The 72,089-nt window shown below is 41.4% G+C and overlaps 1 protein-coding gene and 1 long non-coding RNA gene across 3 annotated transcripts; one reads left to right on the forward strand and one right to left on the reverse strand.

The window, feature by feature from the left end:
* Positions 1-778: 778 nt before the first annotated feature.
* On the reverse strand, positions 779-33,439 carry E2F7 (E2F transcription factor 7). Of its 2 annotated transcripts, XM_067697406.1 has the most exons (13): positions 33,237-33,439; positions 32,478-32,561; positions 24,654-24,929; positions 23,359-23,527; positions 18,407-18,697; positions 17,004-17,162; positions 15,395-15,529; positions 12,488-12,673; positions 11,915-11,987; positions 9,273-9,768; positions 7,905-8,160; positions 5,879-6,300; positions 779-3,750 (listed from the first exon to the last, which is right to left on the reverse strand). In XM_067697406.1, exons 2-13 carry the CDS (start codon positions 32,559-32,561, stop codon positions 3,580-3,582), a joined length of 2,718 nt encoding a protein of 905 aa, XP_067553507.1. In that variant the 5' UTR covers positions 33,237-33,439; the 3' UTR covers positions 779-3,579. The 2 variants fall into 2 exon arrangements, with proteins under 2 accessions (XP_067553507.1, XP_067553508.1); XM_067697407.1 differs by lacking the exon at positions 18,407-18,697.
* A 136-nt stretch (positions 33,440-33,575) lies between these two features.
* Positions 33,576-45,164, forward strand: LOC137202228 (uncharacterized). The gene is made up of 3 exons (XR_010932500.1): positions 33,576-33,702; positions 34,550-34,661; positions 45,010-45,164. It is a non-coding gene; the product is annotated as an uncharacterized lncRNA (long non-coding RNA).
* The last annotated feature ends 26,925 nt before the right edge of the window (positions 45,165-72,089 follow it).

The following is a 72,089-nucleotide window of genomic DNA, read 5'->3' on the forward strand; positions in this document are numbered from 1 at the left end:
ATAGGCTGGTAAGATCCTAATCCTGCCGCGTGTATAGAAGCAAATCTATCCTGGGTTATTTTAGACACATCTGTAAGATGAAGGCTAAAGACTGGGACAAGAAGTGATGTGCTGAATCTAACTGAAGGCTGGCAGAGGGGCGAGACCTGTTGCAGCAGGTCCTACGGTCCCTCCTTTCACCATTTTGGGGGTTTCCGGAGTCCCAAGTGCCAGGCTTGACGCTGGGGTTTCAAAGCTGTTTCCCCAGCACCTGACAATTTAGCAGGGGAGACTGACAACAACGCAACCACTAACGGACTCCGGAGATCACAGGAGCTAAGGAAAGTCAGAGTAGGTCAGCGTGGAGGTTCATTTAGAAGGGAGGGTTAACAATAGAATTTGGCTTTGAACTACAGGTGGGCACTTGCTAGACTGAGAAGCATTTAACCTTGCAGGTGACATGAGAAATCAGGAGGTAGTCTCACCTGTGATTCTTACCTTGGTGAAGCTTCAGAGTCATCTGGAAGCTCCAACCCCCCAGTGATTCTATCTCTGGTAGAAATCAAAAGCTCAACAGTATAGTCCCTCAACCCTCCCAAGCTCCCACATGATTCTGATACAGTAAGTTTTGGCATTTGGGAACCACTGGAAGGGCTCAGCAAAACGATCTCACTTGGGTTTATGAAGGTCTGGTTGGCTGTTCTGCAACGGTGAATGGTTTTACTGAAATCGGTACCCACAGAAAGCCCAACAAACACAACCAACAACTCTTGTTAAAAGGAATTAACTTTTATTGCTATTTTATAAAGCTTAATACTTTGCTAAAGGAAAAAATTATATCGATAATACAGCCATTAAAAGAAAGAGCAGAGCTAAGTGATACAAAAGAAGCAGTAAGCAGCAATAAAATTAATACCTACACAAGACTAGCAGCGCCATAGATAAAGCAGAAAGAGCTTTACACTGGGAAAAGTTACTTAAATACAGAAATAGCACCTTACAAAAAGGAACTGAGAAATGTAAACTTGGTAGGTAGATTCAAGTATAAAAGTTATACCCCCAACTCTTGTACCAGAATGAAAGGGTTTCACAAACCCTGGACAGTGTAGGGCACACACACACACCTCCCTCAGTGCTGACTCAAAGCTGCATTTCCTTAGCAGGATCACTGACAATCTTTTTTTTTTTTTTTCTTCTTTTACGAAATTATACAATGATAGACTCAAGATTGCCACGGCTTCTTCACCACCCCTGATATCCAAGTCTAGCTCAGCTGCTCCACTACCATCAGTTGCTCTGTAACAAACAAATTCATATTCCCGACGGAAACAACCACTGCATTATTATTTCTACACATCACAAAGACACATGAAGAAGTGGGTACTGAAAACAAAAGGAACCTGCTCTTGGTTTTCTATTGCTAAGTATGGTCACAGAATCATAATCTCATTTATGGGTTTGTTTCTTAACACCCCTCAAGAACTGTGAATCCTCTGAGGTTTATGTGGTCATATCATGAACAGAATTAAAAAAAAAAAAAGATAGCAGAGAAGTTAAAGTGGTGGGCATCCAAGAACAGTGTCTGTGTTTTCATCTACATATAGACCTCTCAAGTGAAAATATTTTGTGGAAGGTCTGAAGCGTTGATGTATTTAAAATGCATGTATCCTATGCAGATTTATATGCCATGTGTCTTATAATCTACTTGAAAAAGGCACAGTTTTATTTCGATAGGGAACCCATCATATTAGTTCAGGGTAATCGTTACCATGCAATTAGATTAGCTGATGATGAGAATCACATTTTTTATCAGTTTAACTCTAGAGAGTTAAACTCTAGAGAGTTCACAGTCTTGTGAACAAGGGGGAAAAATAGCATCTTGTAAACTTTAAAAGTTTAGTGTTGATAAAAATTTTATATAATAGCAAATTTATTTAATCTTGCTACCTACCTCAAGTTTTCAAAAATCTTGTGGGGGTGATAAGGCTAATATTATCCTGTAGTTAATATAAAGCTACTTTATTCAGACTCCCAGAGTCTCTTAAATTAATATTTTTATTATTTCATATAACATTTTCTTGGGTCCAAAAATTAAAAATAAAATCCTACACCAAGATTCCACATCTAAGAAGTATAAAAAAGGAGAGAGGAATAAAGAAAGGAAGGAATGAAGGAAAGGAGGGAAAAATGAAGGGAGGGAGGAGGGAGGGAGGGAGGGAAGGAGGAAGCCATTTACTCTGAAGAGACAATGAGGTAAATAATACATCTAGGCATACAAAGATCTAGTTTGGCTACTTAATGAAACCCTAAAGTAATACGGTTTAACAAAGGGATACTGGTAAATTTCCAGAATTATATTTATGCTAGAACAACGATCCCCTGCACTCTCTGTTCTTATTTTGCAGTTCTAGGAAAAATAACTCTGATTTGAATATTCTTGGATTCTGAACGTCAATGTGTCTGTTTTCCCTCTTATTCTTCCCAACATGAAGAAAAAAAAGTAAAAGAAAAAAAATAAAGTATCACCTATTGTCCTACATCAATTTCTACACTGTCACTCTTCAGAATTCTACTAAAAGATCCCAACTAGGTTCCAATTTTCCATATAATTCCTTTCTACCATCCTGATTTATTCAATAAACAGCAATTGCTAGAAGACATCCCATACCTGATGTTCTACAGTTAACATTTAAATTAAAACACAAGGGCATGTAGTGAAGGAAACTGAACATAGTAGGACTTTTTTTTTTTTTTTTTTTTTTACAAACGAACAGTAAAACCTCACTGTTCACACAGTTACTGAGAAGCAGCTATCTGGCTGCTAGAGTTCATCTTAATTCTCAGGCCCAGCTCAGGTTAGCACAGTTCATTATAGCAAGGTGTGTCTTCACAGTTATTTTGGTCTTGACATTCCGTCATGTATATACACTTATCCACATTATTACTAGGTTGTAAAGTAAGTGCAGGGCAAATTATAGGAAAAAAGTACAAACATTCAAGTCGTCATACCCTGAAAAACATGTGTTTTGCTGTCGTTGTAAACTTTTTGCACTAAATCCCACTTCAGGAAAAAAATAAATAATACCATAGGATTCAAACTGAAGTTGGCTTCCTGATGAAGCCGAAGGAAGCAGTAGCTTTTTCAAACTGTAGAAAGGAAGTTTCTCTCACCACAGATCTACTCGGGGTGAGTGGGAATACACGTCAAGAACGCTCAACCCAGTTAAGTGCTAGACGGGCCTCCCCCACTTTAGAAAAACCACAAGGCTCCAGGAGGCTGTTCAGATCTCCTTCCAGCAACAAGATGATTCTTGAATGAAAACCACAACAGTCAGTTGGTGCTTCCACTGTGACACCACGAACAGAGTCTGGACTCTAACTGGTAAGAAATGCACAATTAGGAACAATTACTTTCAGGAAAATAGATGCTTCCTGAAGATGGATAGTTAACATTAGAACCAGGGGATGCAGGAGAGAGGAAGGATGCATGCTGAAGACCAGATGGTTTGCGTTCTAGTTTCTGTTCACCATTAGGACATGACCTGTAACACAGGGAAATTCAGGCACCTCCATCTCACCCCTGCTGGGCAAAGCGTCAGGTTAGTCGGCCCCGCCGCTGGGGATTTCGAGCCTCCTCTGTGCTGAGCTGGTGTTTCGTGACTGATTCCTTTCTCTTCTCCTAAGGACAGGGTCCCCGAGGCTGCCAGGCGTCTTGAAAAACGTCTCTCGATGTGTGCGTCGGATGCTCCTGGGGGTCACTGGAACTGGTGACTAAAATAGAGAAGAAAAAAAGAGTACATAAAAACAGAAGTGAAGTCAAATTGTACCCAGTCTCTCAACTGGAAGCCCCCTCTTTTTTTTTCTTTGTTTAATTGAAGTATAGTTGATTTACAATATTGTGCCAATCTCTGCTGTACAGCAAAGTGACTCAGCTATACACAAAGACGTTCGTTTTTTATATTCTTTTCCATTATGGTTTATTGCAGGATATTGAATATAATTCCCTGTGCTCTACAGTAGGACCTTGTTGTTTATCTATCCTACATATAACAGTTTACATCCGCTGATCCCACACTCCCAGTCCTGCCTCCCCCTTGGCAACCACCAGTCTGTTCTCTATGTCTGTGAATCTGTTTTTGTTTTGTAGATAGGTTCATTTGTGCCATATTTTAGATTCCACATATAAGTGACATCATATGATATTTGTCTTTCTCTTTCTGACTTACTTCACTTAGTATGATCATCTCTAGTTAAATCCACGTTGCTGTAAATGGCATTATTTCATTCTTTTTTATGGCTGAGTAGTATTCCACTGTATATATGTACCACATCTTCTCATCCACTCATCTGTCAATGGACATTTCGGTTGTTTCCAGGTCTTGGCTATTGTGAATAGTGCTGCTATGAACATAGGGGTGCACGTATCTTTCTGAATTATAGTTTTGTCTGGATATATGCCCAGGAGTGGGATTGCAGGATCCTATGGTAATTCTATTTTTAGTTTTCTGAGGAATCTCCACACTGTCTTCCATAGTGGCTGCACCAACTTACATTCCCACTAACACTGTAGGAGCCCCCTCTTGACCTGTGTCGCTGTGATCCCCACGCAGGTGTTCCATCCTCTTTGCTTTTCTGTCACACTCCTCCAATGTATCTCCTTCACGACACTTATCACAGTTGGAAATTAGCTGATTTATTCTGTGTGCAGAAAGGCAGCCTAGCGAAGAGGTCACAAGTGTGGCACTGACACCTGCAGCCAGGGTTTGGGCTCTGCCATAACTAGCTGTGTGACCTCGGGCAAATTACTTAACCAGTCTGTCCCTCAGTTTCTTCATCCATAAATGGGGATGATAAAAGTACCAACTTAGCAGGGTTGCAACAATTAAAGGAGGTGAGATTAATAAAGCACTTTAGATCATGCCAGGCAAGTAGTATGTGCATGTGTCTTTGCTCTTTTTGTTTACTTGCTAATATTTATCCTCTCACGTTAAATATTTATCCCTTTAATGTGCCCTAAAAGGGCAGGGACCATTATCCTGTTTACTGTTACATCTTTACTGCCTAGGTCAGTGCCTGGCACGTAACTGGTGATCAAGAAGCATATGCTATATTATAATCGCCTTGTTTAAAAACTAACATGTATCTTTCAATGTCTAACAGACTTTTGAGCCCCTGAATTACTTATCTAAAATACTTTTGGTCACAACGTAACTCTTTCTCTGGGAGAGAAATAATTACTCTGAACGATGCCTAATGCATAACAGGAATTCAGCAAATGCTCACTGACTGGACTACAGATGGAGTTGGGGGAGGCAAATAAAGTACTGATTAATTTATATCGATTACAGACATTTATCTATGTACATCTGTATCTATTTTGAATATGTATATATATACACATCAAGGAAACAATGGATATATTAACATATAGCCATTGCCTCCTAAACAATGCATTTTATGAAATGATAGATGCTAAAAATCTTTGAGCTAGTATCAAGACTTTCGTTTCCCTTGATTGTTTCTATAGCTGCACAATTAAAATTCAGGATGGTCTCCGTTATGGACCTAATGAAATGAGAGCTTGGAGAAATCATCTGAATATTCAGCATGCATCAGAAATCCCCATGAACTATGCTTTAAACAAGTTCCTTCCGATTCTAAGAAACAGACTGACACCTAAAACGAGTTTTGCCTCTAAAGCACAGGATCTCCCACCTTCTGTCTCCATGCTGTATGAAATAAGCAGATACCTCTGGGACTACAATGGAAGCCAGGTAGAATCTGCTGTAGCACCCCTGTCCTACGGTTGTTTGACTAAAATCTGATGAAACGCAGGCAAATGCTATCACAGAGTGATGCTCCTTCTTGTGTGGAGCTGAAATGAACCTTCAGGACTCACCTGTTGTAATTTTACCACAGAGGCTGGATGTCCTCCGTAAACGGGGGACTCGGGCTGGATGATGCTGTGTGATCTTGACATCACCGGACTCAGGTTAAGTGAGTGTGGACCCTGAAGCTGAGCATCTGTGGAGGGGAGCGTCGATGACTTTGGATTAACCAGGGCAGCAGGGCCGATGAGAAGGTGAGCTGTTGACCCAAGGCCAGGCAAGCCAAGATTCACAGGTCCCGTGCTTGGGAGAGCACTGGAAGCAGAGGACACCGGCCCGGGCATCGTGGGTGAATAGAGAACAGGAAAAGGGCCCAGCGTCGGCGATGGCAAGACCATGCATGGAACACTGAGCGGCGGCAGCTGACCTGAAGACGGTCCCACAGCACGGGGGGTCTGATTGCCAGATAAGAGCACACTGAAACCATTTAATCCTGGAACAGAAGCAGAACAAGGTGAAAGTCAGGGCAATGTGAAGACACCATCCAAGCTCCCACCCCTCAGGGCCCTTTCAAACGGGAGCCCACTGTCAATCAACCCTCATGCCGCAGCCTGGCCACCCGCTCTGTGCTCTCCCAGCCCCGCACTGCCTCCTTGCCACAGTGGCCACCGCTGAATTCCCACAGTTACCTATGTGACAGTTTGGTGGATAACTGAGTCTCCTGAGAGACTTTATTAACATGAGCTCCACTGAATCCAAATTGAGGAGGAAAGTGAACTTGGTTGGGAACAATGATAGCTTCCTTTTTACAAAACTTCTAACAGAAATTTATATTTCCCTCACTTAAGACCACGGGCAACAAATCACAACAGAATGAACGGTACCTTGACTTTATCACTAGTAAAAAGCACAGGTGTATTCATGTAATGTCACCACGATGGCAGATGTCTTAAGAGTCTAACGGTCCCCACAACTCTGAAGTTATGAGAGGCCTGCACTTGCTGTCAGATCTTTTTATTACTATAATTTAAAACAATTCCTTTTCTAACTGGATTTCAATATAATTGGCTTCCTCTGTAATCCTATGTATTTAATTCTCAGCATTTGTAAACATCCTGAGGAGGAATCCACAGCCTTCACCATAGAGTCCAAGGGCCCACGGCCCAGAAAAAGCTACTGATCCCTATGCTGGGCTGTCATTTTCATTCTGAAGAAGCCGGGTCTGTTTTTTTTTATTTATTAAGGTATCAGCAACACTGAGTAGCGTGCTTAGACGAAGCCCTAACAAAATATTTGCTAAAGGAATAAAGAATGTTTTCTAGGTAAATGAGAAATAACAAACACCTACCTAACCTGTGATGGGAACAAGGGATTGAAGAAAATCACTTTAAGTCTCTTTGTAAGAGAGCAGCCTCATGTACACAATGCATATTTTAAAAATTAGGTATCTGTTATATTTCAGCTTTATTTCAAGAGTGAGAGCATTTATTGAGTCTTACTAAGCGTCAGGCACTATTATTCTAAGTGCTTTAGATGTATTATCTTATTAAATTTAATCCAATTTTCACAGCACCCCCATGAAGCAGGTGCTCTTATTATTGCTGTTTTACCAATGAGGAGGGCTGAATACTTAAGTTCACGCAGATAGTAAGTGGTTTTAATGTCCAGCCCTCTCACTCCAGCCCTGCACTCGACCACAAGGACATGTCAGCACTTCTGAATATTGAAGAGATCAGCATGTGAGCTGCACATGGTGGCCAGGACGTTCACATTGTTAAACTGAACCATTGCCAGATTCAGCTGAATTATAAAAACAGAATCACCTTCTGAATACGTTGTGCTTTTTACCAAGTAAAGTTGAATGCATTAAAAGTAAATTACCTGCCCTAACTGTTTTCTCCTCATCCGTGAGGTTGGTGAAAGTGAAAGCAGCCTCTGCCTTCATTTCGTCGATGGAGAAAGCAAGGGGCTAGGACTGAAATGACTCAGAGGCAGCTCATCAATGCACCAGCTTGGTCGGGTGACATGAACAAAAATTTAAACATCAAATTTATGACCCGAGTACCCCAAGGGACTCGAAGACATGACACCCCTTACCTGCTGGTGACTGCACGTAAAGATACTGCAGCAAAGAGGGCTCTTTGGTGCTTTCATTTTCTTTCGAAGGCTTTTCTATCTCTGTATTTCTAGAAGGATTTCCCCACTCAGAAGAAATGAAGCAGTCTGCTGTAGCCTTCCCCGAAACCTCCTTTGCAGCAGAAAGTTGTCCATTCATGTGAATGTCTTCATGGGGTGCAGGTCCCCTTTTATCCACGGTCTTGGAAGAGGCAATGTCTGTGGAATCTGAGGGTTTCTAAGCACAACCCAACCAGGAACCAGAAAAGCAAGTCAAAATCCCAGCAGGAAATTGTAATAACAGCTTTCTCCAAATAGCTAACATATAAACAAAAAGGTCAGACACAGCTGTATGCCACCCTGATTAGTGTATGTCAGTTGTTTCTGTCATATTTATAGGAACGGCCTGAAGATCACTGTCACGTCATGCGCTTCTGTAGGCTTACGATTTCTTAGGCACAGAAACGATGGAGATTTTAATAATGGGAAACTGGGTATGGTGTTTAGACTGTGAAATAAATTTCTGAGCTGGAGCACATAAAGGGTGTTGATGCTGCAGGCTTTTAGGGCTTGATAAGAATTGCAGGGCTGACCCAAAGCTGTCTTGGTTATCTAAGACACATATATATAGATATACCAGTCAGTCTTTTCCTTCCGTTTTGCAACCCCAGGCTATATACAAAATTAGAAAAATTCATTCTGGCAGGAGGAAGGCATAGAGGAGGAAGGGTCTTAATTAATGGACTGATTTCCATGAGGTGTGCCTCCCTGATGCTCTACAAACGGCTGCAGGGAGAGTGCTTCTGCTTCCTGGGAGTTTGACCAGTCATATCTCATTAACCTCCGAAAGGCTACTGTGGACAGCTCAGATGTTTGTTTTTTTCATTTTGTGGCTAGGGAAACGGGCCCTCTAAGCAGTGACCCGAGCACTGACATAGACACTGAGGGCCAAACGGCACCTACATTCTTGACTGTGGACCCCAGGTGCACCCTGGATTAAGATGATTATTTCATCAACATGTTAAAAAAAAAGTATAGCAAAAAAGACTGGGAAAGAATATGCAAACATGTTGACAGTGATTGTCTCTATGTGGTGGGATCATGGGTAGGTTTTTTTCCCTTTATACTTTTTAGCGTTTTATGCAAAGTGTGATTTTTATAAAAATCACTTTTGTTACAGTACTACTTCACGGCAAGATTATTTGGGGCTGCCAGTCCTGGGCTTAATTATACAAGTGACACATGCACCGCTTCCTATTCCAGACTCAGTAGCTTATCTGTGTGTCTCTATTGGGAAGGAACTACAGGTCGACGGACCAATCAGCTAGCACGTCCACGGGAACCCCTTACCTTGGGCATGACGAGGGAGAGGGGGCCGTCTTCGTAGTCCCTGCTTTGTCTCTTCGTGGCCGGCTCTTCCTCCTCCTGGGGCTTCCTCTCCTCCCCTAGGCGCTTCTGAACTGAGGGCGTGGCTGAGCGCTCTGCTGTGCCTTCCGAGCCCCTGCTGTCCCTCTCTGACCCTGACCCCGGGGACGGCGGCTCTTGCAGGCTCCCACACAGCATGAACAGCGAGGTGGAGGGCACGTACATCAGGGGCTGGCCGGCCAGCAGAGCTGGCTTCAGGCTCTCCGCGTCCAGGGCGGCAGAGGCGAGGGAGACACCTCCTTGTCCGTTCAGACCATTCTGGGCAGAGAAGGCCTGCAAGTCCGTTGGAGCCACGGAAAGTACTGGGTGGGCCAAGGCATTAACACAGTATTCTGAGTCAACAGAGAGGCCGGGGAAAGGAGCAGCGGCCTCCAGGCTGCTTGACGGAGGTATCGCTCTCTGATTGGCAAAAGCTTCTGCCCTGGAATAAAAGAAACAGAGTGGGACCCATCCAGTTACCACATTCTGCCAACTCCCAACTCTGCTTTCCTAAAGAGAGATGTACCAGAGCAGGAGTGAGAGAATACTGCTCAGGATGCCATTAAAGCGCACCCTCTGAGCCCGTGAGCCGACTCCAGAGGCAGATGACCATATCACCTGGATGGACGGTTAGGGGTGGGGTAGGGGGATCTCAGGTGAGGGCTAATAGAGGCTCCTCCCCTGCCTCTCCCACAGCCAGTAGCCATCAGCTACCCAGCACGTACCCCTTCCCAGGCACACAGATGCTACGATGACTAGCATAATAGGGTAATAATTTCACATAATTATTATACCACTAGCTACTCTCATCCATCCCCCCTGCCCCCGTTTACTGGGGAGGAAAACTGAAGCTCAGAGGCGAATCCACCCACTGAAGGTCACCCAGTGGAGCCTCACAGTCAGTCACTGTGAGAGATCCTGGGTAGATAACAGAGTCTAGGCCAGACGTTGATTTAAAGGACATACCTAGTTTGTCTCAAATCCTCTGTGAGAGAAATGAAGTGGGCTGTGAGTGAGGAAATAAATTTATCTACAAAATTATTTTCTGTCATTCTTGTCCCATTCTGCTCCATATTACTACAGAATTTTTAGGCAGCACACATTCAAAATTCAGTCCCCTCAATCTAGGAGATTATAAACGATGTCTGGGCCTTTTATAGAGAAAAATTTCCAAATACTAGAAAGCATGTTTATATTTTTAGTATTATTTTGCGAGTAGATGAGGAAGACTCTTTTGAGACTCCTTTAAGGACTAGTAAATAGAGAACAGGGATTTCCCTAAACCTCTGTGAGGGAATCACTGAGAGCAATTTTGCCCACGTTCTCGCCCCCTGTGGTGCTGGGAATAAGCGGAGTGCACGGGGCTGCAGAGATGAGTAAAGCTCTCCAACCACAGCCTCCCGGAACAAGTGATGGCTATCACTCAGCTCCATGAAACAACGTGCCCACGCTGATGGTCGCACCCACTGCCCTACCTCTGGCCGTTCACCTTCAACCTCCCCATCTCCACCAGTAAGATCACCGTCACCTGAGACCCAGGTGTTCTTTGTGATGCCTCCTTTCTACTTCAGTGACTCTTGCCGACTCACTGTCTTATACTGATTTCCATTTCTTTCCATCCCCAGCTGACACGGCTCAGACCAGAATGACTAGGAATGCTCTAGTCTATGATCTCCTAATCTGAAGCCCTTCTCTATTCCAAGCCCACCTGCTTAAAGCAGCCAGAATGGTCTTCTCCAGTGAACCTACAATAACTCTTCACCATCCATCTAATAAATCCAAACTCTTCAACTTGGCTTTCAAAGCTTTCTGCCAACTTGACCTACTTACCTCCAATATCCCAAGTTCTTCTTATAAATACTTCCTTTCATGATCCTATTTGGACAAATCATTAAGGCCAGACTAACCAGTTTATTTCCCCTCCACTCCCTGATCCTGACTCAACAATCTGTTTCTTCCCATGTCTGGCATTATAAACCCATCCTGTCTTCGCTTTAGCATCTCCTCTGCTTCCTCTGCTAATATATGATTTCCTTGAAAATCAGACCCCAAATCTGATTCAGCTCTGTCGCTTAATAGCATTGTGACCTTGGGCAAGTTACTTAACCTCTCTGGATTTCAGTTTCCTCTCTGTAAAATGAGGATAATATTACCAACCTCAAAAGGTTGTTTTTGTGATATTAGATGAGATAATACACATAAAACTTCAGGAATAGTACCTGGTAGTTCATAAACAACATTAGCTACGATGATGACAAAGTGATTCATGGGACTATGATGTGTCATTTCTCAGTGTCACATTAGTAGTGACTTGTCTTTTCTCACTGTATTTGTCTTTTTATTTATCTTTTTCCTTGTAAGCTTTCATGGCCTAGGGGAATAAATTTTTCATACTTTTGTGTTCCTGATGCCATATCCTGCACGGTGTTGGGCACAAGGGGGAAACTTACAAAATTCTTAATAAACAAACGGCTGACTTTTGAGCAGGACTGTTAAATTTTACCTTTTGATGGGTGGCATTTCAATTTAGTCAAAGTTAAGACTAGGAAATAGAAAAAAATACACTTGGAGTTTTTAAGACTACTTACTGTGAATTGTCTTCTATTTTCTGTCTGTAGACAGCTGCCAGACTTCCGATTTCTAAGGAGTAGCCACCTGACCCTAAAAAGGAAAAGGAAGGTCTAGTGAATATAGCAAGGGACTTATACACACCAGTTATATACAGCAGGATTCATTATTCACAGCTCAGGGATTATCTCAAATGCATTCTGCTTTTGATTCAAATAGAGAAATGTCCAGAAGCTAGCTGTTAATGGTGAATGCAGGTCTCATCAAAGATTAGTAAGAAAACAAAACAAAGCAAGTATTGCTTTGTAAGTCTGATGAATTGCTGAGATGCATCAAACAGGCCAACCATGGCAAACCAAATGATCTTCAATCTTTTAAGGCCGGCTAGAATAATTTCAGGCATGGGGCTATGTTTATAACCTTGAAGTCACCAACTCTTTTACCCGCCCCCACCCCCCCAAATCATTTCACTTGAGGTAAGTGAAAAAAACAGGCACAGCCTAGAGTCAGCTCACTTTAAAATGACAGTGCATGGGTCGGGCTGCAATTACATGGTGACTGATGGATTCCATGGATTAAGTAAAGGCAGATACCTTGTTTTTCTCTGTAAGGGCTGCTGGGTTCTGAGTTCACTTTCCTCTGGATCCTCTCAGAAGCCTGATCTGAGTTAAAGGAGCCATGTCGAGCAAGCTTCTGTTTTGCACATAATTGAATGTGGCCGTATGTTTCTCTTTTCAATTCTGGTAGGACAGATGCAGAAACATCCACTAGTTCCTCATCTAAATAAATAAGAGAATTGGTAGTGTTGTTATACAGCTATAATTCAGGATAATTTTAGCCTTTTTAAGATATGGCTTTGAGGACCTATCATTGTAATGGAGCTACCCTATAAATTAAAAACTAAGACAATCAAAGGAATTTTATGAGCCTTGTGTCAAACCCCAATTCCTTTCAATGTATTGTACTAGTCCTTTTTAAAAGTTAGTGGATGACTTTAAAGTAAGACTGAATCCATATATATTCTAAAATTATCTAAACTGCAACAAAAGTAGAACAGGATGTTCTATAACCCAAATTAGAATGGACCTGGCATTTTAGATGCTTTCTTTGGGCAGAGATATCCAAGAAAAACCCAATCATACTCAGCCCAACGTGCAGATTTAGAGATTTTAACATTAATTGAGATCAGCCTCTTACCCACAGCCCTAGGGCAATGAGTATAAGAACCTCTGTTTTCTATTATTATGCTTTATTATTTCTTTCTTATGCAGTAGGAGGCTCAGTTACTAAGTGACCAAAGGAATAAGGTCAGCAGAAACTTCACGGCTGAAATGCTGCAGAACAGTGAGGATAATAGAAGGCTGGGCCTCGGAGGCACATTTTATGCTTAAATAAGCCTGTGTGAAATCAGGACAGAAATTTCTATACAGAACCAGGCCTATATTCTACAAAGAAATGACCCCTGTTGTTCAGATAGTCATTCCTACCCTGCTCATCTGTGCTATTTTTTTGTAAGTTCAAAGCATGTACATTCAAATTATAAGACTGATTTAATAAACTGAAAGGCCCAGCTAGACTTACATTTTCTAAAACATACAAATATTGAACAAGAAAATCACCTTACAGTTTTCTTTTTCTTATAACAAAACCCCAACAGATGTTCTGTTTAGAAAATCCGAAGTTAAAAAAAAAAATCAGAAGTTATAGAATCAAAAAGAAGAAAATGGGTCAAGATAGTAATGGATCATATCTACCCTCCTTCCTGAAACAAATAAAATATTGGACAAAATATATAAAACAATGGCTCTCAAGACACTGGACATCAGGACAGTGATCCCTTAGAGATCACTGGGAAGAAATTAACCCATATCCTCTCTGAATTCCTACCGAGCCGGTACTGCCATGTGTAGTGCTTAAGAGTTATCTAATTTTCAAATGTGGGCTAATTATACACCTTCAACAGAAGCTCGTTAACCAACTGAAGTGCATAAAGCACTGATTTGGGTACTAGGGTGTAATCAAAGGTGAATAAAAACTGTGTCTGCCCTCAAAATTGTACAGCAGGGACAAAGCATAATATCACCAAGTACAATAGCATGATGCTAAACTGCAATCGTTTAGATGAGACGCTCTGCTCTGGGTGATCAGGGAAAACTTCATGCAAGAGCTGATGTTTGAGTGACATCTTGAAGGTTGAGTAGAATATTTTTATGTTGAAAGGGGGAAGAGAGCTTCACAGGTGAAAAGACCGGGAGAAGCCAGAAGCAGAGGAGTAGAAAGTGGCAAAGTTGTACACTTCACGCTGGCAGGGGCTGTATCACATACGTCTTTGAATCTCTCACGGCATTAGAAGAGGCAAACCTCGGAGACATTGCAGAGATATTGTGGGTTTGGTTCTAGACCACTGCAATAAAGTGAGTCACATGAATTTTCTGGTTCCCCAGTACATATAAAAGTTAGGTTTACACTATATTGTAGTGTGCAATAGCATCACATCTAAACAAACAATGTACATACCTTAGTTAAAAAAAATACTTTATTGCTAAAAATGCTAAGCATCACCTGACAACGCAGGGTTGCCACAAACGTTCAATTTGTGAAAAACACAGTATCTGCACAGTGTGATAAAATGAAGTATGCCTGTATAGTCCACATGCAGTAAGTACTTGCTGGGTTGAATTAATTAGACTTGATTTTAAGTGGTTTCATCTAGTTCCTAAGTGAATAATGTGTTACAAATGAGGTAGAGAGCTATATCTTTTATAAGCCTGGGTTAAGTGCCGGAATTTATACTACTAAGACTAAAATTGGAAAGGTAACTTAAAAATAACTTTAATGGCTTTTTTCCAGGCAGCACAGCCATACATAAAGTAGCTGGTGCAGAAGGATCCAGTCCCCGGTTGTGCAAATATTACTTTTGAAGTAAGCAGAAGATAATACCCTCTTTTGCTCTAATTTAGTAAAATTATGACATTAGCAACCTTTTAAATAAATTACAGAAAAGGTGTTCATTACATCCATACTATATTTAGAAGCCATCTTACCACATATTAGTTTTGGGATAGTAATTGATATAATTTTTACATTATCTGGAATTTCAAAGAAAAACAATGTTTTACTCTGCTAATGCAGAAACAACCAGAGTTCATAAGTATCATTTAAAAAAATTAAAAAAATTTTTCTTTTATGAAGTGTCATTTTTAATCCTCAGTCCCAAACTTCCAGGAATTTTGGAGTAAAATTAAAAATGCAAAAGAGCTGTGATTTAATAGTTCCAGAAACTGCCAGGTTCTAAGTTACCTGTGTGTAAGCCAACCAGCATAACCATTTGTAGACTAAGGCTCATTGTTCCAAGACTGATGTCACTAGTCTAATTTTGAATGTGATGTTGGTGATGGGAAATGAAGGTGAAGATCAATCTCACTGCGTGGTGGGTGTATGATTTGGAAGAGGAATTGGGGATTATACATAAAATGGTCCCTAGCAAAACCATGCCTTACCAGTGGAACTGAAATCCACAGGCCCAATCCACTTGAAGGCGGGTTTCCGGCCTCGCTCTTCTGTTACATGCACTTTCTTTATCAGTGCCAAGCTGGTCAGAACATTGGCTATGTCATAGAGGCGTCGTACCTTTGCTAGAAGATATAAAGACAGTTGCGGTCACACCATACATTGGTCAGCAACACCATTACGTTTTAGTTTATGTGACAGGTCACTTTCTAGCCACCATATATAAGCCTCTAGCAGAGAGCAGTGGGGTAGCGTGAAGAGACCAGTGGCTCCGGCGTGAAATCACCCAGGATTTATGTATCTGATGACACTACTACGGGAAGGTCACTGTGTTCTCCCATTTCCACAACTTCACTCCTCGTACAAGAGGAACCTGGTGACAGGCCAGGATCGCTGTGATTGCAAACGTACCAAGAGAGGGAAATGGGCTGTAATGAAAGGCTTAGGAAATGTAATTCTGATCTGTGGCTCGTCAAAAGCTTGCCTGGAGCTTCTTCCAGCAGGAGGTGGTGGCACCTGCTCCATCAGGCAGCTAGGCTGTGAAAATGACAGGGATTCCCCAGAGCTTCCTGAGAGGCTGCACTGCTGGGCACACAGACTGTCTAGGGCTCCAGGTTACGAGGTATGACTGTGCTGAAGACAGGCAGCGCCTCACCTTTAATCCCAGCGTTCTGGCCACCCAGTGGGGGAGGGGTGGGATGGGCATTCCCTGAGCCTGAAGAGGTTTTGTGAGAGACATTTGAAAGTACAGGGATTGGGGGAGAAATTCAGAGGGGTGGTAACACATTAAACAGGCAGGATCGTGCCCACAAAGTAAGTTCTACTCAAGAAATCAACGGATAGGTCGGAAACCTACTTGAACTTAGGGCTAGGATCAAGCAAAGGGCTTTGATTACCGACCAGAAACATCAAGCATTCACCCCAGATGCCATAGTCTTCCCAACCCTGATAGAGCTGGATTTTATCTAGTCATTTCTCCCACAGGGTGGCTATACTTCTAGCTGGAAACAAACAAAAAAAAGCTAGAGAATGTTCAGCTCATGGTTTCTCAGGGCTTGAATGAGCTACCAGGAGCCAGGGGCCTTTGGCTCAGGACCCAGGTTTGATGGAAAAGGAAGATGCACGGGGTGTGAAACTTGGAAACACTTTCCTCGTCCAGCAGCCATGTCCCACCACCCCTATACCCTACCCTGCTCATTCCTCTGGTTCTTACCTGTAGACAACTTTCATGTCCACCCATCAGAAGAGTATGCAGGGGGCAAGGAAAGAAGGGAAAGAAAACTCAGACATTCCGTCTTGGATGCAGCGATACTAAAGAGAAATGCAAAGCCTCTTACATCCTCCCTGACCTGCATTTGTGGGATGCCATTCTGCTTCTACCATCCACTCTGCCGGGGAAAAGGCATCGGACAGAACTTTCACAGGAATTCTGGTATGTGACCAGCTTACCTCTCACAGCACCAAGAACCTTTATGAAGGCAGGAAGGAGTGCACGTCTCAAAAAAAAAATAATTTTTTAAATCTCTGAGGCAGCAAACATCAGCATATGACATCCCACTCTTTCTGTGCTAATAAGTGGATTTAGGTGAAGATGCTTACTTTTAAATTTACTGTGATCCGGCGTATCTTGGCTTTCTTCTATCAGTATTTTGGCAGCCACGTCAAGAGTAACAATCTTGGTTTTGGAGACCAGGAACAGCATGACAAATTTCTGGCTCATAATTCTCAGAGACTTATCTTTTCTACTGTTTGCAGATGCTACAAAGGGAATAAGACAAAAGCATCAAAACGTAATTTACCACAAGAGAGACTGTACTTCTAGTTTGCCAGACCTATCTAACTGTATCAGCAGATGGAAACATCACTCTTGTTACAGTGATCAGCGGAAGCCTGTTGGACACACATCATAAAAAGATGGTTCACAAAGAAATAAGACAGATTTTCTTGTGGGTCATAAAATTACAGTAGGTATAAATTCTGAAATGCTTTATATTCATACTTCATTGAATAGAAGCCATGAAGTAGTTTTCCTGAAGCAGTTTTGGAAAAGATCAAAGTAGAGGGATAAAAGGATAGAGTTAGGGACCAGGAACTATTTTCAGAACATCAACCCTTCCCTCAATGGCAAGGTCTCCACTTTTATGTCTCTGAGCCCACAATAGCTAGACTGTACCCTCCACATAGCAGGCACCCACCTCTTCCATTGTTTTTCAGAAATAAGTGAAGAAATAAACAATAAGTAAATAGGAGACACTGATTAGATGTGTGTTGCCATTGATGGCAGGCAAACCGTCGCCGACAGATGGCTGTCTCCTCTGGTTATGAGGATAAGAACTGGCTCATAGGGTGGAATTAAAAGGCATGAGGTAGTAAATGGAATGAAAGCCAGGCCCACCCTTCCATTCCTATTGCTTATAAATGCAAGTGAAACGTGAGGGATACCTGCACTTTATTATCTTAGCAAGGAGCAGCAGGGTGAGAATGAAGATCAATGGTTAAAGGAGGGACAGCATAAATACGAGCTGGGAGGGGAAGAACAATGTAATATAAGTAAAAAAAAAATCTGCATCAAATAAAGGTTGTCCATCTTTCTAATCAGTATTTTCTGCTAATGGGGTTCTTTTCTAAGTCATCTACTCCAGTATATAATTAAACAAATAGGATCCTTTGGAGAGAGAAATTCTTTCCAAGTAAATTTTCCTTAAAGGCTCACAAGCAGGAATCAGCATGGGGCTGTCAATCTGAAACGGGAGCGCTGTTCGAGCTCTACGGTCCAAACACACCAAATACCAAGTGAAACTGCCACTACACAGTTTTTCAGTGAGGTTGAGTGGGCAGCCCAGTCGGGAAGCCATCTGTCTCCCTGTCTTCAGGAGAGAGAATAAGAGGACATCTCCCTCCAGGGTGTTCCATTTGGTTCCTCCCATCTTAGCAGTGACTCTCTTCAGAAGACACCATCGCCCTCTCCCTGCCATTACTCGGCGTGGTTACCGTGGACTCACAAGAGGGATAGTCCGGTTCAGAGAAATCCAGTAACTGTGGATCCTGGGAATCTGGACAGCCATCTCTTTTGCGTTCCCCAAATTTATAATCCATCAGGTCGAGCTCTTTCTGTTGGAGGTGTGCCATCTGCTCTTCGTATTTCTGCTCCTCTCCTAGCCTCTGGAGGTTCCTCAGGGTTTTCGGCAGGCTGTGCCGTCCGTGCCAGCCGTACTGATTCTTGGCCACCCGGCTGACCAGATGCAGCGACTCCAGCACATTCACAATGTCGTAGATGCGTCTCCTTTCAACGCCTGTTTGAAAAAGAGAAGCCAGCCATCATCATGCCGACCAACATTTTTGAGTATAAAGTCCTTGAAGGCTTGGACCTTGTCTGTGGACTATTTTGTGTGATACTCTGCCCAGCAAATATAATTGCTCAACAAATTCATACTATATGAATGCAAGCAAAAGAAATGTTTTTCTTCTTGGGATCCAACTCTCGATAAGATCTAGGATAAACATCCACCTTGAGATGGATGACAGTTCCATCTGTATTACATAAATAGTAGAGCAACTTTTCTTTGGACCTGTTAGGCAGACCACATGAACATTTCAGTGCGTTAAAACTGGTGGGTTTCAGCGTCATAGTAACACACGTCATAGTAATAAATGCTTGATGAATGTTGGATGGTTGATTTTGACTTGTGATCCTAGTTATACAGACTATAGAACTGTGTCCAGTAACTGTTAACTCATTATTGGACCATATTCTCCTTTCCTGGAGTTTGAATGATGTGAAAAAATTACTTGTTAATTCTCTTAATGGCCAGTAAGGAAAACAGATGGTAAATATTTTGTTTCCCATTTTGCACTGGCAACTCAGGAGTCAAGGGCTTGGGCACCCTTCTTAAGTTGCTGGAGGAAGCTAGTGCCAGGGCTGGAACAACGTACAGGCTGCCCTCTGCTCATCACACCTGTGGACAACTCTCCCTGGGCTCCCATTCGCTGTATCCTGCCAAACAGCCCATTGATAAAGCACAGACACTCTAGCAGAGGCTGACCATCCAGTTCATCACTTCCCTACCCACTTTCCCAGCACTCCCTAAATAGCCAGGATTACGAGCAGTCTATTGAATTTACTAAAAATATTTACGCTGGTTAAGTGCGGGGGCTTCAGGGTCAGACTGCATGAATTGGAATCCCTGCGTTATCCCTTCCTAGTCGGGTGAGCCTGGGAAGTTACTTAATCTCTCTGTGCCTTAGTATTTATCTCATAAAATGATGAGGATTAAATGTGATCATAAACTCAAAGGGTTTCTGAGAGATGTTAATTTATCTACTCTTTGTATGTTATTTGGTAAATATCAGTACTTCCTGCGTGGCACTGGAGATACCTAAAATTCCTGCTAGCATAAGAGGGGACAGTAGAAACAGATTTTTAAATCTTCCATCTTGACTCATCCTGTTATGCAATAGGCCCTTAGGCTTTGGGGACTCAACTGGCCCCTTGTGCTCTCGCCTAAGTATCCGTAACAAAAGCCTCCAGGCATCTCTCAGAAGACTGGCCCAGGTACAAAAATGCCTTCTTTCTCTTCACTTGCCAAGAGCTGTTCTATAATCAGGGCAGACTTGGTGCACGTAGCTCTTGGCCTTTCAAAGATTTAACACAAGAAATAAACCAGGTTACAATGAAAACTGTGGAGCTGAGAGGAAATTCTACCCCATGCATGAAGACGCATTTTGCAGTCAGAACATTTCGGCTCGTGACCTGGAAAGGCTCTTCACTCTCAAAAGCTCAGGCTTTGGTGCCAGATGCCTGCTGGAAGGTGTTGGCCAGAGCAGTCAGCAGCCCCTTGTCCGGATCTGCCTGGCTCCTTATTCCAGTCTGTTTTCATATATTAACACATCTTGTTGAGAGTGGAACGTTACAAACCTTCCCATTAGAAATGTCATGTGAATGCAACTGAGACAGCCCAGGGCCAGCCATATGTCTGGCTGTTTTGTTATTCTGTATTAGACACAAGCTGCTAAGTCTCCATCTAGTGGCTAGACATCTCAAGAAATAAAGGAAGATTGGGACAACTAAGAGAGGAAGATGATGCTTGCTATGCACCATAAGTGTTCAGGAGGTGGTGCTGGCAAAAGCCCATAGGCAGCTACTTGCCTGAATAATCACTCACCTTTGCAATCTGGACTAACTGGCCACTGGCTGGGTGCACCTAAACTTCCCACGTCACAGGTCTCAAGTCCTGCAGGTAACTCTGGGGCTTGCTCTGCCAGGAAAGTCTTCCCTGGCACTGAGCCTTCTTTTTCTTTTGTATTCAAGGCAATCCGATTAATCGTAGGCATGGCATTAGTTATGCCCTTGAGGATTTACCAATTGTTACCATGCTTCCCCATATAGAATACCCCATAGAGCTTATCAAGAGCATCTCAGCCCAATAAATAGTTTACCAGGCTGTGTAACTTTCCATTTACTAAAGTCACTCCCAGTTCTTTAACCTCGTATCTATAATATCAGTATCGAATCTACATGAGACCAGAAACTGGGAATGAATGCAATTTGAATGCTTTGCACATCGTTGGTTAAAATATGGTCTTAAAGCTTGTGACCTGGGATAGAGCAGGAGTTTAGACTCAATCCCAGGAGATGGTTACCCCTGAAACAGCTTCTAGGAAGGGACTCCATTTTTACGACCTCACGTGAAGAGAGATGGCAGGTTCATCTGGCAGGTCTTGGAAATTGTGAGACAGCAGGAAGCTGTTGCAAAAATCCTTGGCATTCTGTTCCAGGCGGTTATAACATGGGGATTTACAGCCCATATGAGAGTAGGATCCCACTCTTCTGTCCTCCCTGGGACCTGTAAGGTAGCTTTCCAACATCTAATCTTTTGTCTTCTGCACTGATATCAGTGCAAGGACTCTTGATGAGGCCTGGGTATATGGAGGAAGGTGGCTTCGTGAACCCCAATGAGAAAGACATCGTATGATCTGTTGTTTTACCCTCATCTTCTTCTTTTTTTTAATTTATTTTTGGCCGTGTTGGGTCTTTGTTGCTGAGCGCAGGCTTTCTCTAGTTGCGGCGAGCGGGGGCTACTCTTCGTTGCGGTGCACGGGCTTCTCACTGCAGTGGCTTCTCTTGTTGGGGAGCACGGGCTCTAGGCGCGCGGGCTGCAGTAGTCGTGGCACGAGGGCTCATAGTTGTGGCTCGCGGCTCTAGAGCGCAGGCTCAGTAGTTGTGGCGCACGGGCTTAGTTGCTCCACGGCATGTGGGATCTTCCCGGACCAGGGCTCAAACCCGTGTCCCCTGCATTGGCAGGCGGATTCTTAACCACTGCGCCACCAGGGAAGTCCCTACCCTCATCTTCTTAAGACTAGTTTCTGGACCCAGTTCCTCAGCTACATCTACACCAAGCCTCTGTCCAGCTGGCTCACCTTCCCCTTCTTGGTTCATTGCTACCAATGCCAGAATACTGTATTCCACTTCCGGGTTCTAAAATGGCTCCCGGTCAAAGCCCTCTGCTTCCTCCTAGCTGTAGAGGATCACAGGATGGCTTGAAGATGGTGGAGGGGGTGGGGGGAGTACCTCTAATGAGAGCTGGGTAGAAACTGTTCCATGTAGCAATAAGAGTAAGCCAGGCTCTGAGTTGGGCATGTTACTGACATTATCCCCAACTTTTCTAAGTTTCTGCAAGGTAGGTGCTATGGTCCCTAGGCTGTAGTTGAGAAAAGAATAATTAACTTTTTAAAGCTCTCACAGTCTGTAAATTAGAGAGCTGGGCTTGAAATTCAGCTCTGTCTTACTCAAAGTACAGCCCATGGTCTTCCCATCACAACACACTGGTTCCTCATTACCTCAATTTCCAGCAAATAAAATCTTTTTAGCCATCAGTTTGAATAATTCAGAGTGATAACCATCTACTGGGTCACATTCTTTGGGCTACGGGAAGATATAGAACTAATAAACAAACTAAAAATATACTCTATCATAAAGCCTACTGGGCTGATTTCTTCGAGCCTTTCTTTCCCCTGTATGCAAACCCTCCTAATCTTTTAAGGGGACACTCTGACATCTTCAAATCATGTGATTTCTACTTATTTATTGTCAACAGTATGTTCATTCTGAAACCAACTGCAATCCACGTCCACTAGGAGTCTCTATTCTGAATCGGCAGTCGGCATATTTATAGTCCAGACACCACTGCACATTACACACACCCACGCCGTGTGAACGCATGTATTCCTCTTTGTTATAAGGCTTAGCTGTTTGAGATATATCCAGATGTGCTTTTACTAGTTGGGCAGACTTGCTGTGAAGGTCACAGTATAGGGCTTCAAACATAATGCTCTTGCTTTCAAATCGTGCTTTATAACAAAAATAACACCAGTTCTGAACTCTTTGAAGCATTTTAAAAAATAAACAGAAGGATATTTCTAAATATCTTTTGAGTCTGTCTGAAATAACATGGGATTAAGATATTAGATATTAATTTGTAATGTGAGTCTTCTGTAAACATATTTTTTAAGCTTAAAAAAACCAAATATTTGTTTGACCCTCAGGCCTAAAAGGCTCCCTGGAATTCTATGCATAATGATGATGACAGAAGAAAAGCTCTACCTGCTCCTCTGTCCTCACTCTTTTTTTTTTTTTTGCGGTACGCGGGCCTCTCACTGCTGTGGCCTCTCCCGTTGCGGAGCACAGGCTCCGGACGCGGGCTCAGCGGCCATGGCTCACGGTCCCAGCCGCTCCGCGGCATGTGGGATCTTCCCGGACCGGGGCACGAACCCGTGCCTCCTGCATCAGCAGGCGGACTCTCAACCACTGCGCCACCAGGGAAGCCCCTGTCCTCACTCTTTTGAGGGTCAGCTCTTTCCTTAGTAAAGGAGGTGATCTGAAGCCTTTGGCTTGCCCGAGGAATCAACGTCTCACCGTAACTGGAGACAGGCCTCCAGGTGATCCCACAGTACATACCGAGACTGACAGCAACTTCATCTAGGGAGATGGTAGTTTTCTCAGTTGACAGTGGATAACTTGGATAGCGGGCTAGAAACTTCTGGCACAGGAGTCCTAAACTTTTCTGTTTTCTGCTTGGCCTTTGCTTTTCAAATTCGTCCACAGCACTGTCCCCAACAACATCAAGCTACAGAGGGCAGACAGAGGGAGGGGGGAAATGTCACAGTTAACATCTTAACAGAGAAATTGCAATGGGTGGTATTGGCGAGTGGAGGGGAACATCTAAATCCATACCATCCTAGATTCTGGTTAAAATGCATTTCCTAATCTAATTTTCTTAACATTTTACCTATTGCTTTCTCTGAACTGAACTTTTCCTCCTTTGTGATTTGAGGCTGAGTCTACTGTTTAAAATAAAAACTGAACAATGCAGTCATTTATAGGTTGCTCCAGCCTTGATTTATAGGTTGCTACACCCTTGCTACTAGCGTGCTTGTTAGACTGAGATCAGCGTCACCAGGAGCATGTTAAGAGGTATAAAACCTCAGGCCTCACCTCAGACCTGATGTATCAGAATCTGTCTCTTCCTGAGATCCTGTGTAATTCCTATTAACGTGAAAATTTGAGATGTACTTGCCTGCAGTGTGTCACCAGACTCTTTATTTTTCACAATTTACCAAGGGTTGATGGAACTGAACAGGGGGAGCTAAGTCTTATTCTTCCTTATTCTTTCTTATTGTAAGTACATTAAACTAGTGTCCTTGTCTTATCAGCTCACGTTTGAAAAAGGCTCAGTTCAAGCCCCAAGAAAAACTTTTTTTTAAAAGTACAGATATGCTGCTTATTCAGTAGCTCTGGTTCCCTACAGGACAGGTAATTTAAAGATGATTTAACTTTAAATCCCCAAACCAACGAACTGAACATACGTGAGAATGATAAAATTCCTCAAGTCAAAAACATTTAGATTAATATTACCCTTAAAATCAAAGCAAAAATTATAATTCATGGCAGCATTAAAAAAATCCAAATTTCTTCATTAGATCAAAATTATTAAATATCATTGCTTAAAAAAATTATCATTTAAAAATGTGTACTGGTGAAGACAGTATCATACAGAAGAAAAGAAAGCATTCATTATGAAAAATGAGATATAGAATAAGAGTTCCACTTCAGCTGTAAATAAATAAAAAGATTAAGTGGAGTACTGCTTTTGACTCAATAGTAACCGAAAAACTGAGAATTCTGTGACTTTTTAATAATCAGGTAAACATTTTAAAATTCTATGAAAGGTCTTAGGAGCACAGCCTGTTTACCTGCAGACAGTCTGTAAATGCATCATCCTTGTTCTCAATGGGCCTGAACAGTCCTTTTTTCTTCTCTCGGTCTCTTATGTCTGGGCTGGCAGCACTAATGAGCATCTTCAGGTTAGCGGTGGGTGTCCATGGTTCTGCTTGCTGTCTGTCGACAAGCTTAACTGGAGTGATGGGATTTCTTTCTGGAGTGAAGATTTTTTGTTTCGATAAGTCAATTGGTTCATTTTTTATTGGCGTCTTTGGGGCCATCCTTGAGCGATCAACAAATATATTTTCCTATTTTAAGAAAGAGACCTTTTAGCGAAAATGAGAAAGGGCAGGTATCAGCTAACAGTACACTTTATTCCCATTATTCACTAAGTCATGAAAATACAAACAGACCTATACGTTCAGGGCTGAAAAATATCAGGATAGGTAGGACTAATGAAAATAAACAAGGATCCATGGGAACCGAAGAGTGGCTGCTACTCCCTTTAAGCATGTTTTTCACGGCACCTCTGTGAAAGAAGTCATGAGTGTTATGCGTCGCTGGTGGATGCTTGTAATAGGCGGGGATGATAATAAGAGCAAATGTGGGTTGAGCCCATATTGCTTCTAAGTGACATATTTTTTTAAACACTATTTACGAGTTTGCACTAGTGAAGAGCAATTATGCTTTTGTTCAATGTTCACCAGGGCTAATAGAGCAATTACCAGGGCAGATTAATGGAAGGGCAGCCAACAAAATGCCACGTTTCAAACCACCCAGCTATCTAATGTCACTCCCCCAGAGCAGTGCTTCTCAAACTACCCCTGGTGAAGGACCAGGGTTTTTCACAGACTGAAAACTCCCGGAGACTGATACACGGTCTTACTTCATAGGACTCATATGCAACTCCCATCACATGTGACTCTCCTCTTGAGTTTGCCATTCAACTTGACCTACAGGCTTGTTCGACAAGAAGAGACCACTGAGCACAGGTTTAGATGTCACAGGGGCCAGATCGACTGAATGACTGTAGAGGTTTCTAAGTGCTGAACTCTCAAGTTCTGTTCGTGATGTATTGCAGCTTGGTAATAGTTTGTGGCCTAGCACCTTCCCCCAGACTCTTTGAGTAGACTATCTTAGATAATTAAAAGAAAAGATTAATGATGGGTTCATTAATCCATTAAGAAAAAGGACTAAGTACACACAACTCGCGTTTGGAATTACTAAATTACCGAAACAAATTTCTTTCCCCTAAAATAAGTTTTTGCCATTCAAACCCAGAAAGATTCTGCTCTTCCCATAGTTGAACTCACCTCCAGGTAATAGTGCCTTTACGTAATTAGGAAGGTGGATGAATTACATATCTGTCACTCCCTTTCCTGCACACAATATCACTCTATAGGTTATTGCATGCTTGGCTTTTGGCCGAACAGTGGTTTAAAAAAAAGTGTTTTCCTATAAACGAGCAACATATGAAGAAGGAAAAAGAATTGTTTGGGATGGACTTCCCTGGTGGCGCAGTGGTTAAGAATCCACCTGCCAATGCAGGGGACACAGGTTCGAGCCCTGGTCCGGGAAGATCCCACATGCTGCGGAGCAACTAAGCCCATGCGCCACAACTACTGAGCCTTCACTCTAGAGCCTGCGAGCCACAACTACTGAAGCCTGCGCGCCTAGAGCCTGTGCTCCACAACAAGAGAAGCCACTGAAATGGGAAGCCCACACACCACAACGAAGAGTAGCCCCTGCTCGCCACAACTAGAGAAAGCCCGCGCGCAGCAACGAAGACCCAACACAGCCAAAAATAAATAAATAAAATAAATTTTAAAAAATTGGGAGAAACTGGAGTTTGCGGTAGCAGGCCAACTCTTGTTTTCTGGATCAGCAGAAGCTGCCAGCTAGCCATGGTGAGGTTCTGTCCTAGGGTAGCAGGAAAGGGGTGGAGATGGGGGTGACGATTTCTCACGCCATTGCCGCAGTAAGCATCCAGCCTGAGGCAGTGCATCTATTCAAATCTCTTAACAAATCCCTACTAGTATACAATTCTGATGAAGTCTTCTACAAGGGAACTCTCAAGGGAAAGTACCGAGTGCATATTATGTGCTACACATGATACCTGTTTCATGCACTTTACACCTATTAACTCCTCATCCAATCCTGTAACCGAGGTAGTAGTATTTTTCTAGCCTACAGATGAAGAAACTGAGGCACACAGAGGGTGCCTTGCCCAAGGTCACATACAACCTCAGTCAGTATAAAAGTCATTGGTAAGGCAAGAAATAGCTGACAGCAGAAGTTTCCAAAATTCTCCATCTAGAAGTAAGCTTGTCCTGGGTGTGAACTGGGAGGAAGTTATCTTTTTCGCAGCTCCAGCAAAAGGTAGCCAGCAGGCCACGGGGCCCCACTAGCCTCTGTGGAGAGGCAGCATGGGAAGCAGCTCTGCATGTGGGCTGGTAGGGCCAGCTTACCGGCCTCTGCTACTTATCAGCAGGGTGAGAGCAGGCAATTCCCTTCTCACTTTAATTCTCTCAACTGAAAATGAAGTTCATAAAAACACTGATCTCCAGAGTTATGAGAATAGTTCCTGGTATATAGTGATCACTCAATAAAACCTAGCTATTCTCTCTCCCCCCGCTCCACTTCCTGTTCTTTATTACCATCCATCCTGGCCCTCAGAGCTAATATAACATAGCACAGTGTACTGCTATTTAACTCCCTGGGCATGTGTCTTGTCTCATTGACGAGACTGTGCACTTCTGGAGGTCAGGGAGCTAGTTCCACACATCCCATTCCTCACAGTTTTTGGCACAATGCCTTCCCCTTTGCATGTGCTCAAGGAACACAGGGCCTTGATTATCTAGTTATTTCAGAAGGTATCCCAACGGTGGAGGGCGTGTCCCAGGCTTGTTGAGGTGCAGAGATTCATCCTTCTTCTCCACAGCCCTCATGGTACCTGCCCTCCCAGGAACACTGAGCTCCTACTTCTTCCCTACCAAGGAGCAATTCAGGTGAATTATTTCCTCCAGCACTTTGACATATTTTCACTACAGTTTAAGTAATACTTAAAGTAGAAGGGGAGTTATGTCACATGGTAGGTTACGATCATTATCACACCTCTACTCAACAGAAAAAAATGCCAAGCAAATTGTTTTCTGAGGTTTCAGGTGGGCAGAAAGTCAGCTGCAATCTAATCACATCCTGATCCATCCGTCTGTCTATCCTGCAATCCTGACACTGTGGAAGGCAAAGGAAAGGGGATTGGAATGAGAATTCAGAAATAGAGCGGTTTTTGACTCCACTCTATATCTTTCTGATACTGCACAAATTGTTCATTTTGTCTGGGCCCAAGTTTCCAGATCTTTGAAATAAGGGGTTCAGACCAAATTATATATCTCCAAGGCTTTCCAGCAAGGCTACCCAGCCATGTGGTGGACACTGGGATGCACCTGGCTCACTTCTGGAATGAATGACTCATTTCCCCAGCTGCTGGAGTAATGTCAATAGTAAGCTTCTTCACGCTTTGGCTGAAGAGGGCTGACTCATCCGGGATCACACGCCTTCCCGAGAGGCCGGTACTGTCCTCAGTGGCTGGGAGAGGCAGCATTGACATGTAACAGCTTGGTCCCCTTACCCCGACTCAGGACTCCTCCGAGGGGTCGTCCCAGAACTCCCTATGGGGTAAACCCAACTTCCACTGAGACTGTTCTGCAGCTCTGCTTCTCCCTCTGTCTAATTCTGCTGCCTTCCCTTCCCTTAAATGGGCTCCCATCCCCAGGGCACTCCCTAATAAACCACCTGCACACTAATCTCCACGTCAGATCTGCTTGCCAGGAAGTCAAGCTGCAACACCCTGGAAATCACCTCTTCAATTAGAGAGGGCCTGGAGACAGTCCCCAGGAAACGGGTTCTCCAGTTCTCATGTGCAAATGGAGGTGATGCACCTTGGCTTACCTGCCATGCAGTTGCTGTGAGGATTAGATCAGATAATGAGAGTGAAAGCAGTTTGTAGTCTGTGAAGTGCTGTGCAAATGTTCATCACCATCATCATCATTATTATTTATTATACCAGCATTATGACTGAGCTGTAAGCTGACATGGAAAGGACCTGGTAATTAGAAGATCTCGGTTCTAGTCTTGCTTCTGTCTCAGATACAGCTTTGATCATGTTACCTCAAATAGTACATAGACATCAGCCTGTTCAAGGCCCTTGGTGACATTTTGCCAACCTCTTTTCCGGTCCCATCTCATGCACGTCCCACATTTTGTCCAAACAGTCCATCGTTCTTCTTCAAACCTGCCCCAAATTTTATCACATCTGAGCCGTTGTGCACACCATCACGTTGACTCTAAAGCCATGGGCTAAGCTTTGCCCACTGAAACCCGACCTGCTGTTTAAGACTCATTGCAAATATGACAGGCACGTCAGGAGGCGTCTCCTTCTAGCTATTGACTAACAACTCTCCTTCCCTTCAGAGCACACTTTCCAGAATTAGTAATCCACACGGAGGGCTTTCCCCTGCCTGTCTCCCAGGGGGTTCCTCAAACCACCAGTCTGCTCTGATCCACTGCTCTCACTTCGGTCATCTGTCAGTTGACAAGTCAATGGCAAAATATTGCACTTGACCTCACTGCAACGGTTAAGACTGTTGACTATTTGCTTTATAAAACTCTCAGTCCTTCTGAGCTACCACTGTTTTCTCTCTTGGTTCTCTTCTGACTGTTCCTTCTCAGCCTGCTTCACTGGCTCCTCTTTTTCCCCTCTTAGAAACTCAGCCCTCCACACCTCCCTGTTTGCTCTCTCCGGGGCAGCTCACCCACTCATGTACAAGGCTTTAAAACCAACCTGTATGTTGTTAATTCCCAAGTTTGTATCTGGCTAGGACTTTCCGTGAATTCCCAGATCAGGCAAGCAACTGCCTCTTGTACATATTTATTTACCTGTAATCACATGGGTACAAATACATGCTTCAAGTTGAACTCACCTTCTTTTTTAACCACTCCCAATAGATGAATGACCTTCAAAGAAAACCCATGCCCACTAAGTCTAGGCGTGTCCCCAAATTGACCATGCTGATTTACTTCTTTACTAGTTTCCTTCCTCTCTACTTGCCTAAGTCTTAGCACTCATCCCTTCAAGCCCTAGCTCAAGTGTTATCTCCTTCACAAAGCCCTCCCAACAGCTCAATCCTTGTTGTCCACCGCTTCATCCCAAACCATCCTTTTTCTACTTTTGTCATTCCTAAATGCACTGTGGACAACTGAAGAGGAGAGTCTTGCTTATAATCTCACAACTTGGGCACAGTAAGATGGGGTAATGGCGTTGAAAACTCCTCTATGTTTTAAAGAAAAGTTTCTCCGTGAGTGGTAAGAAGATGCATGCCTACCTGTAGACCTTGAGCAATGAAGATCAGACAGTCAAGAAAGATAAGTCCTCTAAATGCCGACTGACCCATAGGATACTGTTCCAGGCACCCACCAGAGGGTTTCAAGAAGTACCACTAGCTTCTGGCCACTCTGGAAACTTTGAACATTTCTTGAATGTCCACAGCACATATACTCATATAGAGTCTGCCTATAATGACCGTCTTACTCCTTCTTGTTGCCTTATAGTTGAAGTCCTCAGCCCAGATATTACCTCTGTGAAGCTTTCCAACTTGCCCTAGACTCCCCATGAATTTCTTTCTTAATCTTCTGTTCTGCTGGGGCACTTGGTTCCCACTCCTATAGCTCTTACCAAATCACAGTCTAGTTGGTGAGTTTTACATCTCAGTCCCTGAAAGTGTCTCAGGTAACCGAGGGCCAGGCCTGCATCATATTCATCTTTGGGCTGTCAGTTCAAATGAGTAAGGTGTGGGGCTTCCCTGGTGGCGTAGTGGTTGAGAGTCCACCTGCCGATGCAGGGGACACAGGTTCATGCCCCGGTCCGGGAGGATCCCACATGCCGTGGAGCGGCTGGGCCTGTGAGCCATGGCCGCTGAGCCTGCGCATCCGGAGCCTGTGCTCCGCAACGGGAGAGGCCACAACAGTGAGAGGCCCACGTACCGCAAAAAAAAAAAAAAAAAAAAAGAGTAAGGTGTGAACAGTATGGGTTGCTGGGTGCTTTACAGACACCCAAAGAGGAGAGGCTACTTATTAATTTCAACTTATGGAAGAAAAAAATAGGCTTAGGGAAGCTAGGAGACTTATTAAACCGCTGTACCCCCAGCCCCTGAAACATAAATATTTGTTCAAAGACTGAATAAATATATTTATTTGAGGTTATGAAGCTAACAAATGGTAAAGCAGGAAATCACACGCAGATCTCTCTGACTCCGAATCCCACGTTCTCGGCAGCCCTAGAAATCCTCCTTCCTTTACTTCACAGCAATGTGAAAAGAGAGACAAAAGCCCAGCCTAGCATCTCGCAGGAGCGCTCTGTTCTCTTCCTTTGCCGTCTCTTTGACAGGTGAAATAAGCCCTGCTCGTGTATTCTATTTCAAACATTTTAACCACTTTCCCAAACCTCTATGGCGTCATTTGAGGTTTTCTCTACACCCACTAAAATATGAAAGCTCAGCTGGGCACAGCACTTACTGGGCTAACTAGAGTAGGAGAAGTAACCTTGTTGAAGGCACGATAAAAAGTCATTGACCCAGAAGGAAAGAGGTGGACACTTTGACTTTATATAAAAGTATACACATTCTTTCAAGGCTGTCCCATCCAAATTACAAAGGAAAACAAAAAGTTTTGCTCTGAAACTCCCAAAGCCAAAACTCTGAATATATACTTTAAAGTCTGGGCATTGCCACTCTCAGATGGCATAGCGAATTCTTTAAAAATGCTCTTTAAAAGAATAATGTTTTGGTATACTTCTTTTCCTAACAAAAATAAATCAAATGGTGGAGGGAAAAAAACCCCTACATGAAAAAGCATACAGTTTCACACCTACCCAAAATTAACGGTTGTCAAGTATTCTTCAAAGGCCCATATAACAGGTGCTTTGCAACCAGGCAATTTCATTGTGGGTGCTAAGCCTAAAATTAAGCCCAGGAACGAGAGAAGTTCAATGCCTATGGAAGTTGCTATGCTCAGATTGATATTTAAACTTTGTAAACCCGGGTTTGTCATATCTACTTGACTCTGCCCCAAAATGCTTAGATGTTCGCTACTAACAAGCTATTACACCTTTTCCGTAGGGCACCGGCTGGTGAGGGCATTGTGCTGACATGGGTCCTGTTTAGACATTGCTATGGCCGGTTCACTTTGTAATGTTTCTTGAAGACGCTACTATTGTCTTACAGATCACAAGTCATGCAAAAACCACAAGGGAAAGCTCAGTGCAAAACCAGAAGTAACACTGTAAAATATTCAAAGAGTCCTTGGTGAGCTCAGTCACTTTATTTCCCTATATGGGAGACACTGGTCATGTTCTTGGGAGAATGGAACCACCTCTAGGAGCTGGTCCATCAGGATGAAGAACATTTCACTGCACTTTAATAATCTAGCATTTAGAGTGAAAAAGTCTATTTTCCTGGGAACTGAGGCTTAATATTCCTGCCCAGCATTAGCTAATTCTACTCTTGATAGCTACAGTTATTACAAACCTTTGATTGCAGTGTCTAGCATATCTTTGATTCATATAAGTCAGTTTCAACATTACATCTAACCACTGCACAATGACTGAGAAATTCAACAATAATGGTTGGATGCCTCCTCCATTAAAAAAAAAAAGAAAAAAAAGAAAAGCATAGTCCTAAAATGTTCATCAAGATTATTATGTTTTTAAGACAAATACAAGTGGCATTTTGGAATCCTGAATTGAATTAGACATCACCATCGTAAATATGATAGAACTTAAGGTATTTAAGTTCACTTACCTTTTGGGCATTTTCCCCATCTTCAATTGCAAAATCTAGTCTGGGGTTGATCAGGTCTTTTAGTGTTAAACAATTTACCTCCATCTGTAATGCACAGTTACATTAGAAAATGACTTTAAATTGGATACTCTTTCCTTCAACAAAAATATCTATTACTTGCTCATGAACATGAACTTCCGCTCCCTAAACTCATCCTGGGAATTTTCAGGATTGTGGCCACTCCAACTCTCCGAAACGCACACGAACGAGCACAAACACTTAAGTGTGCTTAGTAATTACTGAAATTGGGAAGAAAAAAACCCCGATAAAAATAATACTTTTTAATGAAAAGCAACAGGACAAAATTAAGTTTCAAGTCAGGAGAGTGTAGGGCAAATCTGTCAGAAAGCACAGGGTCTCCTAGGTCAGTTAATTTTGGCGCAAAGAACGGGGAGGAATTCGGCTTTGAGGGGTTTTGAATCAGGGGGGAAGGAAACCTGATCGCTAGACCAAACCCACTCAGCGCTCAGCGCAGCCCTTTCCCAGGCCTCCGAGCAGACCCCAAATATAAACTTTTCCAATGAAACCCCCAGATCGTGAGGAAGGGCAAGTTCCCTACTGCCCGGCCGGAGGGAGAGCTGGAGCCCAGACACCCCTCGCACGCCTGGTCCTGCGGCAGCCGGGGAGGGGAAGGGTGGCAGGCTGGCAGCCGGGGCGGGAGGGTCCCCTTTCGCCCCAATTCCCGCCTCCCCGCCAGCGCCGGGGCCGCACGCTACTTACTCCCCCTTTGCGAAGGAGCCTTCCTGCCTCTACCGGGACCTCCACGACCCCACAGCAGCGCGGGATCAGCTGGGCGAGTCGATCAGCAGCCGGGCGGCGACATCGGGCGGGGAAAGCGAGGCGCGCAGTTCCCCGCTCCGAGTGCCCTGCGCTAGCGGGGACCCCGCGGCGTCCGGGCAGCGCCAGCGCTCCGACACGCCGAGCGCGACTCTAGCCCCGGATCGCAGTCCCCGCTAAAACACCTCCTCTGGCGCCTTGAGACCGAATTTGAGAATCCACCAATCAGCGGCGGCCGGCGAGGCTGCGCCGGCCAATCGCGCGGCGGCACGGCCCGGGCTCGCCGCCCCTCGGAGTCTTGGCGCTCCTGGGCGCGCGTTTCGACCTCACCCGCCCAATTGTTGCCGCCTCGCCCCCTCCCCCTTCCGGGTACCTGGAAACCTCGGGCCCGGGAGCCAATTCTTGCCGGGTACGCGGGCCCGGGCGGCCGCGGGAAGCCAAGGTGGGGGCGGCGCGGGGCGGCGGGAGGAGGAGGAGGAGGACTCTTTTGTTATGCGTAAAAGACCCGCCCGTCCAGCGGCTTGCGGCGCGGGGAGACCGCGGGCACAGCCTGAGGAGGGGAGAGCAGATGGAGTTTGGAAAAACGATATACACACTCTGGATGCTGCCGCCGCCACCCCTCCCCCCAGCAACCTGCGCGGAAGCGAAGTTGTCCAGGCTTGTTGGGGCAAACTTCTTAACACGAACGCTGGTGTGACACGTGAACCATGGTTACCACTCTATGCTGCGAGCAGATGGCACGCCAGTTAGCTGTGGAAACTCGACTGCCAGCAGAACCAGCTGTTTTTTCTTTGCAAGTCCAGAAAAGTTTATTGGTGTTGTTACCTTTTCAGATCATCGCCAATAATTAGCCTTATTAAGTAACTCTCTGCAGTATGGACTAGCATTCTGGGAAAGTCAAGAAAATTTCCTCAACATTGCTGATTTGTATGAAATGTTTCACTTCCCTCAACCTTAGTTTCTTACTTAAAATAGGAATGTTGATAGAGACAGCCGTTTGTGTGTGTATGTGTGTGTGTGTGTGTGTGTGTGTGTGTGTGTTTTAATAGATGTTAAGAACAGCTTTAAATTTACAGAAAAATTGAGACGATAGCACAGGGAGTTCCCGCATATCTGGCACCCAGTTTCACCTATTCATGAACATCTTTACTGTGTAGTGCGTTTGTTAAATGAACCGATATTGCTATATTATTCTTAACGAAAGTCATTATTCAGATTTCCATAATTTTTATCCAATGTCCTTTTTTCTGTTCCAGGATACAGCATTACATTTAGTCTTCATGTCTCCATAGGCTCCTCTTGGCTGTGACAATTTCTCATACTTTCCTCCTTTTTGATGACCTCGACAATGTTGAGGAGTACTGACTGGTAAGTTCTTTTGTAGGATGTTCCACTATTGGAATTTGCCAGCCTTCTTTAAAGCATGTCTGCAGACATTTCCCTACAAACTGTATCCTTTCTAGCAAGGATATCATTCTCCTTATTATCCTTTCTGTACCAAGTGCTTCACTTTCCACCCCTCACCTCCCAAATTTATATATTAAACATATAAACGTACTTAAACAAACTTTCTGCAGAACTCAGAATGCTCAGTCAGGTGCTTCACTTTGTACTCTATTTAGGTTGCTGATAAATACAGCCTAAAAATCACTGCTAGATCATACATTAAAAAGCCCCCCCCCAAAAGCATGGGAAATATTAAACTTAAAGAAAAATAACAATAGTTATAAAAATTTGACACTTTTATAATAGAAATGATATTTTAAGCTGAAATCTGTCTTGTAAGTAGAAGCATAAGGAGACAACTATAAAGAATAAAATTGCAATTTATTAAATTTTGCACTTGTGTAGAAGCAGAAAATTAGATGAAGATTTTTTTTTCCCAACTGTATTGATTTCCTGTGGCTATTGTAACTAATTACCACAGACTGGTTGGTAAGCCAGAAATTTATTCTCTCACAATTCTGGAGGCCAGAAGTCTGAAATCAAGATGTTGGCAGGGCCACACTCCCTCTGGTGCGCTGGAAGAGAATCTTTTCCTCGTCTCCTCCAGCTTCTGGTGGCTGTAAGCAGTCCTGACGAATGTATGGCTGTCTCACTCAGATCTCTGCCTTGGTGATCACATTGCCTCCTCTTGGTGGGTCTTAAATCTCTCCTCTGTGCCACTTGAAAGGATACCTGTCATTGGATCTAGGTCCCATCTATACAACCTAGAATGATCTCATCTCAAGAGCCTTAATTACGTCTGTAAAGACCTTTCCAAGTAAGGTAGCATTCACCGGTTCCAGGGATTAGGACATGGATGTGCCTTTTTTGGGGACCCCCATTCAGCCTTCTAGATCACCATTTCAATGATTAAAGTCCATTCATTTCTCTAATATTTCAAAATAATATTGGTTGTTTCTTTGAAGTTAGGCAGTTTTATGTTACAGACCTTATAGCATTTTCAGAGTATTTTTTCCATCTATTTCAATTAAAATGTAGCCTCTATCTATTCAAAACACGAAAAACAATATGGAGCCTCAAACACTTGTAATTTCATTGATTGCTTAAAGCAAGAGTGATCTTAGATTTGGAGGAAAACTGGAAAATGTGGGCTTCCCTGGTGGCGCAGTGGTTGAGAGTCCGCCTGCCGATGCAGGGGACACGGGTTTGTGCCACGGTCCGGGAGGATCCCGCATGCCGCAGAGCGGCTGGGCCCGTGAGCCATGGACGCTGAGCCTGCGCGTCCGGATCCTGTGCTCCGCAACAGGAGAGGCCACAGCAGTGAGAGGCCTGCGTACTGCAAAAAAAACAAAACAAAACAATAACTAGAAAATGCATGTTTGTTGGGCATATTCAGAGACAGTACTCCATTTATATTGTACCACTTATTTATACTGATGTTTTCAAGTCCCAGAATTTGTAAATAATCTGTCAGTTTCTCAGTTGAAGCTGATGGTGGCTGGGAGCTCAGGTCGGACATCGAGAAAATGTGCCTTCTTCACGCGACTTGATTTTCCTCACAGCGTGGTGATTCAAGTTGGTTGGACATACATGGTGGCTCAGGGCTCCAAAAAGAGTCTCCTAGCCCACAAAGTGGAAATTTTACTTTGTGCACTTTTGTGATGTAACCTCAGAACTAAGATAGCATCAATTCTGCTGTACTTTTTAAAACGAAGCAGTCAAAGATCCATTCATATTTAAGAGGTGAGGACATATACCCTACTTCTCAATGGGAGAAGTGGCAAAGAATTTGGGGCCATATTTTAAAATTGCCACACCACGGTTCATGCTATTTGAAGTATTTTACAGTTCTACCTCGATAATCTTTGCCTGAAAGATCATTGACTTTGGAACAGTATAATACTACCTACGTGGCCACAGTCCCCAGGGTTCTGTATTGTGCTAAGCCCGTGGTTCTCAATCCTGTCCGTGCTTTAAAATCACCTGGAGAGATTTTTTAAAAATTTCTATGCCTGAACTGCACACTCAGAGATTTCTAACGGAGTTGATCTGGAATTGGACTTGGGTATTAAGTTGTTTTCAATTCCTAGTGCCTTGTTCCTTTGCACATGCTAATTGTATGGTTATGCATCGACTCCTTTGGATGCCTCTGACTCAGTGGTTTCAGAAATGGATCCTCAGGTCCCATCAGTGAGGACAGGAAGAGTTGGGCAGGTGTATTGCTCTCTGGAATAGGTGCAGAGGTTTCAAAGGGCTGGGTCTTCCTGGTTTATGGCCATGTCATCACTGGTTTTCGGAAGGAGATGAGGTTGTAAATGAGAAATCTGATGGGCAGGTGGAGGTTAACAGAAGAATGAACAGCAAGGGCTGTGATCAGAATATACACAGATGGTGACTGACATTCCTCTGTATACAAGACGTACTGCATGCCTTCTCAAACTTGGACATAGTCTTTTGCCCTTTTGGGGTTCTGAATCTCAAGATTTATCACACTTTACAGAAAGAATGAATGTAGTGAAATACGATCCATGTCATTTAGCCTGAGTTGTCCAGTTAATGTATCAGCTTCCTCTGATATTTTCCTTTCTTTCTACACTGCAAGCACAGTCATCTTGGTGTAACATCTGTTCGCAAGAGTTCAGTCACAGAAGGGAATTAGAAACTGATTTTTCACCACATGGGTAACAGAAGGACCTTGACTTCACATCCTGGCAGTTATGAGGTCTCTGAGTGGATCGGTTTAACGGTTCTTCTTAAACTGAGGGCTGCCATTTAAAATGGCCTTTGTCTTCAGCTACTCCTGGGTCTGAGAATGTGATATATTTGCTTCTCTAACTGCTTGCAGGTTCAGAGAAGGCAGAAAATTTATTCTTGGCTGACCATAAGCAATGTCAGAAGGAGAATGAGTTCATGATTGGTTCCTCCTCATGGCCTTAGCAACAATTAAAAAAAAAAAGATATTAATACCAAAGGGCAGTTATGGCTCCCATCTCAAATGACATCCAGATGTTCAGCAGTTCAAAGAGAGCTGCTTAAGCTGTGGTTACGTGTCCCATAGGGAACAGAGGGAATTCATTCTTTATCTTTCCAGACTCCTTGTCATCCTGGGCACTATTGAGCAAGGTCAGTTTCCTTAATGATTGTGTGATTTGCGTCCTCACTTAATGAAAAGATAGCATATTTTGTGTGCATGTTTGCATGTGTGTACTTATGTGTGCATGTTATAGGCAAGGATGCAGGGAGTGGGTTGTGCTGTAACATTTCAGACCACAACAGATAGGATGGATTTTGAGCTGGGTTAGGTGTTCCCGGGAATAATGTGATAACGGAGAGTGTATAGTGGGACACCCTTTACGTGATGCTACATTTATGCTGCAGGTTTGGGCGTGGTTGTTTGGAGAGACCACAATGTTTGGAAGGTAAAAATGGAGATTGACCACCGCCCTGGAACCGAGATTCTGGCTAAAATGGGGGACAGGCATCCCGTTAATCTCCAGAGCCTTATCTAGAAGGGAAGGAATTCACTTTGAGTAGTGGAGAGACATAGGTTCTAGATCAAGCTTGGCCGTGGAACAAAAGGTATTGCCTACCTAGGCCTCAGTTTTTTTCTTTAAACTGGTTTGTGTGATTTGGAGGACCTTTGAAGAACCTTCCATTTCTGTCATTCTAAGTGTTTATTAGACACTTAGGATATCCTCTTAAAACTGTTTGCTGCTGGCGTCTAATCATATAGTGTGGATGTGTAAGATGTTTGCTGAGGTCACTTTTTAATTTCCATATTTGGTGAAACTGGACACATCTCTACTAATCATATTACATTATGTACATACGTACATTAATAATGAGAATGTTAAAAAACATCAGACCGAAGACTGACATTTATCATCTCTATTTTTCTAAGGTTAGAATAGGTAACTTTTTATACCTTCCTAATAGCATTATTTTAATTGCATTTTTTTCATTATAATGCTTTGTAGGACCAAATGAAAATGTTTTCATTGTGAAGTGGAAAGAAGAGTCTGGGGTTAGGGGCTCAGGGACTGGAAACTTAACTTTAAATACTTCAAATATTATCTTTTCCTAACCTAGAGCCATCTCATCGTATGCAGGGGCCTTCAGCCTTGGAAAAACTGGACAAGTAGAGTATTGAGCCCAAATGGAGATACATTAGCCCACAACTTCACTAAACAGTTGGGGGAAGTGTTGATATACAAAGGTTAAGGTATTGTCTCCAGGAAGTCCCTCTTAAAATGCAAACTGTTCCTGGAAAGAGTAATCACTTAACCAACATCATCCATGTAGCATGTTACGACATTTATCCTCAGACCACACCTGGGGGTAAAAATTGGGTTAACCTTAAAGTACAAAACATTGTTTCTCTGTAATACCTCCTATAAAACACTGGACCTTCTAGCCTTGTTCAGAGACTCACTCCTGCCTCTCCCGTGAATTCTGGGCGCCCCCAGTCACACATACTCTGAAACAAGTCCCTTCAACCTCCCTGATACCCAAGGCCTCCACTGCAATATGTTCGTTTCTTTCTACCCCTACTGGGGATGCATGACATCAGATATCTCCATGTAGCCTGGCTACTCCTGCCGATGAAGCTCTTGTCACTCCGAAAGTCAGGGATGTCCTGTGATGCCACTGTGTCCTCTGTCAAGGGCGCCAGCTGCTGCTGCTGCCGCCATCAAGTGAAGCCAGATCTGGATCTTCACTGGTGCTGCTGCCGGAGAGTATGGGAGATGGCCTTGGCCCCCATCTGCACCCTCCTCTCAGCCCCCAGCAAAGTCTTATCAGGTCAGTTCATTTCTATGCTGAAATAGGCAGTCAGAGAACAATCCCTCTTGGTGGTTGTTTTTCACTTATTATCCTTATTCCTAAGCATTCAGGCTGGGGACCACATCTGGGTCGTAGGCACTGTGTTATACTCATAATTCCTCCCCACCCCCCATGGTTGAGACATTGTAATTGGACCAAATTTTGGTCTCTTTGGTTGAATTATTTCCCCAAATGCTCCTCTCTCCTCCTCTAGTTGCAAACTAAGAGGGCCAATTCTTGGATGTGTATTAATGTCCTCATTATACTTAGATAAGTTTATCAACATGTCTGTAGACAATAAGACCTACAAGGAGAGAGAGCTCAGGGCAGGCATAGTTGAGTGGGGCAGATGGAAGTGGAATCAGGTAAGATTGGGGGCAGGAGGAAAGCTTGAATGGAGGTGACTATGTTCCTAGTGGGGTAGGACGAGAAAGAATCTCCTGAGAAAAGGAGAAAGATTCAGAAAGGAGTGTGAGAAAATGGAGGCTTGCTTGACCAACTTAATGGAATTGTTTGGGATTCTTCGATTATTATTCTTGTCAGAGATTTAAGATATGAATAAAATCTGCAGTGGATAAAATCTCTAGATACAGCATGCCTGTCCAATAAACTGCCATGTCCATGTTGGTACAACAGAGACTTTTGTTCTTATAGTTGGCTGCACTTATAAAGAATGATACCATCTAGCATGGGGACCTGTAAGCCCTTGCAAATTAGGACGTAGTCTTTTGGTCTACATTTTAATGATGCCATAATTACTTTAATTAAGTTCTCTTTCTCTCCTCTCCACATGTTGTCTGTTATAAAAGCCCCATCAAAAGTGATTGTGTTTTGTGCAAAGGAGTGCCGAAACATTCTTTTGTTTAATGTTATTTTTTAAAGTTGTAAGTCCTTATTTGTAAGACAGCATAGTTTCCTTTATTTTGTCTTATGCTTTATGTAGTTTAAGTAAAGTGAGAATATTTTTTTTAAAGTTTTTTTGGTTTTGTTTTTTACTTTTGATGTGGACCATTTTTAAAATCTTTATTGAATTTGTTACAGTACTGCTTCTGTTTTATGTTTTGGTTTTTTGGCCCCAAGGCATGTGGGATCTTAGCTTCCTGACCAGGGATGGAACCCACACCCCAGGCGTTGGAAGGTGAAGTCTTAACCACTGGACTGCCAGTGAAGTCCCGAGAATATTTTCTTATTCCTTATGTGTTTTGCTTTTTGCAAATAATGTCCAATATTTTGTTGCATTTATTTCTCCCCTCTTAGGCCTTACACCTCTTTAGTAAACTGGTCTAATATCCTTTGTGAGTGTGTATGTGTCTAATTCCTCTTTGTTTCAGTTTTCAACATGCTTTTAGCTGATGATGTTAAATTCTGCCTATCCTTTTGACTCAAGAAAGACTTCTTCCTGTTTCCAGCACCCAGTTTACTGGATTTCTTATTGTTTAATTATGTTCCCATGTGGCCACTTTTATTATTTTCTTAAGCTTGCTGAAATTTACTCTGGAATTGGTTTTTCCATTTTACTGATTTCTTGTCTCATGATTAAATATTTTATTGATGTTTGCAATTACAGTGACATGATGCTAGAGTATCCTCAGGGTACTTTGTGTTTGCTCTTTTCCTAAACCTTTTGTAATCTTATGATTTTTAAAAAACAATTACAGATTTCAAGAAGTCAGTGTCAGCCTAAACCAGTCAAAGTTGCTAGTTGGAGAACAATACAGTTATGTAAATGGATTCCATGTTTTTTCAGTGACTCTTCTAAACTAGTTAAAAATTACAAACTCAGCTGAGGCATAACTGAGAACATATTATAAAGAGAGGAAAGCAGACAGTATTGCCAGAGAGGAATACCACATGTTGTAACGATAGGACTAAAATTTTAAAAGGAAAAGCAAGAGATGGATTAAAATTTGTACAATAGAAAGAAATTAATTTTGCTCTCACCATTATCTAATAATTCTCTTGTTAAATATGCAATTAGAAGTAAGAGAGGTTAACCCTCCATGCAGTCTGTGAGTCAAGCTTCACTGACTTTCATGGCTATAAAACTGACATCTTGATCATTTTCCTATTTAAAGTGGTAGCCTGCCATTTTTGTTTGTTTTAGAACAATCACAGTTGACTGTTTGAAAGAACCCAAAGCAATCTTGTCTCTCAGGCTAATGGCAGTTTCATGGTTAATATTAATGACAGCACTGAGGATGAATATATTTTAATAGTATTAAATCTCAATGAAAAGTTGTTATGGGCTGGGTAGCTCAGAAAGCATTCATAAGACCTTCAGTTAGTTTTGTTTACTTTTTACACATCAATTATTTATTTATTTATTTATTTATGATGTTGGGGGTAGGAGTTTAGTAATTTATTTATTTATTTTTGCTGAGTTGGGTCTTCTTTTCTGTGCAAGGGCTTTCTCTAGTTGTGGCAAGCAGGGGCCACTCTTCATCGCGTTGCACCGGCCTCTCACTATCACATCCTCTCTTGTTGCGGAGTACAGGCTCCAGACGCGCAGGCTCAGTAGTTGTGGCTCACGGGCCTAGTTGCTCCGCGGCATGTGGGATCCTCCCAGACCAGGGCTCGAACCCATGTCCCCTACATTAGCAGGCAGATTCTCAACCACTGCGCCACCAGGGAAGCCCAATTATTTATTTTTTTAATAAATTTATTTTTTTATTTTATTTATTTTTGGCTGCGTTGGGTCTTTGTTGCTGTGCGCGGGCTTTCTCTAGTTGTGGCGAGCGGGGGCTACTCTTTGTTGCGGTGCGCGGGCTTCTCATTGTGGTGGCTTCTATTGTTGCAGAGCATGAGCTCTAGGCACGCGGGCTTCAGTAGTTGTAGCTCGCAGGCTCAATAGTCGTGGCACGCAGGCTCTAGAGCACAGGCTCAGTAGTTGTGGCTCATGGGCTTAGTGGCTCTGTGGCATGTGGGATCTTCCTGGACCAGGGCTCGAACCCGTGTCCCCTGCATTGGCAGGCGGATTCTTAACCACTGAGCCATCAGGGAAGTTCCTACACATCAATTACTTATACCTGTAATGAAACAATAATGCTGTTATGCATTGGCAGAGCCCTTTTCACTATTGAGGACACCAAGTACTTTATGAGCTGCTGGGAGCCAATTTCTGCTCTTGATGCATATATAGTTGTCTGTCGTGAGCCAACCAGAAGCATAGATGGCATTTATGCCTGAATTTCCGACAAGAAGCCTTTGGCACTACCTTAAAGACATACCCAGAATCCAAACACAGCTCCCTGCCTCCACCATCACCTCCTGATTCCAAGCCACCTTCACCTCCTCCTTGGATTGTTTTAACAGATCTCTCTATTTGTTGTCCCTCTGTAATTTATCCCTAAGCACCAGCTACAGTGGTCCAACTTACAAGGTCATGTTCTCATTCTCCAGACACTTCAATGGCTCCCCAACTAATTCAAAGTAAAAGCCGAAGTCCTTACAATGGCCAGCAAGGTCTTAAGGATTTGACCTCTTTTTACACCTCTGATCTTATCATCTTCAGCTTTTCCCCTTGTTTGCTTGGCTTTGGCCACACTCTGCTCCTTGCTGATCCCTGGGCACACTTACTCTGTTGCCTGAGGGCTGTGTATTGACTGTTCCCTCTGCCTGGAAGGCGCTTTGTCCAGAGAGCTGCTTACCTCTCTCCTTCACTTCTTTCAGGAGCATTAATTCAGGTGCTGTTCGCTTCTGTAGCAAAGAAACCTTAAATTTACAGTGCGTTTAACAAAGCAGAAGTGTACCTCTCACTCCTATAACAGCTGATAATGGTGTACCTGGATGGCAGGTGGCTTTCCTGTAAGTGGCAACTCTTTGGCAACCCAGGCTCCTCCTCTTTGTGACTCTGCAGTCTCTTTGGCCAGGCCCCCAGGGCCTCTGTTTCTTGTTAGTGGAAGGGAAATCAGACAGTGGACATGGCATACGTCACTTGTACTCACATCCTCTTGAGAGAACAACTAGTCACAGGGCCACGCTGGATTCAAGGGGGAGCTGTGATCATAGTCACTGGCTCTGTAGCATGTCCTAGCAAAACTTTAACACTATGAACAGGGAGTAAGGACTCCTGGGGCAGCTAGTCATTTCTGTCACAGACTGCCTCCTGGCCACCCTATATCTATGTGACCTCCTCCCTAAAGGAAACAACCCAAAGTACCACCCAGGTGCCTCATCCATGACAAAGTCCAGGCACGCTGGGTAATGTGTTCCTTTGGTCCAGAGACCTATGAATTCAAAAACGAAGTGCAGGCTTCCCTGGTGGTGCAGTGGTTGAGAGTCCGCCTGCCGGTGCAGGGGACGCGGGTTCGTGCCCCGGTCCGGGTAGATCCCACTTGCCGCGGAGCGGCTGGGCCTGTGAGCCATGGCCACTGAGCCTGCGCGTCTGGAGCCTGTGCTCCGCAAAGGGAGAGGCCACAACAGTGAGAGGCCCGCGTATTGGGGAAAAAAAAAAAAAAATATGGACGAGGAACAGGATAACCACAACAGAAACTTGTGTTTGTGAAAGGGCAGACTGGGAGATCCTTGGCGGTAACTGGTCCATAACAATGAGGAATCCGACTGGGCAGGTGCTGTGAAGGCTCCCTGCCCGGGACGTGGTGCAGATTCTTCCTTAGACCATGCTCCTGCTCAGTGGGCGGAACTTGCTTGTTCACTGTTCTCTGTGGTCCTTGACTCTGGCCTCTGGGATGTTCTTCTTGTCCATTATCCTTTCTGCTGATACCTAAGATGAGCATTAAGGAATATGACCTCCTTGGAGCTCGCACCGTTTTTACAGCCTGCTTCCTGCTGGTAGATATTGAGGTCCTTGGGAGGATGTTTTACAGTCACAGGCTTTGTAAGGCCGAGACCACTATTCTTCAGAAACATTATTCCCTTGATCTCTAGTTGGTTCCATGTGCAGTAATTATATCCCAAGTTCTTTCCTAGAAGTGATTCTTACACCTGCTCTCTTTCTTTCCTTTCTTGCCCCTATACTTCCCTTAATTTAATGGGGCTTACTGGAGGCCCCTTGAAGCAATAGGCTTGATGAGAAGAGAATAAGTTCCCATGATCTGTGTTTCAGCTTTGCACACCTCTGCTTAACGAAAGCAACTTAATGGGTGCTTCTGCTCAAAACACTTCAGGTCTTATCTCCTACTGCTTGGTGTCTAGAAGCAGTCAACTTTCTAAGCCTGCAAGGCCTCAAACCCACCTTAATTCCTAGATTTTCTTTATTCTGTTCCATTTCTGTTTGCAAGCTAGCCAGTTCTTTCCTGAGCACATTTCTTTCTTGAACTCTTTGTTCAGTGCAGAGAGGAGCATTCAGCATCTTTTTTGGACAGAATTTGCCCCCTCAAATTCATATGTTGAAGCCCTAACCTTCAATGTGACTGTTTTTGGAGATAGGGCCTTTACAGAGGTAATTAAGGTTAAACAATGTAATAATGGTGGGACGCTAATCCAATAGGACTGGTGTCCTTATAAGAAGAGGAAGAGACACCAGGAGTACATATGCACAGAAAAAAGGCCATGTTGAAGACACAGCAAGAAGGCAGCCATCTGAAAGCCCAGGAGAGAGGACTAACCAGAAACCAACCCTGCTGGCACCTTGATCTTGGACTTTCAGCCTCCAAACTGTGAGAAAATAAACTTCTGCTGTGTATTTGCTGTATGTGTATTTTATTATGGCAGCCCTAGTAGACTAATACAGCGTCTTTTGGCATTCTGGATCTTTCAAACTACTTATTCTAATGCTACAGGATCACTAGGTACTTGTTTTGTCTTACAAGTGTGCACACATAATAGTTTAACATTACATGGGTCTCTGATTTCCAGCTTCTAATGTCTATTTTGTGCCATCTCCTACCTGATTGCTAAGTCAATGCTCTATATTTTAGTTTTTTGGTTTTTTTTTAAGACACCACTTCAAGGAATCAGTTTCTGTAACAAATGGACCTCAAAACTTTAGAAGATTAACATAAAAGAAGTTTATTTTTCTCTCATATAACACTAAAAATTATTATATCCTGTTGGTGGGTGGCTGTCTTCCACATGGAGATTCAGGGACCCACCTCCCTTCATCTTGGCTCCAGCATATTCTAAACCTGCAGTGTCCAATGTGGTACCACCTGTGGCTACTGAGTACTTGAAAAGTGGCCATCAGTACTGGAAATATGCTGTAAGTGCAAAACACATAACTAGATTTTGAAAAAAAGAATATAAAGTGTTCATGAATATTTTATATTGAATGTATACTGGAATATATTTTGGAGATATTGGGCTCAAAAATGCATTATTGAAATGAATTTAACCCATTTCTGCTAGCAATAATCACATCTTGGATGAACTCCCTTGGCTACAGTACTGCCACTACACAAAGCTATAATATATATATATATATTTTACACAAAGTAACAATACATATATTAGTGTGGCTACTAGAAAACTTAAAATTACATATATGGCTCACATTGTATTTCTCTCGGACAGCCCTGTTCTAAAGCCTCAGAGTCTTCTGCTTCAGTTGGCAGAAAGGGAAAGAGACAGTGGAGGAGCCACTTCAGATTCATAAAAACCCCAGCTTAGAGGTAAGAGAAAGCTCATCTGCTCAAATTCCATTGTGAGAATTAGTTACATGGCTATGTCCAGATGTGAGAGGGCTTGGGAAATGTCATCCTGGCTCAGAGGCCACCTCGTAGCAACAGTTCTAATCTAAGAAGGGGAGTGCAAATGTTTGTGGACGGCTAGCCCTCTCCAACACAAGGTCTGTGCTCAAGCATCATCTCCTTGAAGTCTTCCCTGACTACTGCAGCCACCTGCAGGCCACTCCTAGCATTCCCTGTCTTCCTTCCTTGTTTTATTTTTCTTTAGAACATTCCACGATTTGACACATCACATGTTTTGTGTATTTGTTCATTTTCTTTCTTTCTCACTATATGTAAACTCCTTGAAATAATTTTTTAAAAATTTCTTTATTGTGGTAAAATATACACAACATAAAATTTACTATCTTAACCATTTTTATGTATGACATTCAGTGGTATTAAAAACCTTCATATTTTTATGCAGCCATCAGCACCATCCATATCCAGAACTCTTTTCATCTTGCAAAACTGAAACTCTGTACCATTAGACAATAGCTTCCCATTTCCCTCTTCCTTCATCTCCTAGCAACCACCATTCTACTTTCTGTCCCTGTGATTTTGACTACTGTAAGTATCTCATATAACTAGAATGAAACAGTATTTTTCTTTTTGTGACTGGCATATTTCACTTAGCATAATGTCCTCAAGATTAATCCATGTTGTGGCCTATGTCAAAATTTCCTTCTTTTTTTAAGGCTGAATAATATTCCATTATATGTATATATCACCTTTTGCTTATTCAGTCATCTGTCTATGCACACGTGGATGACGTCTGCATTTTAGCTATTGTGAATAATGCTTCTATGAATATGGGTATACATATATCCCTGATATCCCAAATATCCCACAGAGACCCTGATTTCAATTCAATTGAATATGTACCCAAAATTGGAATTGCTGGATCACATGGTAGTTCTATTTTGAACTTTTTGGGAAATGTCCATACTGTTTTTCACAGTGACTACAGCATTTTACATTCCAAACAATGCACGAGATTCCAATTTCCCAACATCCTTGCCAACATTTGTTATCTTCTGTTTTTTTTGTTTTGTTTTGCTTTATAGTAGCCATCTTAATGGGTGTGAGGAAGTATCTCATTGTGGTTTTGATTTGCATTTGCCTCATGATTAGTGATATCGAGCATTTTTTCATGTGCTTATTGGCTATTTGTATGTCTTTGGAGGAATGTTTAATAATATCTGAAGGCATTGATTTTCATCTGTGGATTCAGTGCTGTGTTACTCATGCCTGGAACTGTGCTGCCATGTACCAGACACTCAAGGATTATATGCTGACCAGATAAACAATTGAACCTTACTGGCCTGCTAAGGCACAGATAAAGCATTGAGGAAGGAAATTAGGTACTTAGTTCAGAACTCATTAGTACAGTCAAGATAAATGATATGTTCTGTCAGTTTGTAAATATGAGCAAACCAGAGTTAGACATAGTGGCGATGTCAGCTTAACATCACAGATTTTTAAACTTGAGCAGAAATTTGCTACCCTGGTGTTTTGTTTGCTCTGCACAGTATTGATTTTTTTTTGAGAATTTTAATTTTTTAATTTATTTTTTTATTAGTGACTAAAAATATCTGGATAATTTTACAGTTTTTTTTAAATCGAGATTTTATTTTTTCTTCTCCTGTTTATTTTTTAAGTCTTACTCTACTTATACTCTTTCAGTGGTATTATTTAACTTGTATCATATCAGCATACCAGTAATAATAATTATAAGGATGATAATAAATAATTTATGAGGTTAAAAAGAAGACAAACCTAATTCTAGACAACAAATATATGTAGGCCAAGAGGGGGGATATCAGAGTTAAGTTTCTAAACTCCTTGTATTGTATGGAGGGGGTTAAAATATTAACTATAGACTGTTAGTTATTATGAATGCAAGATATTGGGTCGGCCAAAAAGATCGTTCGGGTTTTTCCGTAATGTCTTACGGAAAAACCCGAACGAACTTTTTGGCCGACCCAATATTATTTAAAAGATAATCAGTAAAGAGTAGACACAGAGTCTATAATCTTCAGCCAGTAGAAGGAAAAAATCAGACAAGAAAGCAAACCACAATTCCACTCCTAGGTATATACCCAAAATAGTTGAAAGCAGGGACTTGAGCAGATATTTGCATACCCATTTTTACCTCACAGTTATTCAGAATATAGAAAAGATGGAAACAAGTCAAATGTTCATCAGCAGGTGAATGGATAAGCAAATCATGGTATGTACATACAATAGAATATTATTCAGACATAAAAAGGAATGAAGTTACAATACATGCTACAACATGGATGAATTTTGACAATTTTATGCTACGTGAAATAAGCCAGACATAAAAGGACAAAGACTGCATGAGTGTACTTATGTGAAATATCAAGAATAGGCAAATTGGGGCTTCCCTGGTGGCGCAGTGGTTGAGAGTCCGCCTGCCGATGCAGGGGACACGGGTTCGTGCCCCAGTCTGGGAAGATCCCACATGCCGCGGAGCGACTAGGCCCGTGAGCCATGGCCGCTGAGCCTGCGCGTCCGGAGCCTGTGCTCTGCAACGGGAGAGGCCACAACAGTGAGAGGCCTGCGTACCACAAAAAAAAAAAAAAAGAATAGGTAAATTCATAGAGACAGCAGTAGATTAAAGTTACCAGGGGCTGGGGGATGGGAAGAATAAGGGAATTATTGTTTAATTGTTACAGAGTTTGTTTGGGGTGATGAAAAAGTTTTGGAAATAGTGGTGATGGTTGCACAACATTGTGAATGTAACTAATGCCACTAAATTGTACACTTAAAAATGATTAAAATGGCAAATTTATGTTATTTGTATTTCACCATAAAAATTATTTTTTAAATGAGAGCAAACCAACAATTTGCTCAAAGAAAGAATATAAAAAATTAAAAAATACAGTAAAGAGAAAGAGCAAGATGATAGGAACAAGTCCAGCTAACAGTATCTGTAAATCATCTGAACTTATCAGCTAAAAGACAGAGGTTGTTAGATATAAAAATGCAAAATCCATTTGCATGTTTATAAGAAACACACCTGAAACATAGGGACTAAGAAAGGTTGAAAGTGAAGGAAAAGTAAAAGAATTAAAAGAATTTTGAAAAGACATACCAGGAAAATACTAACCAAAAGAAAGTTCAAGTTTCTGTAGTTATATTAAAGTAGACTTTAAGACAAAACATATTGTTATGGATAAGAGAGTCATAAAAATGATAAAAGGTTTATTTCAACAGGAAGTTCTAGTAATTCTAAATTTACAGAGCTCAATAAAATATCTAAAATACAATGTAAAATTTATAAACCCTCAAAATATATAGAACAAAACTGATAAAACTATATGAGAAGTGGACAAATGAAATACTTGAATGGAATATTTCAACACATGACTGTCAATTATTGATGGTCATGTAGACCAAATATATAATGAATATATGGAAGATGAATCACACATTTAACAGCTGTGAGTTAATAGATATGTATAGAACCATGTTTCTAGGACCACTGATTAAAGAATGCATATTATACTGGAGAATATGAGGAACATTAAAACAAACAAGCAAACAAACAAACAAACAAACCTGACCATGTGCTAGGCCATAAAACAAGCCTTAACCGATTTCAAAGATTAGGTATTGTGTAATTCATATTTTCTGTCAGTAATGCAATCTGGTATACAATCAAAATAACAAAGAGATCAAAAAATGCAAAACCCCACACTTTTGAACATTTAAAAATGTATTTTTAAATAACTAAGTCAAAATGGAATAATATTGAAGATTAAAATATACTTAGAGCTCAATGATAATGAAAGTACTAAGGATAAAACTTGAGGGATGGGCAACAGAGGTATTTAGAGGGAAATTTATAGTAATAAATGCTTTTTAAAGAAAAAGAATGTAGGTTGAAAATCAAGGAGGAAGACATACAGTTAGAAAAAAATGGAATAAAGAAAAAGAAAGTCAAAGAAAACAAATTATAAAAATAAAAGCAGAGATTAATGTAAACGAAAATAAAGATACAATGGAGAGGATAAACAAAGCACTAAATTTTGCATCTAAGTATATATCCTACAGAAATTCTTACACGTTTGTATCAGACAAAAAAGATATAAAGGACAGAAATACATTACTAAAATTGAGATAAATGAAAATGGACATAAGTGAAAGTCACAAATAATCAAAATGGATACAAAAAGAAACAAAATCTGAATAGCATTATATCTTTTGAATAATTTGAATTTATAATTAAAAGCCTTCCCACAAGGAAAACTCTAGTCTCAGATGGACTTACTAGTGAATTCTACCAAAAATTTAAGAAAGAATAATATCAGTCATACATAAAAGCTTGAAGAAATAAAAGAGAAAGGAACCCTTCCCAAGTCATTTTATGAGACCAGAAATTCTCTGATAACAAAGATATTAAAAGATAAGACCATTATTCCTTAGGAACACAGAAAAGTTCTTAACAAAATATTAGCAAATCAAATTCATCATCTATAAATAGGATAACACACATGACCAAATTAGATTTATCCCAGATATGCAAGATTGGTTTAGTATTCAACAATCAATTAATGTAATTCAAATGTAATTAAAGAATAATAAAAGGGAAAAAACATTAGTATCTTCATAGGTACAGTAAAAGTACTTTTAAAAATTCAACACTAATTAATGATTTAAAAGATCCTTGGGAGACTAGATATAGGATGCTTCTTCAACCTGATAAAGGGAATTTGAAGACCCTGCAACTAATACCATATTTAATAGTGAAATACTGGATACTTTTCCTGTAAGATTGGGAACTTGCAAGAGTATGTACTTTCACTACTTTTATTCAAGATTTTTCCTGGAGATTATAGCTGTTGCAACAGGCAAGAAACCAAATAATAGGTGTATAGATTGGAAAGACAGAAGTAAAACTTTCTATTTGTAGAAGATGATAGTATATGTAAAAAACCCCAATGAAGCTGCAAAAAAATTACTAGAACTAGTAGTGAATTTAGCCAGATGACGTAAGTTCAATATACAAAATTTTATTCAATTTTTTTAATACTAGCAACAAATAATTGGGAAATCAAATTAAAAGAAACACGTACTATTTTATAGCATAAAAATAAAATACCTAAAAATAAATTTAACAAAATATATTGAATATGTGCATATAGAACATTACCATACATTGCTGAGGAAAATTAAAGATCTAAACAAATGGGGATGCACATAATTAGATTCATGGATTGGAGGAATCAATGCTATTAAAATTTCAAAATTCCCCCAGTTGTTTTATTGATTCAACGTAGTCGCAGTCAAAATTCCTGTAGCCTTTCTTTTATAGATATTGGCAAATTTATATGGAAATACAGAAGATCTAGACTAGCCAATGTAATTTGAAAAATAAGAATCAAGTTAGAAGTTATGCTATCTAATTTCAAGATGTCATAAAGTTATGGAACTTAAGATAATGAATTTTAGCCTAAGAGTAGACATACAGATGAATGGAATAGAATAGTGAGTCCAGAAAAAAATATATATACACACATTAATTGATTTTTGATAGGATTTCAGGGTCATTCAGTGGATTAAATGGTAATGTTTTCAACAAAGGATGTTGAGATAATTGGATATCCACATGGAATAAAATGACTCTCAGCACATACTTCACACTTTACACAAAGACTATCTTGAAATGGATCATAGACCTAAATGTAAAAGCCAAAACTATAAAACTTAAGAGGAAAGTATGAGACAATCTCTGTGACTTTGGAGTAGGCAATAGTTTTTGAGATAGTACAAACTGTAAAATCTTTAAAAAGGATAAATTAGATTTCATTGAAATTAAAACCTTTTATTCTTGGAATAAGGAAGTGAAATCATGACATAGACTGGGAGAAATTATTCTCAATACATATATACGGAAAAGGTACTTTTATCCTTGTTCTGGATTTTTTTTGGCATCCAGAATGCATAAAGCTCTGCGACAACTCAAAAATAGGAAGACAAACAACCCAATAATAAATGAGCAAAAGATTTGAACAGATACATGGCAAAAAAGATATATAAATGGTCAATAAACACATAAAAAGATGCTCAGCATTACTATTTATCAGAATAATGCAAACAAAAACTATAGTGATATACCGCTACTGACCCCATAGCATGCTTAAAAAATGAAAAAGGTTAACAATATCAAGTGTTGGCAAAGATGTGGAGCATCTGTAACTTATACATTGCTGGAAGGAGTATAAAATGGTATACACACTTTGGAAGACAGTTATATAGTTTAAGTGAAACATGCAGTTATATTATCTAGCAATTCTGTGTGTGGGTATTTACCTAAGATAAGTGAAATTCTGTGTCAGCACAAAGCCTTAATCATGAACTCATAGCAACTTTATTCATAATAGCACCAAACTGGAAACAACTCAAAGGTCCATCAAGAAGTGAGTGAATAAACGAACTGTAGTATAGCCATATGAAAGAATATTGCTCCGTGATAAATAGAAAGGAACACAACAACATGGAAGAATCTCAAACATATTATTATGCAGCAAAGAAGCCAAAGAATAGTACATTTTGTGTGATTCTGTTTACTTGATATTCTAGAAAATGCAAAATGTAACCTACTGGGACAGAAAGCACGTAAGTGGTTCCCTAGGGCTGGGAGTGAGATGGGGTTGACCACAAAGAGCCACAGTAACATTTTTGGGTGAGGAAATGTTCTGTATCTGGATTATGGTGGTAGTTACACATTGTGGTAGTTATAAATTGTCAGAATTCTTCTAACGGCATACTTAAATAAATGTAGTTTATCATATGTAAATTATACTTCAATAAAGCTGATTGAAAAGATGGATGGCAAAGAAATCAATGTCTGATCACCTCAGCTTAGTTTAACCTGGCTGTTCTTCATGGCCAGTGGAGTGGGAACATGGCATCTAATTTGGGTGCTACAGTCAGGAAGGCTTTGAAATTACTGGTGGAGCTACTCCATTCCAGAAATTCCTCTGATTTCTTTGATTGCTCTTTTTGTTGACATCTGTTCTTTTTTTTAACGTCTTTATTGGAGTATAATTGCTTTACAATGGTGTGTTAGTTTCTGCTTTATAACAAAGTGAATCAGTTATACATATACATGTATCCCCATATCTCTTCCCTCTTGTGTCTCCCTCCCTCCCAACCCCCCATCCCACCCCTCTAGGTGATCACAAAGCACCAAGCTGATCTCCCTGTGCTATGCGGCTGCTTCCCACTAGCTATTTATTTTACATTTGGTAGTGTATATATGTCCATGCCACTCTCTCACTTTGTCCCACCTTACCCTTCCCCCTCCCCATATCCTCAAGTCCATTCTCTAGTAGGTCTGCATCTTTATTCCCGTCTTGCCCCCAGGTTTTTTATGACCATCTTTTTTTTAGATTCCATATATATGTGTTAGCATATGGTATTTGTTTTTCTCTTTCTGACTTAACTTCACTCTATATGACAGACTCTAGGTCCATCCACCTCACTACGAATAACTCAATTTCGTTTCTTGTTATGGCTGAGTAATATTCCATTGTATATATGTGCCACATCTTCTTTATCCATTCATCTGTCGATGGACACCTAGGTTGCTTCCATGTCCTGGCTATTTTAAATAGAGCTGCAATGAACATTATGGAACATGACTCTTTTTGAATTATGGTTTTCTCAGGGTATACACCCAGTAGTGGGATTGCTGGGTCGTATGGTAGTTCTACTTTTAGTTTTTCGAGAAACCTCCATACTGTTCTCCATAGTGGCTGTATCAGATTACATTCGCACCAACAGGGCAAGAGGGTTCCCTTTTCTCCACACCCTCTCCAGCGTTTATTGTTTGTATATTTTTTGATGATGGCCATTCTGACTGGTGTGAGATGATATCTCATTGTAGTTTTGATTTGCATTTCTCTAATGATTAATGATTTTGAGCATTCTTTCATGTGTTTGTTGGCACTCTGTATATCTTCTTTGGAGAAATGTCTATTTAGGTCTTCTGCCCATTTTTCGATTAGGTTGTTTGTTTTTCTGATATTGAGCTGCATGAGCTGCTTGTAAATTTTGGAGATTAATCCTTTGTCAATTCCTTCATTTGCAAATATTTTCTCCCATTCTGAGGGTTGTCTTTTGGTCTTGTTTATGGTTTCTTTTGCTGTTCAAAAGTTTTTAAGTTTCATTAGGTCCCATTTGTTTATTTTTATTTCCATTTCTCTAGGAGGTGGATCAAAAAGGATCTTGCTGTGATTTATGTCATAGAGTGTTCTGCCTATGTTTTCCTCTAACAGTTTGATAGTGTCTGGCGTTACATCTAAGGTCTTTAATCATTTTGAGTTTATTTTTGTGTATGGTGTTAGGGAGTGTTCTAATTTCATTCTTTTACATGTAGCTGTCCAGTTTTCCCAGCAACACTTATTGAAGAGGCTGTCCTTTCTCCACTGTATATTCTTTCCTCTTTTATCAAAGATAAGGTGACCATATGTGCATGGGTTTATCTCTGGGCTTTCTATCCTGTTGCATTGATCTATATATCTGTTTTTGTGCCAGTACCATACTGTCTTGATTACTATAGCTTTGTAGTAGAGTCTGAAGTCAGGGAGCCTGATTCCTCCAGCCCCGTTTTTCTTTCTCAAGATTGCTTTGGCTATTCGGGGTCTTTTGTATTTCCATACAAATTGTGAAATTTTTTGTTCTAGTTCTGTGAAAAATGCCAGTGGTAGTTTGATAGGGATTGCATTGAATCTGTAGATTGCTTTGGGTAGTAGAGTCATTTTCACAATGTTGATTCTTCCAGTCCAAGAACATGGTATATCTTTCCATCTGTTTGTATCATCTTTAATTTCTTTCATCAGTGTTTTATAATTTTCTGCATACAGGTCTTTTGTCTCCTTAGGTAGGTTTATTCCTAGATATTTTATTCTTTTTATTGCAGTGGTAAGTGGGAGTGTTTTCTTAATTTCACTTTCAGATTTTTCATCATTAGTGTATAGGAATGCAGGAAATTTCTGTGCATTAATTTTGTATCCTGCTACTTTACCAAATTCATTGATTAGCTCTAGTAGTTTTCTGGTAGCATCTTTAGGATTCTCTATGTGTAGTATCGTGTCATCTGCAAACAGTGACAGCTTTACTTCTTCTTTTCCGATTTGGATTCCTTTTGTTTCTTTTTCTTCTGTGATTGCTGTGGCTAAAACTTCCAAAACTATGTTGAATAATAGTGGTGAGACTGGGCAACCTTGTCTTGTTCCTGATCTTAGTGGAAATGGTTTCAGTTTTTCACCATTGAGGACGATGTTGGCTGTGGGTTTGCCATATATGGCCTTTATTATGTTGAGGTAGCTTCCCGCTATGCCTACTTTCTGGAGGGTTTTTATCATAAATGGGTGTCAAATTTTGTCGAAAGCTTTTTCTGCATCTACTGAGATGATCGTATAATTTTTCTCCTTCAATTTGTTAATATGGTGTATCACATTGATTGATTTACGTATATTGAAGAATCCTTGCATCCCTGGGATAAACCCCACTTGATCATGGTGTATGATCCTTTTAATGTGCTGTTGGATTCTGTTTGCTAGTATTTTGTTGATGATTTTTGCATCTATGTTCATCAGTGATATTGGCCTGTAGTTTTCTTTCTTTGTGACATCCTTGTCTGGTTTTGGTATCAGGGTGATGGTGGCCTCGTAGAATGAGTTTGGGAGTGTTCCTCCCTCTGCTATATTTTGGAAGAGTTTGAGAAGGATAGGTGTTAGCTGTTCTCTAAATGTTTGATAGAATTCGCCTGTGAAGCCATCTGGTCCTGGGCTTTTGTTTGTTGGAAGATTTTTTTTTTTTTTTTTTTTGCGGTACGTGGGCCTCTCACCATTGTGGCCTCTCCTGTTGTGGAGCACAGGCTCTGGACGCACAGGCTCAGTGGCCATGGCTCATGGGCCCAGCCACTGCACGGCATGTGGCATCCTCCCGGACCGGGGCACAAACCCGTGTCCCCTCCATTGTCAGGCGGACTCTCAACCACTGCGCCACCAGGGAAGTCTGTTGGAAGATTTTTAATCACAGTTTCAATATCAATGCTTGTGATTGGTCTGTTCATATTTTCTGTTTCTTCCTGGTTCAGTCTCGGAAGGTTGTGCATTTCTAATAGTTTGTGTTGACATCTGTTCTTATTTCAGTGAATGTAGTAGCTCCCAAATTATCTGATGATATTATTTGGAATGTTATAATAGTTCTCTCCAGCCTCTGATTTACCTCTATTTCCTCTGTGGCCATAAACATAAGTAAAAATTAAAGTCCTAAATGTCAGCATTTTTGTTTCCCCTTTTCTCCATTCTCCTGCTATTTCAGCGCATGCCTTGAGATTAATGATGAAGGATCTCCATATCGTCTTAGATAATATACTGACTTGGAATATAGTAATTGTTTCTAGGGTCAAATTATAAGCCAGATATAAAGTTCTAGAAGGAATAGAGGATACTAGAAAGCTAAAAAAGCAATTGTGCTATCACTGCATTATTATTTTTTAGCATTAATCACAATTTTTACATGTTTATTTGAGCTGTTCTGGTTCTGATTTTTTCTTTTATTCTCCATCATTTCACAAATTATTTCTTTCTAAAAAGGTCCTGCCGAAATTAATCGAGACTATTTTCTTCCATTTAAGTTTATTTACATTCTGTTAAACAGTTAACATTTTTAGTTTTCACATTTCATTTTAATTCTGCCGAGAATTACTAAGTGCCTGCTATTTGCTGTGCACTGATCCTGGAACTGGAAAAGTAAAAGTGATAACTGGACCTGTCCTCCCAGTGCGAGACACATACAGAAGTAGTTTAATAACACGCAGGTCCCTGTCATAGCAGTACATTTAAAAGGCTGGGTGAAGCAGTTGAAAGAACAATTGATTTCTGCTTTTTGAGAGAGTATTAGAGACAGCAAGTGGCTATCAAAGGTTGAGTTATCTAGGGGTGAAAGAGAAGGAAGGGCCGCCTTGACAGAGGGGAATGGTGTAAGCAAAGAATCAGGGTGTTTTTTCCTCCCATTGTCGAGGAAAGTTGAATCAAGGAACAAGTTATTCCGACAGACTTTCCATGATTTTTTCAAATTGCTTTCTAAATTTTCCCAAATATTTCATAAATATTTCACAAAATTAACCCCTCCAAACTGGCTGCACTACAGAACGAAGGCAAGAGGATTATATAGTCAGTGGGGTGGGCTTTCAGAGCCCCTGCAGTAAACCCACGTGAATGTGTCACTCGTGTCAGTGTCAGTCATCATGTACATCTTCATGGGAAAAAGATAGAACCTTGGATTTTGAACATCTAGACAGTAATCCAAAGCATTGTTGAAATCGTAATAAAAGGAAACATTTTATCATGTGGGGAAAAGGAAAGTGCACACAAGGTGAATGTTAATAGTCACAGTATAAGTAACAAACCTGGTGTTGAATTTACTTTTTTTCTTCAGTATCCATGGACCTCTGTAATCCTCCTTCTCATAGAAGAAATTCAGGATCCTTTGTGAAGGAGGGTTTAGATTCAGAATGCAAATATATATTACTATAAGGGTAGTATACTATACTACTTAGTATAAGGGTAGCACAAGACTGGGCAGGCAGTTCCAGACCTGACCGTATACCTAATAGGGCAAGCCACATCCTCATGTAGTGGCTTAGAACCACGACAGTTTATTATTTCTCAGCGTTGGTTTGAATTCAGGCCGGGCTCAGCTGCACTTTTCCTCTGCTTTTTGTGATCATCTTTAGCGTCATTCATGTGGCCGCTTTCCACATCATTCGGCCTGGACCTCCTTACCTCACAGTGGCTGGATAATAGTTTGGTTTAATCTTTTCATCCGACCTTTGTTTTATCCCTTCAGGCATTCCCTAAACTGTAAAGGCATATATTTCACAAGACATGCTCATTCATTAAGTTCTCTCTTGCCCCTCTGCTTCCCTTCTGCCCTTTGAAGTCCCTCCCATCCTATAATGCCCATCTCTACTACCACTTTTGTGATGAAACCTGTATGTCATTTTTCTTTTCCACCTGCTTTATCCATACCCTCTGATGGCAGTGCACTGGCTCTTTCCAAGCTCTCACAGAATGCTGTCTGTCTTTCTGTCTTGTGTTTCGTTCAGCTGTGTAGTTGATCCGAGAAGAGATTGGCCCTGTCCATGAGTACTTATTCCGTGGACCTACCTTTGTAAGGTATTGAGGACTCTTCTCTTCAGACATGTGTCCTATTTTAGATGTCTCAGCTTTCATAAGAGAATGTCAACTCTCTCCATTTTGACTGACCTATGAAACATGAAATTGAGGCTCTGTAAAATAATTTGTACTCCAGGTCCTTGACAGAGGTTATAACCTAGAAATCTCGGCTGCCCAGTACCTATCAAAAGCTCTGTTGTGAAAAGTAATATATATGGAGAACTGCCTGAAGGATATGCAGTCCATCTGTTCTTTAGACACACTCAATTTTGTTCCTGGATTAACCAAACCAAGAGAGAGCTGCAGCCTGAAATACTTTTGGTTTAGTTCCCCAGAGAATTGCTTGCATGGAATTGCCCATGGCATTATGCCATTGGCTTTCATTTTGATGGACATTATGAGGAAAAGCCTGTTCAGTTCTTGCCAATACATTGGAAAATCTGGATGAAATAAGTGATTTTCTAATAAAAATATAAATTACCAAAATTGACTCAAGTGGAGTTAGGAAAACCCAAATAGACCAATGACCACGGAGGGAGTTGAAAAAGGTTGCCAAAGATTTATTCCCCTCCAGAGCTGAGCCCAGTTTTTTGCGGGGGCGGTGTATATCTACTGTGTTTATTTGCCTAAGTATTATGTTTCTCCTTACATTTATATCTCTCTTCTTTTTCTTTTATCAGTCAATACCACTTCTTCCTTTGGGGGGTGGCTCCTCCCCCACCTCAGTTATATGATATTATGATAGTGGGATATTACACTGATTCCTGGCCACAGAAGTAAACCAATCATGCTGAACCATATTAGTATATATCCTTGTATATAAGGATCCAAGGTGGGCACGTGACCCCAGTAGAGTTAATCGAAGTCTTTTCTGGTAATATTGTGTTCACATTCGTGGGAAAAGTTCTCTTCGTCTTGGTTGCTAAATGGGAATGATGTAAGCCTATAACTACATGTGGTCGCAACAACTCTCTCCCATATAAATTAAGCCCATCTGCAATGGAAGACAAGAAAGAGAGGGAGAGAAAGGGATCGGGAGCAGGGGCGTGGTGACACAGGACAGACAGACACACAATAAGAAACTCTTTGACTGAGAGATGGAGTCTGAGAGAGACAGGCACACATGCAGACATAGAACTCAGACATGGAAATAAAGTAAAAGACAAAGATTCCAGCATTGTTTGAGTCCTTGGTGCTACTCCTGTCCTTCCTATGTGTGAAACAATACATCTTCCTTCTTCCCTTCCTTCCTTTCTCCCTCCCTCCCTCCCTCCCTTCCTCCCTCCCTTCCTCCCTTCCTCCCTCCCTCCCTCCCTCCCTCCCTCTCTTCCTTCCTTCCTTCCTTCCTTCCTTCCTTCCCTCCCTCCTTCCCTCCTCCCTCCCTCCCTTCCTTCCTTCCTCCCTCCCTCCCTTCCCTCCTTCCTTCCATCCTTCCCTCCCCCTTCCCTCCTCCCTCCCTCCCTCCTTCCCTTCCTTCCTTCTTTCCTCCTTCCTCCCTCCCTCCCTCCCTTCCTTCCTTCTTTCCTCCTCCCTCCCTCCCTCCCTCCTTGCCTCCTCCCTCCCTCCCTCCCTCCCTCCTTCCCTCCCTCCCTCCCTCCCTCCCTTCCTTCCTCCCTCCCTCCCTCCCTCCCTTCCTTCCTTCCTTCCCTCCCTCCTTCCCTCCCTCCCTCCCTTCCTTCCTTCCTTCCTTCCTTCCCTCCCTCCTTCCCTCCTCCCTCCCTCCCTTCCTTCCTTCCCTCCCTCCCTCCTTCCATTCCTTCCTTCTTTCCTCCTTCCTCCCTCCCTCCCTTCCCTCCTTCCTTCCATCCTTCCCTCCCCCCTTCCCTCCTCCCTCCTTCCCTTCCTTCCTTCTTTCCTCCTTCCTCCCTCCCTCCCTCCCTTCCTTCCTTCTTTCCTCCTCCCTCCCTCCCTCCCTCCTTCCCTCCTTCCCTCCTCCCTCCCTCCCTCCTTCCCTCCTCCCTCCCTCCCTTCCATCCTTCTTTCCCCCTCCCTCCCTTCCTTCCTTCCTTCCTTCCTTCCTTCCTTCCTTCCTTCCTTTCTTTCTTTCTTTTGCTAAAGCTAGTTTAATTTAGGAGTCTTTCACTTGTGAGTGAAATAATTCTGATCAAAATGGTTTTATAGGTGAACTTAAAAAATGAATTAAGGCACAGATCGTTCCTTTGTTCCTTTTACTCTTCCAAAGCATATGAAAAGAGAACCCATAACATTTGTCTACCCATTTTTTAAGGCTAGCATAACTGATATAAAAACTGAAATATTATAGCACAAAAAGAAAACAATGAATATGCATGAATATAGATGCATATATCCTAAATGTGTCCCAGAAAACATGTATGTACAAGTCCTCACAAGATGACTCTGTTTGGCCCTGCACCATTCAGTGCAGAACTCACCCTTTTCCTAGGGTTTCTCAAATCACATTATATCTGCCAGGATACTCAAGGTTTTGCTAGGGTAACAAACAACCCCAAATCCTTAGTGGTTTAAAACAATGAAAGCTTATTTCTTGCTTATTCAACTGAGGGTCAGCTGGGGATTTCCTCACATAGGGATGCAGGCTTTCAGAATATCAACCATTTGGAAAATTATTTAATGACTGCTATCATTAAATTGCAGTCATTATGATTACCCAAGGAAATATGGGGAATCATATTCTGGCCTCTTAATGTATTGTTACAGAGCTGATATATATAATTTCTACTTAGATACCATTGGCAAAGGCAAGTCACATGTCTGCATCTAACTTTTAAAGGTTAAGAAGAATCCTACCTTCATCATGGAAGTAGAAAGATCTGGAATATTTGCAAACAGTCCTAATAATTACCAGAGAATTCCTTCCTGGTCACCAATTACTGGCTTCACTCTCCTTTCCACATTCAAAATACAATTGTCCCCTCTCCAAAGGACACTACCCAAAATTTCTATAGTCTAACAAAACCAGACTTAAAGTCCAGGATCTCTGGGTGATGTGTGATGGGCTGTTCATGAACAAGGAGGTGATGCCTAATAAAGAGTCTCTATCAAGATCTGGAGACTTGTGAACTAAAATGTTATCTGCCCCTCACTCAATATACACACAGGTTGGGTAACGTGAAAAGAGCCCCTTTTCTGGAAGTGGGGATTATCCTTTGGTTGAGTCCTGACTTGGCTCCTTGAACATCTGTTATTATTCATTGCACCAAGATTCTACCTCTAAGAGATTCTTCCTTCTCCACTATTCTCTTTGGTCATATCTGAAGTGGGAATCAGGGACTATATCCTTTACTGGGGCAGGCAGCGTTACTGGCCCACTTCCTGTTCAATAGAAGATTGGGACCTATGGTTGTCATAAGTCTAGAATCATTTTTTGTCCAGGTTGGTGGAATTTTGCAGTACAAATCACTCAAAAACATTCATGACTACTTTCCTATTTGATTTCAGTCAGCTCCATGTACCAACAGGTGTAACCATAATTCTTTTCTGGACGTATTTCCCATTTTGCTGAATGTCTTTGTTTTCTCTACCTTGTTCCAAATGATTTCTCACTGTATAAAATAGATTTTCATCTTTTCGTGCTCAATGTTTTCTTCACCATCTACCTCCCATTCCTAAATCTAGTGCCAAATATTTTAATGTTTTTTTAAAATGCAGCAACACTCCACTATAAGCTATCAATTTCCTTATTAGTTAGAATAGACTGGATTATGTTGCAGTAACGATCTAAAAATTTTAGTGGCCCAAGACAGCAAAGACTTATTTCCCACTCACACTGTGTCTGTCACAGGTTGACTGTGGGTTCTGTTGTATATAGTTCTCATTCAGAGACACAGGCTGTCAGAGATTCCACTATCTGGGTCATGGCCATGAGAGGAAAAAGGGAATATGGAAAACCACGCATGGGCACCAAAAACTTCTTTCTGGAAATGACCCATGTTACTTCCACTCACATTTATTGGTCGGTGCAAGCCACAACTAATTTTAAGAGGTTAAGAAAATGAAACCCTACTACATGTCTGGAAGGACAAAGAAATAGAATATCTGTGAACCTGTCCAATAAACAACACACACACACACACACACACACACACACACACTCTGCAACATTAATGATCTTTGTGGACTTTACTGAAAATTTGTGGGGACTAGAGGAAGAACTATATCACGTGATATTTACAATCTTTCAGAAAACTATCTGAAATCTCTCTTCTTTCTCGTTCTCTTTCTATGGAGTCACTAATGTCTTATTTGTCTCTCCTTCATTCCTCATGCAGTACTCAGCCTCGCAGGCTCTACTCTGTCCCTGTCATTTTTTCTGTTTAGGACATAAAATTCCATACTCCTTTATTATGGAGGGCAAGTTCCATTATCCTTGTTATTTGCACATTCCCTCAAGATCTTATATACTACCCCAAGAGACTAATGAAGCATTTCTTCTGAACAAATATAGTGCTTTCTCTAAGAATCCTGGTGAATGCAATTTCCTCCATCTTACTACATTAATAATATATTAGCAAGTCAAATCTAGCATTACCAAGTAGATCTTGTTCCAGAAATGAAAGCTGGTTTAATATCACTATATCTATTATTTCAATATCTTATATTAATAGATTAAAAGAGAATATCTATACAATTATCTGGATCTGCTCTGTCCAACATGGTAGACACTAGCCACACATAGCTATTCCAGTAGAAATTTGAATAAATGAAGTTAAATTATTTTTAAAAATTTGGTTCCTTATTCCCACTAGCCATATTTCAAGTACTCAATAGGCACATATGCCTCGTGGCTATGGAGTTAACACAGATATGAACATTTCCATCATTGTGGAAAGTTCTGTTGGACAGTGCTGATCTAAATAGAGTCATTTGATAAAAGTAAGAATTTGAAAAATAATAGATACATGTAAGCATATAACTGAATCACTTTGCTGTACACCTGAAACTAACACAACATTGTTAATCGACTATGCTCCAATATAAAATAAAAATTAAAAAAATTTTTTTGTAAATCAGTTTGAAGGAAATTTTATTAGGTTGAGAAGCAGTATATATAAGAAGCCAATGGCAAATATTATACTAAGTAATATTTCTATTATGTTCAGGTAAAAGGGTGATCATCACTATTACAATTGTATCTGTTAGGATTAGGTTTGGTTTTATTTCTCTCTCTTCTTCTTTTCAAGAAAACTGGAGAAAGGTAGTTAAGGGTGGTAGAGTAGGCCTACTTCATGGCCTTTTCAGGTACCCAGATTCATTCTATCACTCCTGGGGTATGGTCTTCATTCTCATATTTTAAGATGATAACCCAAGTTCCAGATCTCATATCTGTATTTAAGGCAGAAGGTTGGAGGAAAGGACAATGGGTAAAGAAGAAGGGAGACCACTGTGGTGTCTGCTGTGGCTTATGGAAGTTGCCACATAGTACTTCTGCTGACATTGGTCAGTCATTGGTCACATGGCTTCACTTTGTTGTAAGGGATGCTGGAAACTGTAGCCTTTATTCTGAGTAGCCTTTTGCTCATCTGAAAACTAGGGTTTCCTATGGATGAAGAAGAGAATAGATGCTGGGGAAAACTAATACTTTCTGCCTTAACACCTTATTTAATATTCTAGAAGTTTTTTTTAAATAAATTTATTTATTTTTGGCTGTGTTGGGTCTTTGTTGTTGCACACAGCCTTTCTCTAGTTGTGGCAAGCGGGGGCTGCTCTTTGTTGCAGTGTGTGGACTTATTGCGGTGGTTTCTCTTGTTGCGGAACATGGGCTTCAGTAGTTGTGGCACGTGGGCTCAGTAGTTGTGGCTCACGGGCTCAAGAGCACAGGCTCAGTAGTTGTGATGCACGGGCTTAGTTGCTCCACGGCATGTGGGATCTTTCTGGACCAGGGCTCAAACTCGTGTCCCCTGCATTGGCAGGTGGATTTTTAACCACTGCACCACCAGGGAAGTCCCCTGTTCTAGAAGTTCTAATCAAAGCAATAACATGGGAAAACAGATAAGTGCAAATATTGCAAAGAAATGGACACAATTATTTTTATCTTTAGAAGCTATAGTTAAATGCCTCAAAATTCAGTTGAATCAACTGAAAATCTGTTAGAAGTGAACATGAAAATTCAGTACGATGTGGGAAATATACAAAAAATCAAGAGCTTTCTGATTGATCTTTTAACCTGTAAGAGATGGGAAATATAATGGGAAAAATGTGGAAAAATATAGTGCCTATGGATAAATTTAGCAAGAAATATGTGAAACTTATATGAAGAAAACCACAACATTGTATTGAAGAGCGCAAAAAGAAGATCCAGGCCGATGAAGAATCTCGGCATGTTCCTGGATGAGATGACTCAGTGTTATAAAGACATCAGTTCTCCCCAAATTTTTATTTATTTATTTTTGCTGTGTTGGGTCTTCGTTTCTATGCGAGGGCTTTCTCTAGTTGCAGTGAGTGGGGGCCACTCTTCATCGCGGTGCGCGGGCCTCTCTTGTTGCGGAGCACAAGCTCCAGACGCACAGGCTCAGTAGTGTGGCTCACAGGCCTAGTTGCTCCGCGGCATGTGGGACCTTCCCAGGCCAGGGCTCGAACCCGTGTCCCCTGCATTGGCAGGCAGATTCTCAACCACTGCGCCACCAGGGAAGCGCTCCCCAAATTTTTAAATTTCATACAGTTCTATTGAAAAAATATTTTTAAACTAACTTGTCATTAGTTAGTTAGAATGATGAAATTTACATTAAAGATTGACTGAGAATAGCAAGAAAACAGAAAAAGAACAATGAGGGGGCCGGTTCACTAAGAGATGCCAAGATGTACTGTAAAGCTGCAATAATTAAAAGTATGATACCAGCTGAGGGATTGATAATGGGCCAGAGTAGAGTTCAGGATGAGGTACATGTAGCGGATGAGAGAGTGTAGTGTGTGACCTTGGGCAAATTCTTAAACTCTCTGTATTTCAAATTTCTCATCTATAAAAGGGGATAAAATGGTTCATACTGCATAGAGTTGCTGTAAGGGTATTATATGTAAAGTATTTAAAACACTGCTTGGCCTGTTGTGTGCACTGTGAAAGTATAAACTACTGTTAATGCCAGAATTTTATATATGACAAAGGTGCCATTAACATCCACGGGGAAAGAATGTATTATTTAATGCATGGTGTTGGAGTAATTGGCTTACATTTGGAAAGAAAGAAAGAAGAAAGGAAGGAAGGAGGAAAGATAATTAGAACTCTAGCTCACATTCATTTTAATTTAAATAGTATAGATTAAATATTTAATTTTAAAAATCCCCATAAGTGTATTAGAAAAAATGAGGAAGAATTTCAAAAGTATTCTTGGAGTATGGACCATCTTTTTTCTTATTTTTAGTGTGATACCAATGCAGTAAGCCATACAAGAAAACACTCGGATTTTACTGCCAATCTGTTAATAAAAGTAATTGAGGTAAAGTGGTGGGTGGGTGGTGGTAGTGTGAGAGACGGTAGTTGGGCAGGCGAGAGATGGTGGATCAGAAAAAGTTTATTTAAATACGATTAAAACTTTCATGTCTCATTCCTTTTGTAAACTGTGCTACATATATGGTTCAGATTTCCGTTTTGAAGTGCTGCCCTTTGGCAGCAGAAAATGTCAATGAGCTTTTACTTTTTAATTTCAGGAATATTTTAAAGCAAGTCTGTTTTAAATTATTGCTTTTACTCTGAACCATGTATTCAATAGATTCTTATAGTTTTAAAAATTAGATGATAATGATGGGGAAAACATAATGATTGCAAATCAGATGTATAAAATAGCAATATTAGAGCAGTTTGGCTGTTCCAGATTCTAAATTGGAAGTGGGTTGTTTTGGTGAAAGGAAGAAAGCAAAAATTTTTAATATCTTAATTGTTTTTTATAATGTACATTTAATCTGATGGAAATAACCATTGCAACAGTCCTTTTTTAAGCTTTATAAAAAATTATTTAGAAAGTTACATAAATGTAAAAACTTAAAGCAAAAAGGGCAGAGCTCGATGTTGCATTGAGTAGACACTGTTATGAGGAGGAGAGCTGTAAAAATGTAGAATTCTAGAGGGTATAGTTTTTATGCAAAAATTGATGTAGCAGATTGAAAATTTAGTTGGCAAATAGCTACTGACTTTTTAATTTAGAGACATTAAGATTTATTGAGCCAATCTGGCTGCTACCCAGACTGTGCAACATTCAAAGCTCTGAGTTAAAACTCTTTAAGATATAAGTGTGATAACATACAATACACAATGATCGTTACAGAAAAATCTGATTACTTGGATTCCCCTACCTCCTGCCCAAATGCTCAAGAGTTTGAATCCCATGTGGACCATTAATGGACTTCTATATTTCCTTAAAAATGCTCTCTGAGAATTATTAGAACATCAAAGTTACTGTAGCTACTATTAGGTATTTTCTTTAACTCCACAACATGAAAGAAACTTTTTTTTTTTAATAAAAGTTACGAGCCAGAGAGTCATGTATATTTGATGTCCTTCAATTTGTGAAAGGACACAAACAAGCCCAGGTTTTCTTCCCCCAGGATGATAGTAGAGCTCTTCACCCAGTTGGGTGCCCCGTGTGTCTAATTAGAGCTGTTAATTTATTAATGCCTTAAAAGCATTGTTTCCCCCACCCCACCCTGACAAATAGACACTCACTGGCGATGCAGTCATCTTACTCATCCCTCTGTCTCATTCCTCTTCCAAATAAAGAGAAGTTTCCTAGCATGGGTCATATCATGGTAAACGCTGTGGCTGCTGCTACTTTATGTGTTGGGAGAAGTTTCCATTTCTTCAACATTTCAGATCTGGTTTCCAGGCTTGACATCCCTAAACTGGCATGTAGGTGTTTATCTGGAGGTTTGTGTGTTTTGTGGTCATCGCTACTTTTTCAAGGAAATGGGAGATGGATGGGTATGAACTTTTCTCCTCTAACCCCCATCTCTAACCTTTCTCCAAATGCACATCATAGTGGCAGTTAACCTCTCACCTTCTTGCCCTAACTGAAGTTCAGCTTTCTTCCAGCTGGGTCCCCTCTTCATGCCTCCCTACAGAAGTCTCACGCAGAGATTGCATAAAATGTTCCCTCTTATTGGAGGCATATCCCATAGGCTCCGAGGCAGCACTGGACTGTCCTCCAGATTGCCACTGCTTCTGGCAAACCATCTCTCTTCTACCTTTAATCAAAACCTCCTTCCATTTTGGACTCTGCCTACTGACCATACCACCATCTAACCTTGTTCTGGCTGTCATCCAGTTGAGGTCCCTCCTCTTCATTTGGGGAGGGTTTTGACATCTGGATCACGGTCATCCAAGGATCCTGCCATGATCCTGGGTGACTTTACCATCTACATGGATGGTAAATTCAATACTTTAGTCTCAAAGCTTCTTGACCTTCCTGTATTCCAGCTACCCACATGGCTACGTGCTGGACCCAATCAGCACCACCTTTGAAATCTTTAACTCAGTTTTTACCCCTAACCTTCAGTCACACAAAACCCGACCCACTGCTTCTTATTGCTCTTTCCTGTGCTTTTATTCTGCTCTTTCAATTAGTTCTTCCCTGCAGTTTTAACATGCCCAAATCTCTTCAGTATGAAACAGAACTTCATCCCTAATCACAAATCAGCCTCTGGGGGGGGGGGGAAATCAGCCTCTGTCTGTTAATATCTCCTCTTCCCTTCTGAGTCAAATGCCTCACAAGAATTATCTTTATTTTTTGCCTTGATGCTCTCTTTGGAAACCAGGCAGCAGATTCCACCAGGTCAGTGAAGTTTCTGCTTCTGGTCATCAATGCCTAATTATCCAATCCAATGGGCCGTTTGCAGACTTTAGTTTAATCTCTCTGTAGCATTTGACCCACAGTCCACTTTTCTTCCTTGGCTTCTATGGCACGGTTCTCTCAGGGTCATCTCATGAGTTCTTTCCAGTCTCCTCTACCAGTTCCTCCTATTGTTTCCACCCTAAAATGTGAATGATCCATTTTCCTCTTCTTTTTGCATGTGCTCAACTGAACATCTCATCCTCTTCTGTGGCTTTCATCTATAGGTTGAGGTTTCATGAACTCTAAAGGAACGTGAGTGAATGAATAATTACTTTCTAAACGATACATCTTGTCTCAGGAATGATTTAAAACTGCGAATAAGGATACAAAAAAATCCAGTTGAGTAGCACAAACTAAGTATGAGGCAAAAAGAACGAAGAAAAGTGAGGGAGAAAACATAATATCACCCAGGAGGGGTGAGGCTAAGTACGCTCTAAGTCTCAAATTTTGTTCAAAGCTTTTGAGAAACCAATGAGATAAGGGCAGAATCTCATCATGGTTACACAATCCAGAACTGCCTGTAAGATACACAAACCGATTGTTTAGAAATACAACCATTGCTGCTACTGAAAGGAGCAAGAATTTCAGAGTGGGGCGAGGAAGCCTCCAAAGGATAAGGGTCAAATCCTCCAAGTCATTAGAGAAGATGCATTCATGAGTTCCCAGAGTCTGTACCTTATAAACACCTTCCATTTAGACAGTGGCATCGGAACAAGATTCAATTTAGTTAAAGCAGTTCTGTGACAGTATGAAGCCAATACAATATGGTTCTTGTCCCTAAAGAAATGTTTTAGAGTATCTTGAAGTGAAGATTATTTTGTTCTTTCAAGCAGTTCTCCCTAAATATATTTTTAAAAGAGCATTTGAGTCCTGTTGAGGACATTGAGCATGAGATTCTATTTTGAGGCAAGTATTCAATCTCACAGACTTAAATTTCCAGCTTTAGTCTAAATACTTAGTAGTTGTCTGTACCTTGAGATCCCACAGGTATCTCAGTTTCCAAAACTGGACTCATTATTTCCCTCCAAACCTATTTGTCCTGTCCCTCTGACAGGGAGTGATAACATCATTAACTCTGTCTCATCAAGAAATCTTGGAGTCATCCTAGGCTTTCGTCTCTTTTCCCCTTGTTCCTCACATACGATAAATACCCTTCTGACATACCCTCCTTGTATCTCATGTTTCTGACTCTGCTTCCTAGCTCCACTGCCAATGTTTGGGTTAATTCAGGACCTTATCATTTCTGACCTGAACTACTGCCATGTCGTCTTAACTGGCTTCCTTGGTCCTAGTCTGGCCCTTCCTCCTCTGATCCAGTTTCCATCTGAGCTACCTTTGTATCTCTGGCATTTACCAAAGTGATTAACACATGGCAAGCAAGTAAGGTAGTTTTATTGGATGGATTCCTATATGGATGAATGAGTGTGCACACACGTGGGTCTTATGAGGGGCACTGTTGTCACGCTGCATTGTCATAGCAGAAGAATTACATCTGTACTCATTCATGTGCTGTCAGGAGTAAGGCAGATAGTTGTGCTGAGAGGTAAGTAACAAAATGTTTCCCAGATTTTGAGCCTTCTTTTCATCTTTCCGGTGGGCGAACACTTGAGAAGGAGACCAAAGAGCTCCCTTCTCGCATTATTGTTGGAAGAAACTCTGAGAGGGGCCTGCAGAGGAGAGGAGGTGAGCGGCCTTCCAGCAGCTGTGTATCCGCCAGCAGCCCTGAGACGGGAGATAAGAATTGACTCAGAAAAGCAGTTGAGATTTAACGAAAGACCCAGGCATGTGAGGAGAAAAAGGGAGGAAAACTCACCTGTAACTGGGTGGTATTTGTTGGGAAAGGATGAAGGGAAGGAACTTATATGAAGGTTTAGAATATGTGGGAATGTGTGAGGGAGCCCATAGGGAAAATTGTAAGATAAGTGCACGAAACAGTGATTGGTTGAGGATGTAAAGCAACATTATGAGAGGCTCTTGACGGGAGTAATTGTATTCAGGCAGTTAGCTGTAGACGATCATGTGCTCGAAGTAGGACGCCGGCTGTGCTCACATCCATGTAAAACAGTGCTGTGACTTGCTAATCAAAGAGTGTTAGAAATCCATGCAAACTCCATTTTGGGCTCATTTCTCCTCAGTCTGTGTGTGAGAGAAGGGAATGAGCAAGAGTAAATCATCTCAGTCAGCATCACTTTATTTATGATGCTGGTCCTGGAACTCACAGGAAGCAGTACGTGTCCTTCAGTCCTGTTCTGACGGAAGGACAACGGTAGACTGGAAAGTGGGTTTCAGACTGGATGCCAGCTCTTGTTAAATAGCCAGGTTGTGACAGGCTCTGTCTTATGGGAGCTGTGCCCTGATCAGCATAGAATATCTGGAGGAGGAAGTGCATTTACTTGAATCTCTTAAGTCATGGAGCCACCCCTTTCTACTTACAGGCATATTGTATCTCTTACTTCCTTTAGGCTAAGGAAGAAGAGAAAATAAAAAGAAGAGGAAGGTAAGGTTACTAGCTTTTAAAATATATAATGGCAGTTAGAATCACATTAAGAGCTGATATGTATAAAGTACTCACTATGTTTAGGGCACTGGTCTAAGTGCTTTAGTTGTATTATTTTATTTATTTAATCCTTGCAGCAACTTTGGGGTAGGTATAATTTTATGGTACCAGGACACACCTCCTTACAAGGCACTGGTAGATCATAATTATGGGAAGATGGGATTCCAGCTGGTCACGCTGCTTCTGTAGCTCCTCAGGTGATATAGGAAAGACTAGTTGCTTAAAGCCCTGGTGTGCTCACCTGTAAATTGCAGATATAATAGGTATCTTGAAGAGGTATAATGAGGACTAGAGATAATATTATATAAAGGGTCTAACATGGTGGCTAGCACAGGGAGTGCACAATAAAAGGGGATTAATGTCAGGTCTTCTCTGATTCAATCCTTTTCTGACCTCATATTTTATAGTAAAAGTCAGAATAAAATTAATTATCCCTATATCCTCCTCCAAGCCCTGGTTTTGTTTGTTTGTTTGTTTGAAGTCTCAGAAAAGGGAGTCCTGAAGTAGGAGATGAACAGACCAGCTTATAATGAGAATGAGATGTTCTTGGCTCTGGTTAATAATTTTTAGCCAGTTCTGATCAGTAATAGACAAATTTTGAGCCCAAAGAGTTAATGAGGTATTCCTAACTTTTTGCAAGTCTGTGCCTGAATGTCTGTTAGTAGAGGCCAAATCAGAAAGAAAAGTTCCACGTATCCAGGATTGAGCCAGGCCAGATTAAGTAATTATTTGGCCTTCCAAAGGGCAGTGCAAAGCACAAATAAAAGAGAGATCAAGCCACAGTTAGCCCTGATTACATATTTCCCCAAAGTAGACTCAGGTAATCTTAATATTTAACATGAAGTGGTATAGATTGGTTTTTGATAACTTCAGATGGTCAAAGCGTATGTAAGTGTTTTCAGGAAGACAAAAGGCAGAAGTGATAAGTAGCGCCATATTGTGGGAATGGTTCATGAAAAAACTAATAGCACTACTGATTTCTATCACTAGCATTCTGGGGAGGCTGCAGAATTATTCAGGGGCTTTGTCTTAATTGTCTTCTGATGAAGATTTGATTTCATTTGCTCTTTATAATCTCTCAATTTTATTTTTCTCTCTGTATACTTCCTTTGTTTTTAATTTTATGGTATTAAAATGTTCCATGCTTAATATTCTCAGTGAAGCAGCTGAGCTCTTCAGAGGAAAGACTATGTCAATCTCATAAGTAATATAACTAGTTATGAGGGGACTTGGCTTTACTGCTGCTGGTCTACTTAATGAAAGGAGTGATGGAGGGGTTCAGAGAAGCAATGTGATATCCACTCCTATAAATCTGTTCAACTACT

The sequence above is a fragment of the Pseudorca crassidens genome, chromosome 11, assembly GCF_039906515.1.
Source record: "Pseudorca crassidens isolate mPseCra1 chromosome 11, mPseCra1.hap1, whole genome shotgun sequence".
Lineage (NCBI taxonomy): Eukaryota > Metazoa > Chordata > Mammalia > Artiodactyla > Delphinidae > Pseudorca > Pseudorca crassidens.

What these genes read in the sequence shown, in the direction of transcription:
- E2F7 (XM_067697406.1), bottom strand. Translation starts at nt 32,561, where the DNA reads ATGGAGGTAAATTGTTTAACACTAAAAGACCTGATCAACCCCAGACTA. An exon ending in TGTGGATTTCAGTTCCACTG is followed by an intron (nt 12,674 to 15,394) that starts GTAAGGCATGGT and finishes TTATTTATTTAG; the next exon opens with ATGAGGAACTAGTGGATGTT. An exon ending in TTACGTGCAGTCACCAGCAG is followed by an intron (nt 6,301 to 7,904) that starts GTAAGGGGTGTC and finishes CTTCTGTTCCAG; the next exon opens with GATTAAATGGTTTCAGTGTG.